Below are 72,089 nucleotides of genomic sequence, written 5' to 3' on the forward strand. Positions count from 1 at the left end.
ATTATTGAGGCAATGCTTAGTCTCATGCAAGAAATGGAGACAATGCTTAGTCTCATGCAAGAAAAAGAGACAATGCTTAGTCTCATGCAAAGAATGGAGACAATGCTTTGTCTTATGCAAAGAAAGGGAGACAGTGCTTAGTCTCAAGTAAGGAAAGGTAGTGCTTAGCCTTATGAAATTATAGAGGAAATGCTTAGCCTCACGCAAGAAGTGGAGACAGCGCTTAGTCTCATGCAAAGGAAGGGAGACAAGGCTTAGTCTCATGCAAAGGAAGGCAGTGCTTAGCCTTATGCAATTTCGGAGGCAATGCTTAGTCTCATGCAAGGAAATGACACAATGCTTAGTCTCATGCAGAGAAAGGCAGTGCTTAGCCTTATGCAATTTCGAAGGCAATGCTTAGCATCATGCAAGGAAAGGAGACAATGCTTAGTCTCATACAGGCAGTGCTTAGCCTTATGCAATTATGGAGGCAATGCTTAGCCTCATGCAAGAAGAGGAGATAATGCTTAGTCTCATGCAAGGAAAGGAAATTCTTAGCCTTATGTGAGAAAAGCAAAGGATAGCTATGAGAGGGTGAAGTATTTTTTAGCTTGATGTGTTGCGTTTGGCAACCTTGTCGTTTTTAAGATAGTGATTTTGATGTGTGTATATTTTTGTGAATATTCCTGTTGTGTTCATTGTGCCTTCATTCAAAGCAAAGGATAACTGTGACACATTTAGAGACATTGCAACCTCTCTCTTTTTTTTTTAGAATTTTGAGGGTCCTCCTCAAAATTCTGCCCCAGTTTAAATGCATACTTCTGACAATACTCTTTGGTTGTTCCATACACGACGAAGTCGATTGAATTGCGATCTTGCCCCTAATTTCTGACCATGGGAAAATGAAGATTTTATTAATATGCGACCGAACCCACAGGGCTGCCTACGTATCCCCTCTTAAACAGGAATTGGGTCAAGCGTAGTTCAGTTACATCAAGTGAAGAAGTGCGAACAATCCTAAACATAGTATCTTTTGACTGTATCTTAGTTGATAGGTTTTGGTCAAATCTCTCCGTCTATTTCTACAAGTATAAGTGCTCCTCTTGTCAGTAGCCGATGAACCATATAGAGACCCTACCAATTTGGTGAAAACCATATAGAGACCCTGCTGTTTGTATTTTCTTGGCTAAGACGAAGCCATTCATGTGAGGTCCACAAGTTCCGGCATGTATTTCCTCGAGAAATCTGGATGCTTCCTTGGCATCGACACATCGTAGTAACCCCAAGTCAGGAGTTCTTCTATATAGAATTCCTCCTCTTTGAAACAAATGGTTTGCTAATCTTCAAAGCGTGCGCTTCTGAGTATAGGTTGGGTGCTCTAGATATTTCTTGTACACAGTGCAAATATGGCAATATTTTGGTGTTCTTTTAAGCCCATTCTCCTAAAACTTGATGCACCAACAGATCGGAATCTCCAATTACCAACAGCTCATGAACATTCATGTCAATGGCCAACCTGAGTCCCAAGATGCAAGCCTCATATTTTTCCATATTGTTGGTGTATGGAAACTTGAGTTTTGTAGATACCAGATAGTGTTGGCCAGTTTCTGATACCAAAACAGCTATGATACCTACTCCTTTGAAGTTTGTTGCTCCGTTAAAGAGCATTCTCCAACAATCATATGTTTTAGTGATATCTTCTCCCATGAACGACACCTCCTCGTCTAGAAAATACCTTTTCAATGGTTCGTATTCTCCGTCTATGGGATTTTCTGCCAGATGATCTGCCAATGCTTGTCCTTTGACCGCCTTCTGAGTTACATAGACGATGTCAAACTCGCTCGGCAATATTTGCCACTTTGTTAACTTACTCGTAGGCATGGACTTCTGAAAGATATATTTCAGTGGATCCATCCTCGATATGAGATATGTAGTGTATGCACAGAAGTAATGCCTCAACTTCTGAGCTATCCATGTCAAATCACAACATGTGTATTCCAGCAAAGAGTACTGGGCTTTGTAGGGTGTGAATTTCTTTCTCAGATAGTATATTGCTTGCTCCTTTCTTCCGGTTTCATCATGTTGTCCCAAAACGCAACTGCAAGCTCCATCCAGTACTGACAAATAAAGCAGGAGTGGTCTTCCTGGCTCTGGTGAGACCAGAACAAGCGGTTTGAATAAATACTCCTTGATTTTGTTGAAGGCTTTCTGGCATTCTTCAGTCCAACTTGTTGCAGCATCTTTCCTCGGCATTTTGAAGATCAGCTCACACATCACTGTTGATTGTACTATGAAGCGGTTTATGTAATTAATACGCCCTAAAAATCTCATCTCATCTTTCTTATTCTTTGGAGGTGGCAAGTCTAGGATTATTTTGACTTTTTATAGGTCTAACTTAATTCCTCTATGACTGACGATGAATCCTAACAATTTTTCGGCAGGGACTCCAAAAGCACACGTTGCAGGATTCAGTTTTAGACTATACCTTCGAAACCAATTGAACAATTTCCTCATATCCGATGTGTGATCCGTACTCCTTTTGGATTTGATGATAACGTCATCCACGTACACTTCTATCCCTTTGTGTATCATGTCATGGAAAATAGTTGTCATGGCTCTGATGTAGGTGGCTCTGGTGTTCTTCAGAACAAATGGCATCATTTTATAACAATATATTCCCCATGGCGTGATGAATACTGTCTTTTCAGCATCCTCCTCATCCATCCGGATCTGATGGTACCCCGCGAAGCAATCCACAAAGGATTGGAGTTCATGTTTGGCACAGTTGTCGATCAATATGTGTATATTAGGCAACGAAAAATCATCTTTGGGACTTGCTCTATTTAGATCTCAGTAGTCAACACATACTTTGACTTTCCCATCTTTCTTCGAAACTGGCACAATGTTGGCCAACCAAGTCGGGTACTCGACCACTCTAAGAACCTTCGCTTTGATCTACTTGGTGACCTCCTATTTTATCTTCAAACTCATATCTGTCTTGAATTTTCTGAGCTTCTGCTTTACCGGTGGACATGTAAGATTAGTGGGTAACTTGTGAGCTACTATGGATGTGCTCAAACCCATCATATCGTCGTAGGAACATGAAAAGATATCTTCATATTCTTTTAGGAATCTGATGTACTCTTCTTTCTCTGACGGTGATAGATGAATGCTTGTGCGTGTTTCCTTGAGCAGTTCGGAATCCCCTAAGTTTACTGCTTCAGTTTTGTCCAAATTGGACTTTAGCTTGTTTTTAAAATTTTCCACTTCTCTGATGATTTCCTCTGGTATCGTATCATCTCCCAGGTCTTCTGAATCACTATCCTTATGTTGCATTTTCTCATTACATGTCACAGTCACAGGTTCATAGGGATAGGTAATAATAATGTTGTAAAAAGAGAAAATGTAGAGAATAATAGTAAATACGAAAAGTAGCAATGCATTAATTGAAATCTTTAAAACATTAACAAATGTTGCTCGATGACTCGAGCAATTATTTCAAAGCAAAATACTGAAAATGTCTCAAATGCTTAAAAGTAATTGATGCTAATCTGCCAAGCTACCTAGGAACTCGACGGGCCCGGGATGTTGCAACAGTCCAGTTTTTGAGAGCAGCTCCTTTCCCCACTGTCTAAATGGTTAGGTCTTCCTCTTCCTCCTCCTCCTCAACTATCGCACAGCAATCCATATCTTCTTCATCCAGAAACAGTTTCCACATGCCAGCTAATACTTCATCTTCCTCAGATCCCCACATTATGTCAGCTTGATGTAATGTCTGATGCAGAGGTGGTACTGGTTGTTCCAGTGGATAATAAGGACCACGCCATGGTGGCGACCAATCCTGGTACTCTTGCCAAGTATATTCATATCCAAGCCCAAACGTTGTGCCATGACGTTGCGGTTGTACGGGTTTGGTGATCCCTTGGATATTTTTTCCAAGACCCTTGCCAGGTTCATATCATGTCCATATTAATGCTTTCTATCTTGTTACTCCACCATCGATCCTTTTCAATTGCATTGACTCGCTCAATGCGATGGTATGTTTCTCCACCCAGCTTCTTCCTATTCTCGATGACTAAAATGGTCTGATTGATGTAGATAGGGTTGCTTCCATCCCTATGGATAATCACTTCTTGATGATTCCATTCAAATTTGACAGCCTGATGCAGAGTAGAAGCCACTGCCCCAGCGGCGTGTATCCAGGGTCATCCCAACAATAGATTATAGGTAGCAGATATATTTAGCACTTAGAACTCAACATCAAACCAGGTTGGGCCCATTTGTAGGTTGAGGTAAATTTCTCCGATTGTGGCTCTTTGGAATCCATCAAATGCCTTTACATTCATAATTCCCATCGGTAACTCGTGCAGGCCTTTACCCAACCTCTTTACAGTAGTTAGTGGGAATATATTGAGACTTGAACCCCCGTCTATCAGGACCCTAGCGATGAACTTATCCTCAAATTGCACTATGTGGTGCCCTTTTATGACTTAGTCCTTCTGGTGGTAATTCATCCACGTGAAAGGTGATTTTGTGGCTTTTCAGTACCTGCTCGACCATGTTGGCCATCTCCCCACTAGTGATGTTGGTGGGTACATTAGCTTCACTCAGCACTTTCATCAAGGCATTCATGTGTATCTCGGAGTTTTTTAGCAGTGACAAGATGGATATCTGAGCGGGAATTTTGTTCAGATGATCGACAACAGAGTATTCCCTTGCTTGTACCTTTCTCCAAAGGTCATCAAGGCCAGTCTCAATAACAGGCGGCTTAGATGCAGCTTATTTGCTTGTTTCTCCTAGGTGCTCAGGTGTATAGACTCTGCCAGTTCTAGTCATGTCATGCGTCACACCTGTTTCCTCCATTTTTACTTTTCCTTTTCTCCTTGCTTCCGCAATATAATTGTCATGCCCCGAAATCGAGGAGCGCGACCGGCGCTCAACCGAGTAAACCCAGTCGAGCAAGCCTAATTTACATTAACCTCTCATATAGTCATTATCATATACAATTGATATCAATCATATTAATAGTCCTCATCCGCACACAAAATAATATAATTAGAACACATCAACTTTCTTACTAGCGCTTAAGTACGTCAAAAATTTCTGGGGTGTTACATTCTCCCCCACTTAAGAACATTCGTCCTCGAATGTTTTAAAAGTCACTTCTAATAATAGTTAACATCCTGTTAACTCCAACCATTATTCATAGGCACTTATGACTACATGGGTCTTATACTTCCCATCCAAAATCTCAACTTACTTATGGCCTTAAAATTTGGTTATATTTATAAATTATTAAAAATTTCGGCAGAGTTTCCCTTGTAACTGGGCCTATTCACCTGTAAGAGAATCCTAGAAATCAATCCAAAATAACATATAGATAATACCACTTTGCACCATATATATGAAATCAACAACTATGACTCTCAAGGCCAACTTTATGATCTTTCTTACCTTTGGTCGTATCATTGGCTTTTCCTTCCTCCATTACGAGGACAGTTGGGTACCTCACACTGTCATGTGCATCATCCCTTTAATCCTTAGGCCTTTCTTATTTCGTAGCATGATGTACAATATTCCTTGGTATTAACAATGGAACTCTGACACTAACTCATAACCTTTACGCACGATCGAGGATAGAAGAAGAGAAATATTTCCTAAATGTCGTTGTAGCCTCCCTTTTATAAGTATGGCCAACAATACATCGATAAGAGGGACTCTACTAACACAGCTCCATGAAGCCTTAGGACTCCTAAACCATGCTCTGATACCGGGTTTGTCACACCCCAAAATCGAGGAGTGCAACTGGCGCTCAACCGAGTAAACCCAGTCGAGCAAGCCTAATTTACATTAACCTCTATTCATTACTCATGATATGCCTCGTATAGTTATTATCATATTCAATTGATATTTATCATATTAATAGTCCTCATCCCCATACAAAATAATATAATTAGAACAAATTAACTTTCTTACTAGCGCTTAAGTACGTCAAAACTTTCTGGGGTGTTACAATAATCCCATGGGATAAAATCAGACTTGTAAGATGGCGTGGGGGCTACCATCACAGTGAAGGGTGTAGTTACCTCGACTTCAAATGGTGCTTGGGTTTGTACCACAATGGGTGTGAGGGTGACCGGAGACATTTTAGGATCGTCCCCCTCTCGAATGAGTCCAATTGACCCATCCGGATCCTATTCCTCGTCGGTCTCTATCACATTCACACCCTCACCTCTTTGATCTGGGAGAGAATTGTTATGAACATTTGGTGCAACTTCCTTTGCATGTATGACCTTGTTGTCGATTAGTGTCTGCATCTCATCTTTCATTGTGCGGCACTCATCAATTGTATGACCCTTCAGTCCTAAATGATAGGCACATGTCTTGTTTGGGTTAATCCACTGAGAGTAATTCTCCATAGAAACGGCAGGGATGTGAGTGATATAACTGGCAGCCTTCAATCTCTCATATAATTGGTCTATGGGCTCAACGATTGGGATGTATTGTCTAGGTGGTCTGCGGTCGAAGTTTGGTCGTGGTTTTTGGTAGTTTTGGCGGGTGGGTGGTGGTGAGTGGTAATATGCGGGTTGAGTATTATAGGCATGGTAGGTGGTAGCAGGTTGTTGGTATCTGGAGGGTGAAGGCTGGTATATGGGTGGAGGCATTTGGTATGTAGATGGAGGTGTTTGGTTTGTGAGAGGAGACTTAGGACCCTGGGCCACCATTATGACTCCCACTTCTTTCTTCTTAGAAATACTTCCTGATTGCAATGATTTATTCGTGGCCTGCAGTGCCTCGAACGTTTTCACCATCCCACTCTTAATCCCTTCTTCTATTCTTTCTCCCAGCTTGATGATGTCGGAGAATTTGTGATTTTCAATAACCATAAGCCTTTCATAGTATTGCGGGTTTTGAGCTCTGACGAAGAACTTATTCATTTTTTATTTTTCAAGTGTTGGTATTACTTTCGCGGCTTCAGATCTCCATCGAGTAGCATATTCGCGAAAGGCTTCTGTTGGTTTCTTCTTGAGGTTTTGAATGTAGAAAACATCTAGTGCATTTTCTTTGTTAAACCTGAATCTGTCAATGAAATCTGATGCCATGCTTACCCAATTAACCCACTTCTTCATGTTCTGACTGATATACTAAGACAACGCGTCTCCGGTGAGGCTTCACATGAACAGTTTCATACGGATTCGTTCATTTTTTCCTACTCCTACAAGTTTGTCACAATACGTCCTTAGATGCACTTTCGGATCACCAATTCCATTGAACATTTAGAACTTTGGAGGTTTGTAACCCTCCGGCAGTTCCACATCTGGTTGAATTCACAAGTCCTCATAGTTTAAACCTTAAATGCCTTTACCACCGTCGATATTTTGAACTCTGCCAGTGAGCTTCTTGAGTTCTTCCGCCATGTTCTTAATGAGCAGGTCTTTTTTGGTTAATTCAGGTATGTATAGGGTTTGTTGTGGAGTGTGGGGTAAGGTTTCCACGTATATGGGATTACTTTGATGAACTCCGGGAATCTGGGCATAAAGGTGGTCATTGGTTGAGTTTTGGGGATCAGTAGTGGGTTGCGGTGCATTCTGGGAAGTGTGATAAGTGGTAGTTTGTGGGTATGGAGTTAGATGATGGTGGTGTTGTTGAGGAGTAAGTGTTGGTGGAGGATTAAGGTTTTGAGGAGGTGTAGGGTACTGGTGTAGTGCAGGAGGATTTGGCGGTGGATTTTGGTTTTGTGTGTTTTGTGGTGGTGCTTGGTTTTGGGTAGTTGGATTTTGATGGGTAATATCAGGGACATTGAGGTTGAGAGAAAGGTTTACCAAGTTTTGGACCTGCTCAAGTTCTCCTTGAAGCTCTAGGATTTTCTGTTCCAGACATAAGACTAGTTCATTTTATGCTGGAGTACTTCGGCCATCCGAAGTTTCAACATTTTCCGCCAAGGTGGCGTTGTCCTTCCCGATACCACTCAAATCATCCATTTTCCCTTTCCCTTTGCTTTTGCCTTTAGGATCACTCGGTGGAGGAGGAGGTAGAGGACCTCTGGATCTAGTGTGATATGCTGACGATGCCAGTATGCACGAACCAACCTTGGGGAGTGGGAGTAATCAAAAAGAAAGAAAAAGAAAAAGGTACCCAAGTTAGTAAGGGGTATTGAAAGAATGCTTGCAATATTAAACATGTTTTGCAAAATCATGTAAACTTTCGCTTCCTAATTTGGGGACCTCGTTGTGCCCGGGGTAGGCCTAAGAGACACATAGACTTGGAGAAAATTGATCCCAATAATTACGTCATTTCATTAATGTGAAAATGAGCCAAACCTTCACTAAATTGAAAATAATAATAAAGCTACTAATGGCATTTAGCCTTATTACAATTGAAATCTAAAACTAAGCTAGAAAACAATAAAGGACATTATTTGCTAGTCTACTTGGTCCTTGAAGGACCTTCTCCGTGCTTGTCTCTTTTGACTCCATCAATCAATTTCCCCAAGTCGCGCATATCCAATAATAAATAAGCCTTTGCTAGATTCCCTCTTTCACTGCCATCCGTGTTTTGACAATCCGCAAGCCTCTTTTCTCATATTTCCCTCAAGCTCCATCAATCCTTGTTCTAGATGTTCCAATCTCTCGGTGGACTTAGTGGAAATTTCCTTCCATTCATTTATTGCCTCCATGTCCCCTTTATGTTGTTCCAGATGTCTAGCTTCAGACTCAAAAACCCTTTTGCGAAGCCTTCTATACTGGACTTGTGCCTCAGCAGCATCATCAATGATCCTATTTTCCAAATTGACCCCTGGCTTGACGTCTCCCGCTATGTCATCTACCAACCATGATGGATAGAAATACACATGACCGGCATGGTACCTGTCTGGATCGATAGTCTCTCTTTCCACAATGACCTTCTGGTTCGACATATGTTGCACCTCAAACTTGAAAGGAATGATGTCCCCTTTGAAATCTGCCTTGTACTGAACCATGTTGGAAACCCGAGGTATGACCTGTTTTCTTCCTGCTTGTTTCATTACGCTTATAGGAGTATAAGGATAAATTCCTCGCAACCCGGTCAATTCCAAATGAGTAGTATCCCTCGACCTGATGATGAATTCACTACTAGGAAACCACTCAAACATCCAATGTACCTTCTCGTGTGTCAGATTACTGAAAAAACGTACCCAACTTACAGCACTTCCAGGTTGTGCGAACCTATCTGGGATTAATGTCAATTTCTTTGGATGGTGATAAGCTATGTAGTCACTCAATGGCCGTCGTAGAAGCTCTTGGCGATATTTTCCCCTCTGAAAGTTCTCCAATAGCCAGACTTGCAGTAATAGATTACAACCTTCAAAATGTCTAAACCCCTGCTTGCACCGGTCTAGAGTGCGGTATAGTTCAGCTATGATCATAGGGATGATGATGTAGGTTTGCCCCTAGATGGCTTCCATTAAAGTTCTTTCAACCGTAGCTAAACGAGTGTGAATCCTTCCCCCTTTCATTGGAAATATCAACAAACCTAAGAAGCAAATGATGAATACATAAACTCGGTGGTGCGTCCAACCTAAGGAGGTAATGGTAAGTTCCTCATGATGAAGACGGTACAACTTACTATGCCCATAACGCTCATAAAGAAACCCAAAAGGGATGTAGGATTTCTTTAAGCAAAGAAATTCTTCATTTTTCTTAAATCCCAACATCTTTAGAAAACCACAAGGGGTACGATTCTCTGGTACTAATAACCCCGGAATATCCCATAGCAGCTTAGCAAAACCTCCTATTTCTTCTAATAGAGGAGTCATTTCTATGTCACCAAACCTCAAAGAGAAGGTGTTAGGCCCTCTTCGAGGTCCACAACTGTGGGTCCAGGCCGAACATAAGACTATGTGGATTATAATTAGGCGAGATGATCAAATAAACAAAGAGGATAAAAGGTCGGAGAGTTTTATTATAACACAACAAGAGTGGGTACATCTTGATGACTACAAGGATATAACTATAACGATTTATATTAGATGACTAAGTGTATGAAGGAAAGGGGGCCTAAGTTTTTTAGCCTAAAGGATCACCCCGTACAACATAAATAATACTTCGCAACTACTTTTAGATAGGAGTTGCTCATATAATTCAACGGGCACAGACTATCATCTCCTGCTACCCAATTACTATGTTAAAGTTATTTACCTAAAGGCGCTCTAATTCAATTCTAAGTCGTACCATATGCGTGCACTACCCGTCTCATGACTATGATCCAGGAGGCATTGGACCTCTATTTGGGTGGTTCTAGACTTTACTTAGGCTGCTCAAAATGATAAAACTAAGCGACATTCAAAACAAGTAGGACTTCACGTAAGGGCAGTTAAAGGCCCAAGTTAGCCTCCACACGTAAAACTAATGCACGCAGACAGATTTTACATTAGACAATAGATAATCCCAGAATTGAGGCAAATTGGAATCATTAACCCCTATAGACATGGTTTCTTTGTGACTTTGATTTTAAGCGCACATGCAGTGTTGATTATGTTGAAATAATGAATTGACATATTATAGGTGTTACAAATACTATAGGCATAATTTCTAAATGAGGCAATAAATCCATTTGAAAGCTTGAAATAATTACCCGCGTTTGATTTTATTAGCATACTTTCTAGGCGAAAAACAACATCTTATAGGCAGGATTTCTAAGAGTTGGTAATTGAAACTGATTCTATAATACTTTGTCCCTATAGGCATGTTTTCTAGGCGATCAATATGATAGAAATAGCAATAACAATAGCTAATTAATCAATTAAGATCCTATAGACATGATATCTAGATGAGGATCAGTAGGACATAAGTTAATAATAATCCTATAGGCATGGTATCTACTGAATATGTTGAAGTTACGCAAATTTAGCGAACAATTGTTGACACTAATTTCCTATAGACATGTTGTCTAATAATGCAAAGTAGTAGGCGTAGTAAAACAGGTTGAGGGTGTGATTCCCTATAGGCATGGTTTCTACTTGTGTACATGGAAACTAAATTGCATATATGGCAAGTTGAATAAAATAACAAGTCATGTAAATCATATAGGCATGTTTTTCTACCCTTTTATGCAAACATTAGAATATACCCGTTTTTCCAATTTCACTAACACCCCAATTGTTTGTTATTATAAATTATTATAGGCCCAAAGAATATAAATATAAATATTACACGTGAATAAGGCTACAGGCCCAAGAGCAGGCCTAAAAATGAAGATAACCCAGCGCTTCCTAGGCCTTCAACAAGCTCAATTTCCACAAATATTATGCCCAAGTCCAAACATCTCAAATACGAGACTATGCCTATCAGCACAACCCAAAGTCACAAAGGAACTCATGTCAGGCCAAACGGTCACAAATTGACCACATGACCCAAATAAATTATCAAATCACACAAAAAATCAATTAAGCAACCCCGTTTACAGATTCAGAAAACACAATAAGAGAGGCAAGCTAAATGTCAGAGACAGCTTAAGTTCCACCAGCAAAGAGGCAAGCTAAATGTCAGAGTTGACATGAGTCTCAAATGGACCCCGAGCAGGCTCACACTAGAGATGTCAATAAAGAGAGTTTTGGTAGCCTTGGCTTTCAGCCGGCCAAGAGCGATAGATTCAGAATAATATAGATAATAGATGAGAGTGAGAGAACAGTGATTAAGTGATAGAAATTGAAGAGGTGCACTTTTACTTTAGAAGCAGACATAGTAGAGTTGATTAAACATAGAACATGCCAGTTAAGAGAATCAACAAGACTTAGAGGACAGGTTGGTATTACAGGTTCAAACACTTAGCAAGAGATAGCACATTGGCAGGAAAACATATTGAGAGTTAGGGGAATCAAGTTTTCTGAGATTATAATATCAACATATAAGGGTGCACAATGCCATACAAATTCAGAATAGAGCATTAACCTAAAGGATTTCAAATGTCAGTCTAGTACAATGAAAGTTCTAGCATGACAGTTCTAATAAAGTCCTAGATAGCATATCAATATACTCATGGTACAGCTTGGCCAATATCATGAAAAACTTAACATGATGCGGAATAGATCATAGTACAGAAACTTATGGCATAAAAAAGGGTAGATTAGCTACTCATTAATATACATAAGAGGGAAAATGGGATGTTTATCTAAAATCTTAGGTGGTGATGAAGATCAAGATTACAAATAGCAAGGAAGCAGTATTACAACATGAAACCCATATAGTTGTGGCTAGTATGCAAAGAACAGTCGATTTAACACAAGACTCGGCACTAAATGATTCATTCAAAGTAGAGGGACATTTTCATAAAGTTTTAGTAGTATCCAAAGCAAGGCATGAAGGAGATTCTATGACTAACAACAGATAGTCATGACAGTCAGATTTAAAAGAACACATAAGATAGGGATGCATTGAAACTCAAAACTAAAACATGTTTAGATGCTAGAAAAAATATAGAGGTATAGAACTGATTCTATAAAAGAACAAGGAAAACCAACATAGAAGTGCAGGCCATATTGAAGAACACATATTAGCCTAACACAAACTAAGAACAAACAGGAAACTATTATAGGTACTAAATTGCATTCAACTATCCAAATATAGAATAATATGAGAGTATTGAACGATATCATAGCAGTGCAATATCAAAGATTCACAACTAAATCATGCTCACGGGATCCAAACACATATAGGTATGCAGAAGAAAAATATTTACCATTGCAAAGGTTAAAAGAACTAACCAGTAGCAAAATTAGACATGCAATAGAATAATAAGGAGCTTAGAATACTGGTAGCAAGAACCCCAGATCTACGATGCTTCAGAGTTCACAAGAGCCTCGTAAGGGCCCCGAGCAGTGCTTGCACCGGATGAGGTAGATAATATTATGTCCTTGGCTCTCAGCCTGTCACGCCCCAAGACCAAGGAGCGCGACCGGCGCTCAACCGAGTGAACCCGACCGAGCAAGCCTGTTAGATTTTATTCTACCCAAACTCATCCATGAATAGAGTTAATACATATTATCATTAATTAGATGAAAATGTGTTCATGTCTACAATACCAAATCATCTCCAATAGTTTCATCATTTTTAAAGTCTCAAATGGGCAAGTAATACATCCACAACATAACATAGTTTGTCTTTCCCCAGCACATATACACAACTCACACTATGTCTTCGGAGCCTCTATAGATAAAGAAGAGTACAATGATAATGCCGGTAATAAGGCCCCGGCTATACCTCAACCATAATACAAAAAGAACAAAAGATACATGACCCCGGGATGAAGTGGGGCTTACCAAGTCAGCTAGGAAGAAGGTGTACTACTATCACTGATCAATGTCTCCTGCTGTGGAACCACCTCCATCCATTTAAAGATGCAGCACCCCCAGCAAAAGGGATGTTAGTACCGTCGAATAGTACTAGTATAAAAACTAAACACCAATTTAAGAATTTAGAAATACAAGATAATTATGATGAACCAGTGCGGCAATAGAATAATATAGATAACCGTCTCAACCATAGCAAGCTTATTAAAAGCTATTAACAACATTTATAGGATTTAAGATGAGATCCTCTATAACCATCTTCACTCAAAGCGATCCCGCCGCCTCACCCGATTTATGCAGGTGGAGGTGTACGTATAATACCACAACTAAAATCAAGCGGCCCTGCCGCCTCACCTCAATGTATGCCGGTGGATGTATAACCACAATACCAAGAACCTACATAAAGCGGCTATGCTGCCTCACCCCAATATATGCGGGTGGTGGCGCCAAAAAAATACCAAAACCATACACAAAGCGGCCGTACCGCCTCACCCCAATGTAAGCGGGTGGAGGTGCAGTCCCACAATATCATAATCCCTACACCAAGCGGTCATGCCGCCTCACCCCAATATATATATACGGGTGGAGGTGTTTCACAATCTCTATACCATAATCCCCACACAAAGCGGTCATGCCGCCTCACCCCAATGTATGCGGGTGGAGGTGTATCACAATCACAATCTCTACACTCACTAGAATTTATAACATATGGATACATAATCCATAGTTTGGGACACATCCTCAATTTATAATAAAATATGATAAGAGCATTTGAAATACGAATTGAACATATATTTTCACCACAAAACTTATCGGAATACTCCATTTGTAATCAACATCTCGGAACTTACAAGGATAATGGGAATTCCAATTCTTAAAGAAGAGTTTAGCCAACATACCTCAATTGAGCTTCCTTAAACTCTAAAACGTTCCGGAATTCTTAGCAACTTTAATCTATTTTAAAAATATAACAAATTGAACCACAATTAGGAAGATGATTATGGTTCTAGTTCATTTGAGCATTTTATCAAATACTAGGTGTGCATTAAGGTTTCAAGACCCTTTTATGGAGGATTCCATCATCCCACAACCCAATCTTTACCATTTTTAGCTCAACAATCTTCCTACATCCTTTGATAACACATGCATGTAAAATAACCAATCCTCTTGCCAAGAAATTCTCTTGCTTATTATCCATTTCTACACAAAATTTGAAATTGAGGGTTAGGGTGTAGAATCTTACCTCTAGAATGAAGACCTAGTGAATTTCCCTTCTTAATCTTCCAAAACATGGGCAAGAATTGAAGGACAAATATTGGAGAACACTGTCTCACTCTAAAATATCAGAAAATAGCTCAAAAATGACCCAAAGAGTGTATTTAACGAAATAGGGTCGGATTTTAAAAACCCAGAAATGGAGCTCCGGAATAAGGTATGTGATCGCATAACCGATATGCAGACCGCATATCGGTCGCATAGTTGGTTACAAAATAGCCAAAAGAACTGTCTATGTATGCGGTCACTATGCGGTCCGCATAACTGTTATGCGGTCGCATAATGTACCGCATAACAGTTATGCGGTCGCATAGTCGATCGCATAGTTGCTTCCAACTAACCCAATTAATTGCCTCACTCTACGGCCATTATGCGGTCTGTAGAGTGGTTCTGCGGTCGCATAATGGACCGTAGAAATGCACTGTTCCACCAAATATTTTTCTTTACTTTCCGATGCATTGTTCAACCCAAAAAGTCTGAGCCGCGGCGAGCTTGGCGAGCAAGCTCGCCGCGAAGAATTTCTACAATCCTCAAACACGTAAGCCTAGTCCGACACCATGAAACATTATTTGCTTTGCAAAATTTACCCGGCTTACCACTTAAGTACTTCGAAATTTTCTGGTGTGTTACACAGCCGGCCAAAGAGCCAAGTATTTCAGAGAAGATGAACAAGTGAGAGAGGTATTGAGTGTAATAGCAATGATAACTTTGGTCCTTATAGGGGAATTGGGAAGGGGTTTATATAGTGGTGGGAATCGAACAAATAAATAAAGAAATAATCAATCAAACATAAATATGGAAAGAAAATACCACATGCAGTCAGAATCAGCAAGGAAAAAAGGAAAAGGGAGTGAAAACCAAGTGGCGGACCACTTGTCTCATTTGGAGGAAGAGGGGAGGCCGCATGATGGCCTTGAAATCAATGACTCCTTCCCCGATGAGAACCTCTTGGCTATTTCAATGAAAGAGGTGCTATGGTTCGCGGATCTAGAAAATTTCCTTATGTGTGGAATCATCCCAGATGAGTTCTCTTCAAACCAAAGGAAGAATCTCAAACGGGATTGTCAAGATTATTATTGGGATGAACCATAGCTTTTTCGGATTTGTACAGATGGGGTGATTAGAAGATGTGTACCGAAAGAAGAGCAAGGTAAAATTCTTGGGGCTTGTCATTCTTCTCCATATGGTGGTCATCATGGTTGAGCAAGAATGGCGGCCAAAGTGCTAAGTTAAGGTTTTTATTGGCCCACTCTTTATAAGGATGCTAGTGAGATAGTGAAAAGATGTGATGAATGTGGCCGTGCCGGTGGAATCTCAAAGAAAAATGAAATGCTCCTCACTACCATTTTGGAGAAAAATGGAAACCTATCCTAGTAGCTGATGTTTTAATACTAATTCTGTTTGTTTTTGCAAAAGGAATTATTTCTTGTAACCATTGAGCAAAACTAGACAAAAAGTCACTTGGAGGGGATCTCATCCCTTATTTATTTTTGCTATTCTAGTTTTTTTTCTGCAATTCACTCTACTTCTTCTTTGTATATTTATACATTACTGCATATATAATTTGTAAGCACATGCACATATTTAATGTATCATTTATGTATTTTGGGTGTAATCTAAATATATTTTATGTATATTTGACATGAAATATTTTTTGGACTTCTCCATGTCTTTGCAAACATAATAAAATATAATGTATATTTCATAATGATATACATTAAATAAACAGTAAACTAATACTACTACTACTATTATTATTAATGTAATTTTTTTAAAAATAGATGATATATCCAGTATTTTTATTTTAGTATTGTTTTACGCCAACTCAATATATAACAATAATAATAATATTATTATTATTAATAATAATAATAATAATTAAGATTATTCTAAAATTGTTTGATTTCATCTTTATATTATTATAAATTATATATTCTAGATTTATTAGTTTCAGATTTTTTAATTGATACAAAATCAAAGAAAATATAGAAGGAGAATATTGTTTACCAAGAAAAAAAGAAGATATTGTTTACATAGTTACAAACGTGATTCTTGATCTCTCTCTTTTTTTTAGGTGTATGATTCCTAATTTTGGCGTATGATTCGTTGCTTTTGTTTGAGAAAAAGATACCATGTATAGAAGAGAATTTTTAGGGATTTAATTTTGGACGAAAAAATAGGAACAAAATGTTTAGGTTGTTTATCGTCTAGTTTGATTTTAGGGATTTTTATTGAATCTGCTGTGATGTGTTAATATTCAGCAGCCATGGAATGACAATTAACTATAGTTGCTAGGATCATGCAAATTTTCTTTAAATGTTATATCTAGTTATGTTTTTTCCCTTTCTGAGAAGATGAACATACTTTAAATTTTTTTTAAATGTATACGGTTGAAATCGAGCTCGCCTACAACTTAGTAGATTAGGCTTGGAACATGGCAGCCAAGGACTGAAGATCGACCTCGAGTCCCACCGAGCTAGAACCCGAGGTCGGAACGCCTGCCTTCGAGGAGCAGTGAGTCCGGTATCGACCTTAGCCTCGAACAAGATCAGAGAAACATTGTCGAGTTAACTAACAGAAAACCAAAATATCAGCGACCGGTCGGATATTGTGGCGGAAATCTCAGCACGTATCCGTAAGAAATCGGCAACCAGCGAATCAAGAGATCTTTTACCTTTTATAGAATTGTACCTAAAGTAGGATTCCCCTACTATATAAAGGGGGGTATGATTATTCATGGGACACATTGTGACACCCATCCCAAAGAAATATATTGTTATTCTCTTTAAATTCTTATTATTATCTTGTTGTTCTATTCTGATATCGATCAAGACACTTTTGGCTCAAGGGTGGCTAACCTTCCAAGGCTAAGACCGTTCAATTTGTGTGGTTTGCATTCACTTTTTCATTACTTATTTCAATTGCAAATTGATTTATCGTTTTGTATCAAGTCAGATCATGTATCCTTAAATCCACTTATAAATTCAATTGTTATCCGATTTTGAGGGTAAACAGTTTGGCGCCTACCGTGGGGCTAAAGATAATAGTAGTTATTTGATAGAAATCTCCATAACACACACTACTTTACGCGTATTCTTTGAAGTGTCTTTAATTTCAGGTTAAAACACAAAATGTCAAACTCTCAATCAGCAGCACCCCTACATGTGGACAACGAGTCCGGCCATCAACGTGAAAATAACAACATAGCACCCGGTGATGAGGTGCCGCCTAGTGATCCCATCGGAATTCCGGTCGCGGACCCGATTGATGCTAATTCACATGTGTCTATCGACGCAAATTTGCCTACCGGCCCAGAGAATAGCATCTGCAGTGGAGCCCGATCGGCAACTCGAAACATACAAAACATTGGAGGAGACAAGATCAGTCTACGGGTGATCTTCGAAATGATGTAGGCTCAACAGGCAGCGATAGCTCAGTTATAGAACCAGAGTCGTGCACCGAGCACGGTTGAACCCGGTCTACCCCAGGAAGTCGCCCGCAGGAATGAACCAGTCGCAGAAAGGTCAAATGAACATGAATCGGGGGCTAATCCCAAGATCATAAAGATGCTCGAAGAGCTGACAACATGGATAGAATCAGGGAAAAAGAAAATCGAAGCTAATGACAATAAGGTGGAAACCTACAATTCCAGGGTAAACCAAATCCCAGGAGCACCACCAATACTAAAAGGCCTGGATTCCAAAAGGTTCGTGCAAAAACCTTTTCCTCTGAGCGCGGCTCCAAAGCCAATCCCTAAGAAATTTTGCATGCCCGAGATTGCTTAGTATAATAGAACGACTGACCCAAATAAACATGTAACCTCTTACACATGTGTCGTCAAAGGGAACGACTTGGAGGATAACGAGATCGAGTATGTCCTGTTAAAGAAGTTTGGGGAGACAATATCAAAAGGGGCTATGATATGGTATCACAACTTACCTCCTAATTCTATTGATTCATTTGCCATGCTTGCAAATTCTTTCATGAAAGCGCACGCCGGGGCCATCAAGGTTAAGACAAGAAAATCGAACCTTTTCAAAATAAAACAGAAGGATAACGAGATGCTCAGAGAGTTCTTGTCTCGTTTTCAAATGGAACGAATGGACCTGCCACCGGTCGCTGATGATTGGGCTGTTCAGGCTTTCACCCAAGGGCTTAATGTTTGAAGCTCGGTGGCTTCACAGTAGTTAAAACAAAACTTGATAAATTATCTGACCGTTACTTGGGCAGACGTGCATAACCGGTATCAATCGAAGATCGGAGTGGAAGATGATCAACTCGGGGCCCCTTCGAGGTTTGTTTATCCCGTCAGAAATATCGACAGAGTCAAGAGAGACATCGATCGAGAACTGAGATCAAACAGGGATCGGTACCAGCCGTATAATGGAGACCGAAGAAGTAGTGGGTCCGGGGCGAAACTCTATAAGAAATGAAAGGAGAAGTGACCGAGGCCAGAACACCCGGGGACTCATGAGCAAAAACAGCTTTGATAGGCCCATCGAGCCTAAAGAAGCACCGAGATTATCGGAATAAAACTTTAATATCGATGATGCCGCCATTGTATCAGCTATCAGACGCATCAAATATACCAAAATGGCCTTGACCTCTACAATCTGATCCAACCCGAAGGGATCCTAACCAGATATGTAAATATCACGGCACTCACGGCCACAGAATGGAGGATTTTCGATAGTTGAGAGAGGAAGTAGCCCGATTATTTAACAGCGGGCATCTACGAGAATTCATGAGCGACCGAGCCAAGAATCATTTCAGGAATAGGGATTCTAACAAATAGACCGAACAAGAAGAACCTTAACACGTCATTAACATGATCATTGGTGGGGTCGATGTCCCTCAGGGACCGATGTTGAAACCTACCAAAGTGTCCATCACGAGGGAGAAACAAACTCGAGATTACATACCTGAAGGAACCTTGTCCTTCAACGACGAGGACGCGAAAGGGATCGTGCAACCCCACAATGATGCACTGGTAATATCTGTACTCGTAAATAAAATTCGAGTTAAACGTGTGTTAATTGATCCAGGTAGCTCGGTTAATATCATCCTATCGAGGGTCGTGGAGCAGCTCGGTCTACAAGATCAAATCGTGCCTGGAGTCCGAGTTCTAAATGGATTCAACATGGCATGTGAAACCACTAAGGGTGAGATAACATTACTTGTGAACACCGTCGATACCATCCAGGAATCTAAGTTTTATGTAATCAAAGGAGACATGAGGTACAACACTTTATACGGAAGGCCATGGATCCACAACATGAGGGCAGTACCCTCAACCCTGCACCAAGTGTTAAAATTCCCAACACCAGGCAAAATTAAAACAATCTATGGAGAACAGCCAAGCGCAAAGGAGATGTTTGCGGTCGAAGAGGTAATTCCGATATCCGCACTTACAACGATAAAGGGGCTGAGTTCGATCATAAAGACAGAAACTAAATAGCAATTACCGACACCGGCTCTGACCCAACCGGAGAAACAGGGGGTTGATGAAGACGATGATTATGATTACGGGGTACCCAGGTCTTTTATAGCCTCCGGTGATTCCAACGCCACTAAATCGATGGTCGAGGAGCTGGAACAGGCCATATTGGTCGAGCACCTACCCGATCGAAAGGTATACCTGGGCACGGGGTTAAATCCAGAGCTCAAGAAAAAACTCATTCAGTTTCTTATAGCTAACATAGATTATTTCGCTTGGTCCTACCTTGACATGACACGGATCCCGCTGGAGATAACTACTCATAAGCTAAGCCTGGACCCAAAATCCCATCCGGTGAAGCAGAAAAGGATACCACAGTCTGAGATCAAACATGCTTTCATCAAGGACGAGGTATCTAAACTCCTTAAAATAGGTTCCCTTCGAGAGGTTAAATACCCGGAATGGTTAGCGAGCGTAGTGGTAGTCCCTAAAAAGAGGAATAAATTAAGAATGTGTGTAGACTATAAGGATGTGAATAAGGCATGTCCCAAGGACTCTTTCCCTTTGCCCAACATCGATCGCATGATCGATGCCACGGCCGGCCACGAGATCCTCAGTTTTTTCGATTCCTATTTCGGGTACAACCAAATACGGATGGACCCGAGTGACATAGAAAAAACCTCCTTCATCACTAAATACGGCACCTACTATTATAACGTGATGCCATTCGGGTTAAAAAATGTCGGTGCCACTTACCAACGCCTGGTAATCGAATGTTTGTGGAACAAATAGAGAAATTAATGGAGGCTTATATTGACGATATGTTAGTTAAGTCCTTGCGAGCAGAGGACCATTTAAAACATTTGTAGGAAACCTTCAGCATATTGAATAAATACAATATGAAGCTAAACCCGGAGAAATATGCATTTGGAGTTGGGTCAAGTAAATTCCTAAATTCATGGTATCCAATTGGGGAATCGAGATCAACCCCGATAAGATCAAAACCATCAAAGATATCATGGTTTTGGGCAATGTAAAAGTCATGCAAAGACTAACCGGGTGCATAGCCGCGCTTGGGCGATTCATCTCGAGGTCCTCCGACAAGAGCCACCGGTTTTTCACACTATTGAAGAATAAAAATAACTTCTCATGGACCCCGGAGTGCCAACGGGCCTTGGACGAACTCAAGCGGTATCTATCGAGCCCACCGCTGCTCCGGTTCTTCACACTATACTTGTACTTGGCAGTATCGGAGATAGCGGTAAGTGGAGTCCTGGCCCGGGAGAAGAAATGAATGCAATTTTCAACTTACTATATTAGCAGGACCCTAAGTGAGGCCAAAACTAGGTATCCTCACCTAGAAAAACTGACGCTCGCTTTGCTAAGCGCCTCCAGAAAGCTAAAACCATACTTCCAATGTCATCCCATATGTGTCATGACTACTTACCCATTGAGGAATGTTATGCATAAGCCCGATCTCTCGGGTCGGTTAGCCAAACGGGCCGTATAAATCAGTGGTTACAATATTGAATATCGACCCCGAGTCGCCATTAAGTCTTAAATTTTGGCACACTTTGTAGCCAACTTTACGCGGGCCCTAATACTCAAGGTCGAAAGAGAGTTATTAATCAACTCAGGGACCTCCTCCGGGATCTGGACCCTCTTTACGGACGGTGCCTCGAATGCAAAAGGGTCCGGACTTGGCATTGTATTGAAGCCACCAATAGGCAATGTAGTTAGACAATCTATTAGGACTGTGAAATTGACAAACAATGAGGCCGAATATGAGGCCATGATTGCACGTCTCGAATAAGCCAAAACCTGGGGGCAGAGGTAATTGAAGCTAAGTGCGACTCCCTCCTTGTGGTAAACCAAGTTAATGGGACGTTCGAGGCTAGAGAAGAATGAATGCAAAGGTACCTGGATAAATTGTAGGTAACATTACATCGATTCAAAGAATGGACTTTGCAACACATAGCTCGGGATCAAAACAGTGAGGCCGATGCCCTCGCTAACCTAGGGTCATCGGTCGAGGAGGACGAGTTCAACTCGGGGGCAGTCGTACAACTTATAAGATCGGTAGGGGAAGAAGGTCATGGTGAGATTAACTCAACGAGCCTAACTTGGGACAGGAGAAATAAATATATAGAATACCTGAAGACTGGAAAACTACCGTCGGATCCGAAGGAATCGAGGGTGCTATGTATAAAGGTAGCCCAGTTTAGCCTATCCGAAGACGGAACCCTATTTAGAAGAACATTCGATGGCCCACTCGTGATATGCCTAGGACCAGGGGACACCGAGTACGATTTTGAGGGAAATCCACGAAGGCACCTGTGGAAATCATTCAGGCACCGAATCATTGGTTCGAAAAGCTATCAGGGTCGTCTATTACTGGATCGATATAGAAAAGGACGCAAAGGAGTTCGTACAAAAATATGATGAATGTCAAAGACACGCTCCGATGATTCATCAGCCCGGGGAGCTATTGCATTCGGTTTTGTCACCATGGCCGTTCATGAAGTGGGAAATGGATATTATTGGCCCCCTTCCATGGGCAAGCTCAATTTATATTATTTATGACTGACTATTTTTCTAAGTGGGTGGAAGCCCAGGGATACGAAAAGGTAAGGGAGAAAGAAGTCATCGATTTCATTTGGAACCATATCATATGCCATTTTAGAATGCCGGCTGAGATCATATGCGACAATGGGAAACAATTCATCGGTAGCAAAGTAAGTAAGTTTCTTGAAGATCATAAGATCAAAAGGATCCTATCAACACCCTACCACCCTAGTGGGAACGGACAGGCAGAATCGACCAACAAAACTATACTCCAAAACCTCAAAAAGAGGCTAGTTGACGTTATGGGAAAATGGAAGGAAATCCTACCCGAAGTCTTATGGGCATATCGAACGACCTCGAAATCCAGTACAGGGGCCACCCTTTTCTCACTAGTCTACGGCATCGAAGCTCTAATACCGGTCGAAGTCGGAGAGCCAAGTCTCAAGTTCCGATATGCAACCGAGGAATCAAACGGCGAGGCTATGAACACGAGCCTAGATTTATTGGATGAAAGGCGCGAAGCAGTCCTTGTCCGGTAGGCCGCGCAAAAGCAGCAGATCGAGAGATATTACAATCGAAGGACCAACCTTTGACACTTCAATGTAAGGGACTTGGTACTAAGGAAGGTTACACTAAACACACGAAACCCAAACGAAGAGAAGTTGGGGCTAAACTGGGAAGGCCCTTATCAAATTATCAAGATCACCGGTAAAGGATCGTACAAACTCAGATCGATGAACGGTGAGCAACTACCGAACAACTGGAACATAGCTCACTTGAAGTGATACTATTGCTAAGGTACGATCCCATTCTTTTCCTTTTATTTGTTTGCATTCTGAACTAACACTTGCAGGGAATCATCAAATAATGATACAACCTTTAGGCCCGAAAGCACGTGTTACACTCTTTTTTCCTTAAACCGGTTTTGTCCCAAATGGGTTTTCCGGCAAGGTCTTGTAACAAGGCAACAGGTAAATCGTACTAACCTAAAATTGAAGGCCGGTTACGAACCGGTATCGAAGACCATAACAGTAATTGAAGGCCGGTTATGAACCGGTATCGAAGACCACAACAATATTCGAGGCCTCTCTTCGATCGGCCCCGAACACTAAGGGAATCACCCTCAGTTAACAAATTTAGCAAGGAAGGAAACTTTATGATTCAATGGTCATGTCCGGAAAACCCATTTGGGACAAAACCGGTTCAAGGAAAAAAGAGTGCAACTCGTGGTTTCGGGCCTAAAGGTTGTATCATTCTTTGATGATTCCCTGCAAGTGTTAGTTCGGAATGTAAACAAATAAAAGGAAAAGAATGGGATCGTACCTTAGCAATAGTATCACATCAAGTGAGCGATGTTCCAGTTGTTCAGTAGTTGCTTACCGTTCATCGTTTCGAGTTTGTACGATCCTTTACCGGTGATCTTGATCCTTTACCAGCGATCCTAACAAAAATAGTTAGGTCGTGTCCGAAGAAAATATCGTGGGGGTTCGACATGATCAAGAAAGTTTTTGATCATGTCGAACCCCCACGATATTTCCTTCGGACACGACCTAACTATTTTATGCTAAGGCATTTCGACCTTTGCAGACATAAAAATAAAGCAAAGGAAAACATAATATATAAACTGTCGAAGGGGAAAACAAGCCTCATATATTATATACAATCTTTACAAAGTCCAAATGGACCTAACAAAAATACAAAAGTACACGAGTACAAAAAACAAAAAGCAAAAAACATATTTTGTTACAAAGGCGTCTAAACAGCCTGGTCTTCTTCGCCCCCGGTTCCATCGGAACCATCAGAGTCTTCTTCTTCTTCTTCTTTGGGGCAGGCCAGCTTCTTGTACTCGGCCTCGAGCCCCTTAGTAGTCTCGATCTCGGTCGATAGATCGAAACCCCGAGCATGGATCTCCTCGAGGGCCTCTCTTCGTGACTGCCGCTTCCCGTATTAAATGATATCTTTTAAGCGGTCCTGGGCCGCCTCGGCATCGGCCTTATATTGGGCCACCATCTCGTCGGCGTCGGTTTTAACCACCGCCGCCACTTACTTGGCCGTTTCAAGCTCCTTGGCCATAATTTTCCGCTCAGAGGCAGCCGAACTTAGCTGAAACTGGAGCTCTTCGACCTTTTTGGCCTGCGCCTCGGCCTTTTCCTTTGCTGCTCAAAGCTGGACCTTAGCCGAAGTCAATTGCGCCCGAGCAGTCTCATTCTCCGAGGCCAGACGATCTATCCTGCCCCTCCATTCATTGGCCTCGGCCTTGACAATGTCCATTTCATCTCGAAGTTGGGCAACTTGGTCGATTTTCTGTTGGACCTACAGATTTCGATCATTAGTTACCGAGCTTAGCTCATCATCGCTAACCTCAAATATATTTACCTGCTCGTCCAGATCGACGCGCTCCTTCCGAGCCACCTCGAGCTCAGCTCGGAGGCTCTTAGCCTCCCCTCATGATACTCACTAAGAAGTTTGTAGGAATCTCTCTTCTCAGTGAGCCCTCGGACCTCGACCTCAAGTTATTTCAGCTTATCCCAGTATCGGAGGAAAGTATCATGGTGAAGCACCGAGGCCTACAAACACAAAGAGAAAATGTTAGAGTTATCTGCAAAATAGCCTAAGTACAAATTGAAAATCATTGAGGAATATCTAAAGTTACCCGGGTTAACGCCTGTTGCATTTCATTGAACAGACATGGTGCATTCACCTCATTCATCTTGGCCTGATCATCCTCGATCACCATACACTGAAGATAACTAGCCACCCCTACGGGGGCGGAGAGGAACCGGGAGTCCTCCGAAAGGGATATAGTGATGAATCGCTTCCGTCCATGATCCACACTCGGGGCGGGGAATCGATTGACTAATTTGGGACTCAAGGAAGGTCCGCTTGCTCCCAAAGATGGGCTCTTTCTTGGTATCTCTAAATCGCCCAACCCGGTGACACCCTCCGTGGTCGTAGAGTCCACTCTATCAAAGAAGCAGCGGAAGGGATCGTTCGCTCAGAGGACTCCCTCATTAGGACGTCTATTCACCGTCTGAGCCTCATTGTACATAGACTCATTGAACGTAGTTGATTCGGTGATCTCTATCACACCGAGAGCTTCCTTTGATGTAATGCCCACGTCCCGAGAAGCTTCGGTATCAGCCTCATCCTCGACCTCCCTAACTCGATGAAGATCGACATCGTCTCCTCTGGTTCGAAGGCCCCTTGCCCTTCGAGTCGTGTCGACACTCGGGCCACTAGATTGAAGGCTTCTTCCTCTTGTTCTTCTTCGGGTTCATCCCTCAGTTGATAGAGAGAACCGGAAGGTGGTGCTCGAGCACTGGTGCTTTCTTTGGACTTACGCACCAGCCTTCTCTTTGGCTTTTTCTTTTTCGAGCTCGGAGAACTCGGACCCCTTTTTCTTTTCTTCTCTTCACCTTGTCTCGGAGCAGGGGACTCGGTGGGGACATCATCGCAATGGATGGGGGCCTCATTTGGATGTCCTTGGATAAACCTGCAAAAGGGAATAAAGCAAGTGAGAATTTTGTATAAGGAAAACCAAATATTACCCATAAAGAAGATCTTACCATGTGAACATGACTCCCGTTGACCCTTTGAAAGCTCGTGCCATGAGCGCTCGGAATAAGGCCTTTGCGATACAATGCCCTCGACCCACTCCTTGAGTCGAGGAACTACGTTCAGGATCCGAGCAACAACTGCAACGTCATAAAACACCAATAAGAAGTAAGGAAAAGGGAGATCAATAATACCTTGAAAGCAAAATTATATACTTACGTTTCATGTTCCACTTCTCAGGGAACGGCATGTGCTAGATCGGGATCAGATCTGAGGTCCTCATTCGGATGAAATGACCTTGCCATCCTCGATCCCTATCTTCATCGATTCTCGAAAATGCAGCTTTACTAGCTCGACGGGCGAGCTTGATCAGTCCTCCTCGGTAGAGTCGGGGACTGTATAAACGCATAAGGTGGTCGATCGTGAAAGGGCACCCCTCTATCTTACTCACAAATAAGTGGAGGAGGATTACGATCCTTCAGAAAGAAAGGTGAATCTGACCGAGGGTTACCTCGTATCTCTTGCAGAAGTCGATGATGACCGTGTCCAAGGGCCCCAACGTGAAGGGATAAGTGTAAGCACTTAAAAATCTCTCAACGTGGGTGGTGACGGTTTTGTCAGGTTCAGGAACCACCACATATTTGTCAGCCCAGTTGCAATCCTTTTTGACTTTAGAGAGAACATCCTTGGTGATTGAGCAGATGTACCTCGAGACTGCCTCACATCTGCCTAGTACGGAAGAAGGTTTTTCAACCTTAAAATCGGCATTGACCGGGCACCCCCCAGGAATAAACATTTTCAGAGGAGGCTCCGGTACCGGTTCCTCGACAGCAGTGCGCGAGACAGTTTCCTCGGTAGCCAGCCGCGAGGTAGAGGGAGTTTCTTTTTGGGCAACGTATTTTGAAATCTTCGCCATTTCTTTGGAGAATAAAGGAGAAAGAGAAAGTTAAAAGAGTATGCTTGATGGTTTGGGATAAAGACAGAACATGAGTTCTTATAAAAGGATTTCAGAGTAACCAGAAAATTAATGCTTGGGAGTGTTGAAATTTCTAAGGTATGAGGGCAGAAGGTTTGAAAGTAAAGTTTGAATGAATTAATGAGGGGTATTTATAGCTTCCCAGCGTGGTTCATATCTAGGAGTGGCCGACCAGCAACTGATGAGCATTTGATGCCATTAAGACTTGATTGACGAGATGTTTCGACTGTTTTATCGTTTCTGCTATAAAATATCGAAGTCAGGATCGGAAGTTCATGTCGTTTCTCGTCATCTACTCTCCAAAAAATGAGGGGACTATCTGTATACGGTTGAAATCGAGCTCGCCTACAACTTTGTAGATTAGGCTTGGAACGTAGCAGCCAAGGACTGAAGATCGACCTCGAGTCCCACCGAGCTAGAACCCGAGGTCGGAATGCTTGCTTTCGAGGAGCAGTGAGTCCAGTATCTACCTTAGCCTCGAACGAGCTCGGAGAAACATTATCGAATTAACTAACAGAAGACCGAAATATCCGCAATCGGTCAGATATTGTGGCGAAAATCTCGACACGTATCAGTAAGGAACCGGCAATCAGTGAATCAAGAGATCTTTTACCTTTCATAGCATTGTACCTAAAGTAGGATTCCTCTACTATATAAAGGGGGGGTCTGATTGTTCATAGGACATATTGTAACACATATCTCAAAACAATATATTGTTATTCTGTTTAAGTTTTTATTATTGTCTTGTTCTATTCTGATATCGATCAAGGTACTTTTGGCTCGAGGGTGGCTAACCTTCCAGGGCTAAGACCGTTCAATTCGTATGGTTTGCATTCACTTTTCCATTACTTGTTTCAATTGCAAACTGATTTATCATTTTGTATCAAGTCAGATCATGTATTTTTAAAACCACTTATAAATTCAATTGTTATCCGATTTTGAGGGTAAACACATACCACCAAAGGATGTGGTGCAGTGGATGGGACTGCTCTTCCCTTAACCAGAGGTCTCGGGTTCGAGCCCTGGGCATGGAAAAATCCTTGGTAGGGAGCGCTTCCCCCCGAATGGGAGCGCGAATTCGGATTTAGTCGAGCTCCAATGTGGATACCGAACACCAAGCGGGAAACCAAAAAAGAAAGTTGAGCATGGTCCAATGCTTCATCCAAGTACAGAAGATTTAAGTTGTGGGACAGATATAGAGACATATTTCACTCGCTTATCACTTTAAAACATCAAAATTTAGTTTAGGTTAATGAAGCTAAATTAGAAACAGTCCATTGATTATGTGAAATTGAAATAAACCAAACATTATCAGAGTTTAGTTAAATTGTTTGCAAATCCTGTAAGTATAAAAGACTAATTGAAAGGAGAAACTTCACATTTTTATAAAGCTGACATGGAAATAAAAGAAAAAATCGTCAATTTTGTCCTTAAATTATTCGAAATAGTAATGTTGCCATGTGTTAAGAAATTTGGTCTAATATTACTCCCTCCATAAGGAAAAGAAGTCTCAATTTTACTCTTGATGTTAACGGAGCTTCAACATGAGGCTAATTTTAAATCTCAGTCACAAGTTGAGTGATAAATATAAATATTTTTTCTCAAACAATTTGGATAAATGGAGCCCTCCAAACATGTTGAAGCTCGATTAATGATAAGGCTAATTTGTAATTACAAAAAAATATGAATTAACCAAAAGTATCAAATTGAATAATTTCAAATAGTACAGGACATGTATGGACTTTTTCCCTAAAAAATTGTAAATGCCCCTTAATTACTGTTAGAACAAGGAACAACATATTTCAATTACATTCTTCTCTCTCTTTTCTCTTTCTTTAGATCTTCTGGAACAAAAAGCCAATCGAGAATTGTTTTTTCCGAAATACCAAGCGAGAATTGAAATATTGAATCGTGGAAATGTTGCTCCTTTGGACGTCATTTTCAAACACTCACTTTATTTTTCTTTTTCCGAACTCCAACATTCCTTTTACTCAGATTTGAAGCTATTGTTTGCCTCTTTTCGAAAAGGTAAGAGGAATGAGTTGCCCCACAAAAAAGAAAGATTAAAAACAGAACGTTTGACTAACTAACTGTATAGTGAATTAAAGTTGTTCCCAACATGTATTAAATTTCAGCTAATAACTATAATCATTTACAAATTGGCAAAATGGCCTAATGGCCCTGGAATCGAAGAAATAAAAAATTATGAAGTCTTTGTCAATGTATGTATTATTTATAATATATATTGTGGATAATAATGCATCCCGTTATGCAATAAATACCAATGTATAGATTCTCACGTGAGAATTCCTTTAAGGACCTTTTTGCCTTTAGTGAATTCCTTTCCTTTCATAATGTACAATATATATTTATTTTGTACGGTAAAGGGCCAGATATATCATGTACTTTCGAAAAAGATTTAAATATACTTTTCGTTATACTATGAGTCTAAATATATCCTTGCCGCTATATATTGGGTTCAAATATATCCCTCATTTAAATGGCGGGACACGTGTCATCCTCCAATTGGCCAATTCTAAATATCTCATAATTAATTTAAAAGACACATATTCATACCCGAAATTTTTATAAAAATTGCTTTAAAAAAACTGGAAAATATTTTTTTTTTGTAAAAACTGAAAAAATTAATTCAACCAAATATTTTTTTCAATTTTTACAAAAAAATATTTTCAGTTTTTTTAAAGCAATTTTTTCATAAAAATTAAAAAAAATATATTTTGTTGAATTCTTTTTGTAAAAACAGAAAAAAAAATCCAACAATTTTTTTTTGTTTTTTTAAAAGTAATGCACTTGCAGTCCACTGCTTTAGGAAAGTCTTTTTTTTAATTTTTAAAACAAAATCTTTTTTTTTTCAGTTTTTACAAAAACTATTTTCAGTTTTTTTAAAGCAATATTTTTGTAAAAACTGAAAAAAAAAATATTTTCTTGAATTGTTTTTTTCAGTTTTTAAAAAAAAATATATATTTTTCAGTTTTTTCAGTTTTTTTTAAAGCAATGTTTACAAATATTTCGGGTATGAATATGTGTCTTTTTAATTAATTATGAGATATTTAGAATTGGCCAATAGGAGGATGACACGTGTCCCGTCATTTAAACGAGGGGTATATTTGAACCCAAAGTATAACGGCAGGGGTATATTTGAACTCATAGTATAACGAAGGGTATATTTAAACCTTTTTCGAAAGTACATGGGTATATTTGACCCTTTACCATATTTTGTATAGGCTAGGTGTGTTCATGTAGCATACAATAGGGTGATTTATATGTATGACGGAATTAAGACTCAAGTGAGGTCAGTGGGAGAAGACTCAGATTATTTTCTGGTTATGATGTGGGTTACACCAGGGATCTGTGCTTAGCTCGTTTCTATTTGCCTTGGCGATGAACACACTGACACATCACATTCAAGGGGAGGTGTCATGGTATATGTTGTTCGCAGATAATATTGTACTGATTGAGGAGACGCGAGGCGATGTTAACGAGAAGTTGGAGGTTTGGAGACAGACCTTGAAGTCAAAGGGTTTCAAGATCCGCATGACGAAAATAGAATATTTGGAGTGCAAGTTCAGTGAGGCAACAGAGGAAGCATGCATGGATGTGAGGCTCGACTAACAAGTTATACCCAAGAGTGAAAGTTAATATCTTGGGTCTGTTATCCAAAGGAATGAGGAGATAGACGAGGATGCTACATATTGTATCGGAGTGGGGTTACTAAAATGGAGGCTAGCTTCTGGCGTCCTGTGTGATAAGAATGTGCCACCGAAATTTAAGGGTAGGTTCTACAAAGTGGTGGTTAGGCCGACTTTGTTGTATGAGACAGAATGTTGGCTAATCAAGAATTCCCATATCCAGAAGATGAAATTAGCAAAGATGAGGATATTAAGATGGATGTGTGAGCATACCAGATTGGATAAGATTAGGATTAAAGATATCCGGCTTAAGGCGGGCATGTCCCCCGTGGAGGACAAAATGAGGGAAGCAAGACTGAGAGAGTTCGCGCACGTCAAGAGGAGAAGCTCAGGTGCCCCAGTAAGGAGGTGCGAGCGGTTGACTTTCGTGGATATGAGAAGAGGTAGAGGGAGGTCTAAGAAGTATTGAGGAGAGGTGGTCAGGGAGGACATATCGTTGTTGCAATTTACCAAGGACATGACCCTTGATAGGAGGGTATGAAGGTCAAGAATTAGGGTAAAATATTAGTAGGTAGTCGAGCGTATTTATGTTACAGATCGAGGGTATTAGGATTAGTATGGTAGTTTTTGGTCTTAGATTGCTAGTATTTCATACTTTTTTTCTATTTTCTTCTGCTTAGGTCTCTTAGTACCCTGTTGTTGTTACCGTTTGCATTGTTATTACTATCCTTCTGGCCTATTTGTTGATATTATTTGTTTTCACTATTTCATTTTCTCTTTATTGAGTTGAGGGTCTATCGAAAATAATTTATCTATCTTCCCAAGAAAGGGGTAAGGTATGCGTACTCTCTTCGACCCTACTTGTAGGATTCAACTAGGTTATTGTTGTTATTTTTATTTTATATTATATTTAACACAAATTACTACACAAATTCCCACATAATTTATGCAACTATTAGCAGTGCAAAATTCAATAAGCCAACAACATATTGTTAAGTTATACACCAATTATTTTTCCTTTCTAAAATAAATCAAACATAATAGGAGTATTACTTATGCAAAATGTTATGCTGAGATCTATTAACTGCATTTTCTCACTTCCTCACTCTCTCCTTTCTTTTAAAAAAACACACACACACACACAATACAGACACTTTCACTGTGTGTCGTCACTGAAAACACGACTAAAGCTAACACAAAAACCACGAAAGAAAGAGAAAGCAAAAGCTTCTGTTCCTCGGCACTATATTTCACTCTTTTTCTCTGTCCTATGTTTCGATCATATTGTCCTCTATAAGCTTAGAACGGCTATATTTTACATTTTCAGCTATTGCCATAGCTAGCAATATATTTACTGCCAAATACCCACTTTGTGTCTGCGTGAGAGAGAAACAAAGAGGGAAAATTTTCAGATCGTGCTACTACTAGTGGTACATTCTGCTTCTTTGATTATTTTATCATTCTTTTTTCTTTTTGTTGGTTGCCGTACTTTTTCTATAAAAAAAAAAAAAAAATCCTGGCACCGATTTTGTTAATTGCTTTTTTGAATTTGGGTTCTATGATTTGCGTACAATCCAAGTAATTCCTGTCTATCGAAGCTAGAATATTTTATGTCAATGTTTTCAGAAAATAGAATGTAAGGTTAGAAGGAGGGAATATGTTGGTAGCATTCTATATATTGGGGGTGTTCATAGTTTTCTCTTAAAGCGATTTGACGTTTTTGGCCATTTTTTGTCCAGTTGCTTAATCCCTGCAGCTTCTGAGTATTATCCCATTCTGTAGTCACTGTTACTGTCTACATTTTAAAGGGCAGCCTAGTGTGACGTGCGGGGTCCAGGGAAGGATGGGACCACATATCTCGTATTTCTGCTTATTTAACTTCTATGGTTGGGCCAAGGCTGTCCTTCTGGAATTGTCGAAATTTTGTGAAAGATTAATTAGGTGATTCTAAAGGTGAGATGTTTTGTGTTTGTTTGTTAATGTTTTGGATGTCTTGTTGACACAATGTCTTTGCTTCTTTTTTTTTTCTTCTTACCGATGAATGAAAAGAAGGGGAAGGAATATGAAAGAAGTAATATGCTATATGTGTTGAGTCATGTGAATACCTCGTGTAAAAGTTAGCAGGAAAACTTTCCTTTAGTTATTTTAAGTTTGCAACATGTCCCTTCATGTGAGAATTGATTCTAAGAACTGTCATATCATGTTGCGTAATGTGAAGCAACATTCTTTTTATAATTTTGGGTCTGCAACAGTACGCCTTAATCAGATATTGCAACTAAGCACTTATAACTGAAATATCAAGAACTTGCAAAATATGTGTTATATTTCTGTGTGCTCATATAGGATGAAAATGGAATTCCCTTCTTTTAGTCATATTACTCTTTCATATGTTATCGCATTCAATGTGCTGTTTCTTTCAATGACTGCTTTACAAGATACAGCTTTTTAAAATACTTCTAATAGGAAACAGTCCCACTGGGTTTATTTCAATTGTTACTCATGTATGGATCAACTCTTACTGATTTTTGCAGTTCCACAGAGTTTCTCATAGTGAGATACTTGTGATGATAAATAGCAATCAGAAATGAAAAGGATACCTGAATCACAAAAACTACGAGCAGATTACCCTAGTGAGGCTAAGGTGATAAATATTTACTCAACTTCACAAAAAGAGGTGGGAACTATATCAAATGCCCGTGACTTCCTAGAAATGGACTTCACTGTTCCTCTTCAAACATGCAAAGGAGACAACTTCTATCTGGAGCATGAGGAACTTATGCCTAATGCTGGTTCAATCAAGCGATGTGATGATTCGCTCGAAGATAGTGGCTTTACTTCATTCCACGGAGCAAGTCATCCTCCTGAACCTGTTGATACTGACCTAATGAGACCGGTTTATGTACCGATTGGTCCGAACAAAACAGATGGTAAATGCTTAGTGAAAAGCATGTCTCTGAAGGGTCCTTCCACAGATGATCTTTCAATCCAGTTTCTTAACATGAAACCAAGTTCGTTTCTTCATTTACCGGCAGAGAGACGAGTTGAAAAGCCAAATGATCTAGGTGCAGTCTCCTCTGCATTTATGGTTCCTCGTTCATCTCAAAACACAGAAGCAAGTCTACCACCTGATTCTGAAGAAAAAGAATGTGTTTGGGATGCATCACTACCCTCGAGCAGCAATGTCAGTCCATATAGTAGCATTGATAGTACTGGTGTTGGCACAGTTATGAGCATTGCCAACAGCTGCACAGGCACATATAGGAGTGACGGCGTGGTTAGTATGGACAGGAACTGTGAGGGTACAAAACTGAGTATTCAAGGGGATTCGTTAGGAAGTGCTAAAACTAGCTTTAGCAGAGCAAGTGATAGCAGTGAACTTAGTGATGATAGTAACTGGAGTAACATTACCGGCAGTGCCAATAAGCCTCACAAAGGAAATGATCCAAGATGCAAGGCTGTTCTTGCAATACGAGCACGTGATGGTATATTAGGCATGAGTCACTTTAGGTTACTGAAAAGACTTGGTTGTGGTGACATTGGCACTGTTTATCTTTCTGAACTCAGTGGGACTTGGTGCTATTTTGCGATGAAAGTGATGGATAAGGCATCGCTTGAAAGTAGGAAGAAATTGACCCGTTCTCATACAGAAAGAGAAATCCTCCAGCTGTTAGACCACCCATTCTTACCAACCTTGTATACTCATTTTGAGACAGACCGATTTTCATGTTTGGTCATGGAATATTGCCCTGGAGGAGATCTACATACTCTACGACAACGACAACCTGGGAAGCATTTTTCAGAATATGCTGCAAGGTACAGTTCTTGTATGGTATAAAATCCATTTCTCTTGAATCAGAGCTTGGTAAATGTTAGCGCTCTGCAATTAGTTATTCATCTTACTGGTTAATTTCTTCACTCTCTTTCTCTAATTAAACTCCTTAAGTTTGGAAGTATGCGTGCTTTATTGGAAAAGGACTTTCTTGACATTTTGCTTCTCTAATTGTTTAGGGTGCTAGTACTGGTTCAGTGTCATTTGGTGAATGCTCGTAATATTAAGATCTTTAAACTATGTACTCATTTAGAGAAAATAGAGATTTTATGAACTGGTGGTTTCATGCTTCTAAAAGACCCTGTTTGTTCACAGTTCACGCCGTCTTGATCTCTTAATAAGTCCTCTTCCCTGTGTCTTCTGGTTCTTAGTTTTCATTCAGATGTTAATTTTGGTAACAATACAGAAATAGTACCAAATACGAAAAAATTGTTCAGCAATATGGGTACTAAATTGTTATGTTAATTTAGTACTGGTGTTTGACCAGTTGACATGCTTCTGTTACTCATACACTGCTGTGACTCGTGAGCATTTTACAGCTTAGTTTCTTGTTAATAAAAACTGTAGCCTCACTAAATAATATCTCATATATGCTGACATAGAATGCCACATTTGATTCAACCCTTTCTTCTTCCTTCCATGGAAAATGAACTCAGGCTAAGGTTCTCTCATGCGAACGCCAACTTGGACTAAGTTAGATGTTTATTATCTTAGGATTTTGAAATTGAACAAATTCTTCCACTAGCTCCATATTTGCAATTTATGGCACCATATTGTTTTGATCCTGGTAGGAACATATAGTTGATTTTCATTTTCCTTTTCCCTGTCACTGGTTACTGAGCAGAGCAGGAGGATAATTAATTACGTATTATATGGGCAGGATAACGAATAAATGAAGATTGGCATGCCCCCTACGCACGAATGACACACACAAATTGATATATGGTCTAAATGTCACGAACTAGTTGGGATGTTGGTACACTTATATTTCGCTGAGGTTTGCCTGGAGCTTTTTAGTTTGGTCAGAATTTATGTCAGTCAAAATGTAGAGAACCTCTGCTGTTAGAAAACTCCTAATTAGTGAGTATTGGAATGGAATGGCTCCAAATGGAGTAAAATGAATATTGAGGAATCGAATAGTCGACTCTAACTAGTTTCCGATAGATACATAGCTACTGTTGTTGTATGGATAGGATGTAAAGCTTGATCCAGTAATATGATTAGGAGACATTTTATGCTAGCTGTCTTTTCCTCTTCTTTTCTTTTTTTTTTGGGGGGGGGGGTTCTTTGGGGCTTTGGAGAATCTTAACCCTTTTGTTTATCTTGAGTTTTTGAGATCCTTACTGAAGCTTGAATTAACCCTGTTTATGCAACAGGTTTTATGCTGCGGAAGTTCTATTGGCCCTCGAATATCTTCACATGCTTGGTGTAGTTTACAGAGACCTAAAGCCTGAAAATATTCTGGTGCGTGACGATGGCCACATCATGCTTTCGGATTTTGACCTATCCCTAAAATGTGCAGTTTCACCGACGGTCATAAGGGCCTCATTTGGTGATCCCTCTAAACGAGGAGCTGCAATCTGTGTGCAGCCAGCCTGTATTGAGCCCACTTCTTCATGCATGCAGCCGACATGTTTCCTCCCCCGATTATTTCCTCCAAAAAGCAAGAAAAGTTCACAAAAGCCCAGAACCGAGCCAGGTTTTCCTTCTAATGCCATGCCTGAGCTTGTTGCAGAACCTACTGCAGCACGGTCAATGTCATTTGTTGGGACTCATGAATATTTAGCCCCTGAAATTATCAAGGGAGAAGGCCATGGCAGTGCAGTTGATTGGTGGACATTTGGCATTTTTCTGCATGAATTACTATATGGTAAAACCCCATTTAAGGGATCAGGTAACAGGGCAACTCTTTTCAATGTAGTTGGACAACAGCTCAAATTTCCAGATTCTCCTGCAACCAGTAATGCCAGCCGCGATCTGATACGTGGCTTGCTCGTCAAAGAGCCTCAACGCCGGCTTGGGGTGAAAAGAGGAGCAAGTGAGATTAAGCAGCACCCTTTCTTTGAAGGTGTTAATTGGGCCCTGATTCGTTGCAGTACGCCACCTGAAGTGCCAAGACAAGTTGAAGCAGAGCTTCCAGGGAAGTTTAAGCAAGTGAACCCTGTTGGAGTTTTTGATCAAGAAGTGAACCTTGTTGGAGTTTGCAATAAAAGAATGCCAGGACCAGATGTGAATTCTGGGGGTAATTATCTTGACTTAGAGTTCTTTTAGGTGCGAGCTTGCTTAAATTGCCGGTCTCTAGCCCGGATAAAACAGGAGGGTTGCGGTAAGTTGACAACCAACATAAAACTTGTTTTGGATTTAGGCGTAATTATTACTACTGTTGTTTGAGTTCTTTTAGTCTAGGAATATAGGATTCTTGTGTAGAATTTGATCAGATGGTTTTCACAATAAATTGGGAATTCTGAACATGATACAAATCTGCAACTATTTTGATTGGATATTTCAATCATTTAAAGAAAATGAAATGACAGAGTTCTTCTCATTTGCCTCACAAGGAGCTAGCTAAAACAATACTTATATCCTATTAAATTAGTGAAAACAATTTTTGCCAGAGTAGATAGTAAACTGAACTATTATTTGTTTGACTCTAGGTATAACACTGATATTAAGAAAAAAAATTATCCCGCCTCAATGTTTACACCAACCAATGAACCAACCCATTTGTCTTATAGACGCACATTTCTCAGTTAACCAAGTTTAGGTGTATATATTATCACTTCAATGTTCACCTCTTAAGGTGAAATTGCATAAAATAGTGTAAACACCATGTGCGGGGCAAGTATTTTCTATGAGCTAAATATGTCATTTGGTCTTCCCTTTGACTAGTGCCAGATGTTTGTGTAATTCTACTATAAACTTGGAATGTACAGGTGATGTGTGGCTAGAATTATATATTCTTAGTGCATTACTTACCTTACATTTATGTGCTTTAATATTAAACTATACTATATTTGTGCTTAATTGAGTCTATTTTATGTGTAGGTACGTTGAAGACGAAATTGGGAGCAAAGTAGAGATTTTATGTGTATTTTACGCACTACAAGAATGGCTCGTGATTATTTGGTGATGAGAAATATTATAATTAGATAATGAAATAATGATTGAAGACAAAATGAAAAGAAGACAAAACAAATTAAAAGAAGACAAAAAGAAACAAGCAAATTAATGTGAAATGAAGAAAAAATTGAGAAAGAGAATGCGAAGTTAGGCAGCAAAATCAATTTCAGAAACAAAGCAGCAAAGAGCCTGGCGACGCGAGGGAGTTTGCTCGCGTTAGAGCTCGCGCGCCGCCAGGGTTAACGCGAGGCGATGCATGTTCCGGGTTTGAGACCTATTTTGTTTCCTTTTTTGGTTTTGGACTTGATTTTTTCGTCTAGGCCTTTTTCCTACACATATAAATAGTCATTAAACACCAATTTGGGAGGGGGGCCGACATTAGACCAAATTTTGACCTAAGGAGGCAAGAACACACTAGGAGCAAGGCGGAGAATTCTTCTACGAGTTTTTCACTTCCTTCTTCCTATTTCCATTATTGGTTATGAATTCTATTATTGTAGTTTTGTATACTATTATGAATAGTTAATTTGTTATCTAAAGTTTTGATAGAACCTTTTGTAGGATAAATTCTTGTTATGTTTTTATATTATTGAGTCGTTGAATTTCTCTACTTGTTTAACTACGTTATTATTGTGGTTGGTTGAAGAGCTCTCAATCGATTGTGCCTATTTAGTGTGTATTACTCGGAAGAGAGTGCATATTTAGGTAGTTGTTGAATAACATCACTCCTAACGTATATGAGGGATCAATACGAAAGGTTTAAAGATGGGATTAGGGATAACGAAACCTTGGTGCAATCCGAGTGAGCCGTACTTAATGCCAGTTAGCGTAATTCGGGAGAATATTTACTCGGAAGAGAGTTACGACACTCAGAGCGCTCATGATCGGTAGAGAAAACTTAGGTGAAATTATAGAAGGCATAGCGGGAAGGATTCTGACAATTGGGGAAATCATAACTCTAGACCTCCTTAGTCTTGTCTAAAATTTCATCCTTGTTAATTGGTAGTTTTACTGCTTTCTAGTATTTGTTAGTTAATTAGATAAAAATAAACATTATAATCTTTATAATTAGGAATTGTTTGGACTTGTGTTTCTTAGCGATATTGAACAACTGTAGCTGAGCCTTAGTTCTCTGTGGGATTCAACTCCGGACTCGTAAACCAGATTATATTTGTAACGACCGCTTAGTCCTTTTTGTAAGGCATAGTTGGGCGTGATCAACAGGTATTGATTGTATCAAATGGAGGAAATGCATGATAATCATAAGCTGCTGATAACCCAATATTGTCTACACAAAGCATAGATATATCTGTGAAAACCCATTAAAATTTCAACAAATTAAATTGAACCTACAATTTAATAGTATTATGAGTTCAATGCCAAGAACTCTAAAAGTTTCTCTGGCTGATCTAGCCAGCCAAGCCAATACCACCACCATAGAAATCATCCCAGTTTATCATTTATAGAACAGCCATAAAGTATGTATTCTGATAGAATTGATACAATATTAACGAACAGGTAATATTCTATTTGTATGCTCCAGGATACAAAACTATGTTTTCATTTCAAGATTTTGGACTCAATTTCTTCCAAGCTCAAGCCTTTAGTCTCTGGAACCGAGGTGATCACAAACAGAAGTGACAACAAAGCAATTGCTCCAAACAGAAGGAAAAGATTTTCTGCCCCAAGAAACTCCTACAGAAGTGGAAACCATAATCATCCAACACATGTTATTCTGGAATTAATATTTGCAGGAGAACAATTCTTACCTTCAGAGGTGAGAAAGCAAAGGTTACGATTGCATTAGAACCAAAATTCGTGAGAACAGCTAGACTTATACCCTTCCCTCTGGTGCGGAGTGGGAATATTTCTGATACCATAAGCCAGCTAATAGGCCCAAAAGATATCTTCAATGCCATAGAACAAACATATTTCAGTGAGTTCATTCATCACAGTGACATAGAAAAGTTCCTGACACATAAATTGTTTCAAGGTGATGTAATGCTTTGTTGTTACAAATATGAAAACGATTTTAGCTATTACCTTTCCTCACTGGTACCTATAATCATCATAGCTAAAACGCTAACACAATCTTATATGGTTATCTAACGAATATAGAAGAGAATAAAGTCCCTCGCAGTTCACGCAACAAAAAAGAACCAAAAAGATGCAACGTAACTGAAGCTCCACAATCACTCACTGCATAAGACACAAACACATGTCAAGTTTAAAAGATATAACTGCTTCAGTGTAGATTCTGTAGAATTCCCATATTAACAATGTACCATTTGATCTCTAATGATCAAAATCTTCGGTAAATAAAATCATAAATTAACATATCACTCGGATTATTTCAAATTGAATTTCATGCTCTGATTTTGAATGGGGTTTTAAAAATAAAGACATCCATTTATCATAGTAATTGACTATCAATAAATGCATATTATGTAATAGAAGATCTTCTAGGAATGCAACTGGAATATGCTAGCTTATACATATTTCTCTTACTAATACCTAAAGGAATCTACTTCCAGAAAAAGAAAAAGTTATTAGGAATATGAGTAGTATTAGGATGAAACGTGTTTCAATATAACGGATTGGATGCAGAGGATTGATACGCCCGAACCCAGTTAGGATTGAGGTTTAGTTTGATTGATTAGGTATAAGAATAAATTAATTTTGGAGAAGGAAAAGAGATGTAATTCGGAAAAGCTTTTTCTTAATTTTAAGAGATTAATAACTCGCAAAACATACTAGATAGAGTATGTCAACCTACTAAGAAATCAGCACTGCCCATTAGGTGATATGCTGAAAAAATTATGGATTTGGGGTATAAACAATTAAGTATTCCATATTAAAAAGCAGAGAGGGGAAACAAGTTCTCTGAAATTACTAGGAAGATTAGTAGATCAAGGTCAATACCCTAGTATATAAGTTAGTAATGAAATCTAATTCTTTTGATTATTTAGTAGGTTAGCCAATATGTATATATAGACATGACTAGTAGATTATCATTATACTCACCTTTTATTTACCCAAAATATCCTTAACATCTCATACACAGTATGGACATTTCTGTCTTTTCATTCAAAATACTATACCAGTCCATCCCCCACACCCACACCCTTCCTTTCTTCACAATCTTCTCCAAGAGCACCAGTCACGGCTCCCTCAGAGCCACGAAGGAAACAGTCAGGACTAGTGATAATCATGTAAAGAAGAATTAAACCATTCTCTCAGTTTTCTCCAATTCCTTCTTCACAAAAATCACCTTAGCGTAAGATTGCCATTGTACTTGAACTCATACTCTACTTATAACCAGTAGAACATCCAACGAAGTGAAAAATTGTCATTATGGACTCTTTTCTCCATTGTTGTCTCAGATGAGGTCTTCCAAAAGGATAGTGATCTATGTTCTATACCAGCAAACGACTAAACTTTTTAGAAAAGATTTGGCTATCATGACAAACTGCAAAGAGATCTTCTGCAGTTGCACCTCCGAAAAATCCATGGGCACATTGAGAGAAGGAAAGCAGGGGAAGGGCGAAAAGGGAAACCAAATGAATAGCGTAGAATTAGAATCAAGTACAAGTTTTTGTTGACAGAACGAAAAGACCCCCTTATTAGTGTGTCGGCATTGTGATGTTAGGAGTAAATTGGATGAATAAAAGATGGATACAATGTAAACAACTATATTTGTCTAGTATATATGCGAATATCACCTGATTTATACATACATATATAGAAAAATAATACTCCCTCCATCCCAATTTATATGATGGTGTTTAACATGAAGTTTAAGAATGAATGAAAGATTTTTGAAACTTGTGGTCTAAAATAAGCCATAGAAATTTGTGTCCCTATAAATTATCTCATCAAGGGAAATAAGGAAGTTTAAAGTTGAACTTTTACTAAATATAGAAAGGTGTCATTCTTTTGGTGACTGACTAAAAAGGAATGAGTGTCACATAAATTGGGACGGAGGGAGTATAAATTAAGGGTAAAATACATAGTTTACCCCCTGAGTGTGAGGCCAAATCCATTTGACAGTCCTTTCCAACACGGGCAATCCTTTACACATCCAACCTTATCAAAGTGTGTCTAAGGCACATCACTTTGGTGTTTGACCACTTTTTCTCAACAAGTGTATGTCACGGGCAAATCCATTTGGTGTTTGCCATTAATTTTTAAAGAAAAAAGAAAAAACACTTATAAATACTCCATCTTCCCAAACCAGTCCCGGAAATTTCCTTTAAATCCCAACAAGCCCTCCATTTTCAACCACCAAAAATCACCACTGAAGCCACCACCTCTTAATCTCATGATAAATATTCTTCCATAACTCAGTCAATGGAATTCAACAGCGAGAAAATCACAAACAACTCACCAATGAGCATTGATATTAATGCAATCCCACCGTGGAGAAATCAGAAACATTTCACAGATAATCACTATATTCTAATTGTTAAAAGAGAAATTAAAGGGAATTATGGACCTTAAATTGAAACTAGTTTCAGGGAATCAGTATTGAATAAAAAGAAGCCTCCAATCGGGATATCAAAGCTACAAGCAGTATTTGTCAGGAATAGCGAAGCAGCGACACGAATCGAGACTGGAACAACTCGAACGGCACCATAAAGTATGCCCCTCTGACCTCTTCGAACTCAATCAAGAATAACGGAAAGGAGTCCGAACCTTTACTGGGTTTATGGTATTCTTGAAAGATTTTTGAGTTTATGAGTGGATGTTGAAAGATGGTGAAAGACGATAGTAGTGAAGGAGGAACTTGTGGGCCGTGTGAAGGTATCTCGGTTGAAGCTACCCGTTGTTGTGAAGGATTGAAGGTGGTTTTTTAATGGAGAAAAGGAAATTGTTGATGGAAAAAGATAGTAGAAACTGGTGGTACTAGAGTTTTCATGATTTAAGAAAGTGAAGAAGTTGAGCTGTGGTAGCTGGCCGAAGGTGGGTTGTGATTATGCGATGGTGGGGCACGAGTCCAGGCAAAGGACGGTGGGGGCGAGGACGAAGGGAGATCTGGTGCAATTTCTTTTTTTTCTTCTTTTGTATTAAAAAAAGAAAAATAAGGAAATAAAATAAAATTTTGACACTAGACACTTAAATAAGGATTTAAACAAAATATTTACATGTTTCATGCGCTCAATCTTTTTTGGTTAAACACGCGCGTGCCATCTGACAAAACTAAAAAGTGGTGCGTCTTAGACACACTTTAGAAAGATTGGGTGAGTAAAGAACTGCCCGTCTTTTAGAAGTGTGTCAAAGGGATTTGGCGTCAAACTCAGGAAGTAAACTATGTATTTGTACATGTAGTAGGTTAGCGAAACCAAATATATATATTAAAATTACTAGCCTCTATGTTCGTGCTTTGCACAAATGTCTTGCGACAAATACTATGAAAAAAAAGAAAGTAAAAGACCGGCATGATAAATAATAAAATTGCACGAACAAAAGGTGGAACTAGAACATTCCAAATATAAATCTCGATGGGACATGTGAAAGTACTTCTTAGTCAGATTTCTTCTGAAATTTATTTTGAACAATTAATCTTGAAGCACATAAAGCAAATAAGCAACAACAACAACCAAAAATAGGAAGAGAGGAGAAATAGAGGCAATAATATTTATTTTGTTTTCAAATAATGTTTAATTATAACACATAAAACAGATATGGAACAACAAAGCTAAAAGTTTCGAACTCTGCGTTGCCAGTAAAATCATCGACAAACTTCTTCTAACCTGCTGACGCTATAAGAACATGACTGCATAATTAAAAAGAATATGAAGTTTCCCTCCTAAGATTTGTTGATCTGTTATGGTTAATTATCATTATCAATTAAAAAAAAATTAGACACTGGAATTTATAGGCTTGTAATCCGCGGAAAGAGTCCTTTTATAGAATCATTGGGGCACCTGATGTTTTGACTTGGAATCAAGTTACAATAGGTTGTCCCCAGAGTTGATTCAAACTCCCAAGATGGAAGAGTTACAATGTCATTACAAATCTAAGCAAGCAAGAATTATGCAAGTCCTACATAAAGGATCACTTGGTCATTGCCAAAAATTTTCCAATTGCAAGTCAAATAGAATTAGTGCACTACGTCACCTTAAATTCTAAAAGGTACATGAGTCATTTCCACTATCACTTAAGTAACTTGGTTGAAGTAAGACTAAAAACTTAATGATAATAGTTTTTCCAAAGTAGGTTAAGTATTTATTATTGAAACTCAAAGACAGTTTTGGTAGGAGACTGAAAGTGATGAATTCTTAGCCAACTTGAAAATCTTAAATATCAGTTCATCTAGTATTAAAATATTAATGGAGATTACAATTTTATCCAACAGAGAATGTAACTTAATTCACTTTCAAATGGCATAAAAGTCGTTCAATATTTTGGGGAAATTTTAGTCGTTCAATGTTTAGCGTTATAATATTCATGCTTATATATATATATATATATATATATATATATATATATATATATATATATATATATATATATATATAGAGAGAGAGAGAGAGAGAGAGAGAGAGAGAGAGATATATAGATAGAGTTGTTCGTGCAAGCATGAATATACAAGAACATCACCTGGTAACATCCCACATAGAGAAGCAGAGCAGCAACAGCAACAAAAGGAAAACTCCCAAGAAATTTATAATAAGCTGAAAGAAGAAACAGCGATAGGGCCTGTAGATTACACCACACAAATAGCAATACTTTCTTTCAGAAACCATACCAGCAAGCAGAATAATACCCTAGATGAAAAATGATAAGAATCTAAAGTACAATCATATGATTAGATGCTTACAATTCCACTGACTCCTCCAATTAACAATGGCCTTCTCCCAAGGTCATCAGCTTTTAGGACAGCGACTGCCGTCATTAGTGACTGTTGGAGAATAATTTTAGTCGACGCAAACAAAGAGCATAGAATCAGAGGGAAATTAACATTCTAGTCCAACAGAATATTAGTCCTTCGAGTAAAAGAGTCGGGTTAATATTCATGACCGAGAGAGATAACAGGCTTCTCCTGGCTACAGCTACTTCACTTACCTTAAATACACCAATAACGACTGAAACTCGAGCAGCATCCGCAGCCGCAGAAAAACCAGCACTCTGATAAGAAATTGTTTCAAAATTACCTTTTGCAAGATCAAATTACTAATGAGGAGAAAAATTAAGGAGTAGAATTAGCAGGGTACCTGAAGAATTGAACCAGCATAATATAGAACGCTTGGCTGCCCAGTTATCTGTCAAAACTACCACATAAGCTTGAAAGCAAGAAACTACCTTAACATCAGCTGATAGCTCTTCACAGAAATTGCAAAGTATCACATGCAAAAGAAGTAGATCCATCTCAAATTATATTACCTGTTGAAAAAGGACCAAACCTCCGCCAATTATAAATGCTTTCAAGCTTGGCCCCTGAAATACCTCCAGAAAATTTCCTTCAGCTTCTTCATCTGAGTAGGCAGTTTTCAATGAGATAATTGTATCTTCTATTTGCTTTTCAGATACTTTGTCACCAGCAGGGCGGCCTCTTAGTTTGCTCAATGCACCAATAGCCTTCTCTTTGTATTCCTGCAGTGGCCCTTTACTTTGAATTGCCCTCAGAAGTAACCATCTGGGAGAGGGAGGGAGACTCCACATGCCCAACCCCATAAGTAAAGCAATTGGAGCACTTAATCCAAACATGTAACGCCACCCTCCTACGACATTAATTTCATAGCTACCTACAAAATAACCCAGCTGGAGATTCCATCATTCAATTTGATCCATTTCTCTTGCCAAATTAAGATGATATGAGAATTTAAGAGATATAGGTAAACATACCAAAATACCCAGTACTATTGCCAGCTCCTTTAAAGAGATTAATGTTCCTCTGATTTGGGACGGACAAGTCTCTGCTATATATAGAGGTGCTCCATGCATTGCCTGTTGAAATGAGAACAATCAAATGAAAAATTTCAGGTACTTACTCATCCAATGATTAAGCTATGACAGAGAAATAGCCAGAATAGCAAGCACAAACAGTGGAACTGGGATGAGTAAAAAGCAAACAAAACCTACCAAACCAATTCCAAGCCCATAAACAAGCCGGCCCAACAAAAGTGCCCCTAGTCCTGGAGCATAGGCAGTTAGTGAACCACCAACCGCATATAAAAGGGCTGCTATGATCAGTTCCCTCCTCCTCCCTACAGAAGTTAACCCAAGAAACTTAACCAAAATTATTTCTGAATAAGTTTGAGACTCAACAAAACTTAAAGTAAGTGAACTCCACCTAAGAAATCAGCGAATGGGTAGGCAAGTATGGAGCCAATAAGAGCTCCATAAAGGGAACCACTGACCTATATCCAGGGGAAAGAAGAAGAACTGATATTTAGAAATTTGGTATGTAAGAGAAATAATAACACATGGAATCTGCAACATAGAAAGCATACCACAAGACCAAGCTGAACAGCAGAGAAGTTGTACCAAGTCGTTCCACTAAGCTCAGCTGACTGATACATCAATAAATGAACTTTTTCAATGTAAATCCTTAATAGATAGTACATGAATAGTAAAGCACAGATGATGTGGGATACAGCAAAGAAACTGATAAATACCTGCAATGAGATGGTAGCACCTGAGGTTGCACCTATATCATAGCCAAATAATAAACCGCCTAGGGCGGGAAAGAGAAATCTGATATTTGACACAATGAGTTATTATTTTTGCACGGCGAAAACCATACAATCTGAAAAGGAAAACCATGGAATATATTTTGGGCAAAAGAGTCAACATAGTTATTTGAACATTAAAAATCACATGACATTATTTATTGACTTTTATCACTGAATAGTTCACTGAGATCACAAAGAGCAAGATGGCAAAAGAATTTAGATAGAAAACGTATATCTAGAGAGTATGGATGGCAAAAACTTGCTGCTTAATATCACATACTAATAAAGAGAGTAGAGGCAGTTACGCATCACAATCAAGTAAGAGTATCGTCACACGGGAGTAATAAATTTCTAATCACCATAAGTAAAGAGTTTCAATTTTCTTAGACTATCAATTTTTGAGTTAATTTACCGAACAATTCGAGAATTAAGCTAATAATTTAGTAAAAACAATGAAGAAATATGGTATATGAGAGAGTTAAGGACCTGTGATCTCGGTCACTTTATTTAATTACTTACATTCTCTTTACTTTACTTCAGCGAATTGAGTTATTAACCCAGGATAACAATATAGGATCTTCTGGATTGCATATAAGGTCATATGAGTTCTTCTTTTCCTCTTCTTTAAAATATGATAACCTCAGAAAGAAAAATGTTTTATCAAATGTCTCATAACTCGAGAATCTTAAATTAAAGTACTTGAATTTTATATGTATAAAATCCAACTCATCAGTAGACTATGTAGCTTACGGCAAAATAACAGATTGAAAGAAAAATGGGGAGACTTACGGCAAAATGACAGAAGACCAACTGAATTCCTCTAGATAAGCCGACTCAGCTTCTTCTCCTGAAGATGCCGAAACCTATGAGGAAAAAAAAAAAGCTAAGGAAGAGAAACAAAAAAAGACCAACAAAAAAGGGGGAAATAGGAGTAAAAAAAATCGAAATTAAAAGAATTCAGTTTGTCTGCATTTTACCTTCAGTCTGAGCCTACCAATAGGCAGTAATGGCAGTTTTCTTTCATTGTTCCTTGCCATGAATGAGCAATTTCTTCTTGTACATTGATTTAGGCTCCTAGCAGTGAAAATTTGCTTCTTCGATAGACTAAGCAATGGAGATTTTGAGTGTATTATTGTAGGATAGTACAAAGGTTGAAGACAAGTGGAAGCCATTTGTGCAGTGTAATACTACACGCCGAGACCTTTATAAAAACAAGATCAATTTCACTTGAACATCTATTGCCTCCGAGACGCGCGTGAGGCCGCGCTTTGATGCGTTTGCTGCATACAATCCACAGATTTTAGCTCAATAATAATACCACTCGGACAGGAGTCAATCTTATTAGGGACCCCTTTGCCTAAAATGTGAGACTTTTATTCACACGAATTGGAATTTAGTCCAATTCCCAATATAAATACACTGCTCCCTATATATAGTAGGTATTTACTATAAAATCTATTTTTTATATTATATTTTACCTTTCCCTAAGAGATTTTTACTTATAATAGCAACAAACTTCTTTATAAATAATAAGCCTAATTTTTTTAATTTGATCATATCTTTTAACAACTTTAATGCACCACTTATTAATAAAATATTGTGTTAGTACACACTTCCATAATTAAAGTTTTCATTTAATTCGATTAAAAGATATGCTTGTATATTTTTATTTCATTGCACTAAATTTTCTATCACGCACAATGCCTAATATTTGAAGATTTGCACTTACAATCTTTTCTGTTAGACAAAGTTTTCGTCTTGTATAATGCTTAAAATTCGAAGATTTGCACATATCTTTTCAAGAATTCTTTCATCACTCTTGAAGGAATTTAATTCTCTAGTAGCTCTGAAATGCATACCTTAGAGTCTAAGTATTTGTACATTTTGTTATGAAATTTTAATAATGTATTAGCTTTATTTAATATTTAATTTGTGAAATATGCATATGTTTGAGGTTTTAAATTTGAATAATTTTTTATTTTTTATATATAATATTAAAAAAAATAAAAAAAAACTAAAAATATCGGAACAAACGATGTTGTTACAAAGAGGTTTGACTATACCAACACAAGACATAAGCAAAAAATAAATTAATGAACTCGTCGAAGAGGGTAAAAAATATTCAATTATAGACTGAGTTACTCCATAATTTTGTTTCGCAAAAAACTTATATATTAAAGCCTATCATAATTAATATTAGGTATAAATTATTTCTAACCCCAAGTTTTAGTTAAAAATTAAACTCATCCTCCAATTATCATTCACCTCCTCATGTCAAGGTTGACCTTTTAAAGTTCTTATCTGACCCTCTACAACTTTTATCTTTTTTTATTTTTTTAATATAATGACTTTTTTCTTTATTTTAATCTAGCTCCACTATCAATCATAGCAATATTTGTAATAGAAAAACTATTATCAATTAGAATAGTACATTTAATATACCATTTATGGGCAGTAACAATTTGCATCATTCCCAAAAATATATCATGTTTAGAATCAAGTCTAATAGATTCTTCCTTAATACTATTTTCAGAAATACCTTTGTTTTTATCATTAGATAACTCAGTTAGGGAATTATTTTTCTCTATCTGAGTAATCCTCTTCTTTGGATCTATATCTATAGAGAGAGCTGTTTTGACCAAATAATAAGTATGCTGATAAACCCATAATGCAAACTTATTATTATTCCCGTCCTACTCCACAAGATATTTTAATAAAGGAACGTGATTGGAATCAGACTAATACGTCTTACAGTGATTTCGAAATTTATGAATGGAATCTTGATGGTTTGACTGATAGACAATTGACTATTCTTGTGCATAGAATGCTTATGTATGCAACTATCTGTAAAAGTATAAAAAAATACAGATAGAACTATTTGCAAAATGATTATTGCAGGTTTTACTGGCCAATTTCGTGGCTGGTGGGATAATTATTTAACTGTTGAAGAAAAAGCTTCGGTTATTAATGCAATAGCCACTGACGAAGGAGTTGATAACTTAGGCATGACTCTAGTAAAAAATAGAGAAGATGTTGTTTATACCCTTGTCCTTACCATACTAGAACACTTCAATGGTAGATTTACCAATTAGTATGAGACTGTTCGTACCCTTTTGAATGGTCTTAGATGTAGAACCCTTAGTGAATTCAGATGGTATAAGGATACCTTTATGAGTAGAGTTATGGAATTACCCGAAAATAAGTATGATCATTGGAAAGCTAAGTTTATAGATGGCTTTCCCTCCTTATTTGCTGAAAGAGTAAGAAAAACTCCAAGGGGTAGCTACGGTGAAATTTCGTATAAGGATTATACCTATGAAAAACTGATAGGAGTTTGCACATAAGAAGAATTAAACTTGTGTAAAGAGTTAAAATTGTCTAGACATCTTAAGATAGATAAGGTTAAGGAAAAATCTCAATTAGGAGACTTTTGCACCCAGTTCGGTTTACCCGAGACTTCTGCTCATAGCAAGAAAAAGAAAAATAGATATCATAGATATCCTAACCCTGACAATCCCTTATAAGAAAAAAAGATCGAGATATAGATCCAAAGAAGAGCGTGAAGTTGGGAAATCCCATCGCAAGTCTACTAGGTTCTCCCTCAATATCATTTTCAGAAATACCTTTGTTTTTATCATTAGATTTTTCAGCTGGAGAATTGATTTTCTCGATCTGAATAATCCTATGATCACAAATCATTTGATTTTATTTAAGAGATTTAATCTTTCTTTTTAAACTTTCAATTTCAACTTTATTTATAAGACGGTTATTAACTTCTAATAAAGAATAAGGCGTATCCTACTGCTTTTTGGAATCGGAAAAAGCATATTGTCACTCTTCCATATGAAGATAATTTCTCTGAGGATGATATTCCTACTCAATCTCGACCTTGTTAGATGAACGCTGAATTGGTAGAATTCTGCAAAAAAGAGATTGATAATTTATTACAAAATGGTTTGATAAAAAAATCAAAATCTCCTTGGTCTTGCATAGCTTTTTATGTTAATAATGCTACTGAAAAGGAATGTGGTGTTCCTAGATTGGTTATTAATTATAAACCTTTAAATAAATATTTAAAGTGGATAAGGTATCATATCCCCAATAAAATGGATTTATTAGCAAGATTATATGATGCCAATATATTTTTGAAATTTGATTTAAAATCTGGTTATTGGCATATTCAAATATTTAAAGAGCATACTTATAGAATTACTTTTAATGTTCCATTCGGGCAGTATGAATGGAATGTTATGTCTTTTGGTTTAAAGAATACCCCTTCTGAATTTCAAAAAATCATGAATGATATATTTAACCCATATCTAGATTTTATCATTGTTTATATTGATGACATTTTGATATTCTCTAAAATATTTGAAATGCATATTAAGCATCTAGATATTTTTAAAAGAATTGTTATACAAAATGGTTTAGTTATTTCAAAACCAAAAATGAGTTTATTTCAAACAGATGTTAGATTTTTAGGACATAATATTTGCCAAGGAAAAATTACTCCTATTCAAAGATCGATTGATTTTGCCTCAAAATTTCCTGAGGTTATTACTCACAGAACTCAATTACAGAGATTTTTGGGTAGTTTAAATTATATATCCCCATTTTATAAAAATTTGTCTCGTGATTTAGCCCCATTATATGATAGGCTAAAAAAAAGATCATAAAAAACCTTGGACTGATAGTCATACTACTTTGGTTAAAAATATTAAACAACGTGTTAAGTCTTTACCTTGTTTAACTCTTGCTAATCCAGCATGACAAAAAATTATTGAGACAGATGCATCTAATATTGGCTATGGTAGAATTTTAAAACAAGTTAATCCCAACGATAATTGTGAATATCTGATAAGATTTCATTCTGGAAAGTGGACTGAATCCCAGAAAAATATGCTACTGTGGCTCATGAAATGTTAACTATTGTTAAATGTGTTTTAAAATTTTAGGATGATTTACAATAAAAAGTTTTTAATAAAAACTGATGCTCAATCTGTTAAATATATGTTTAACATAGATTTTAAACATGATTCGAAATTAATATTTGCAAGGTGGCAGGCTCAATTAGCCCATTTTGATTTCGAAATTCAGTATAAAAAGGGAATTGATAATTCCCTTCCTGATTTCTTATCCCGTGAATACTTAAATTAATCATGAATTTCTATAAAACGTTAATCACTATTTTGAAAATGGTTAAGTTATATAGAGACTTACAAAGTTTTATAATTGATAAAGTTATTCATGACATTGTCGAAGAAGAATTTTCTATTCATGATTATTCTGAAGAAATTAGACATGATATGGAAGATTATTTATCTGAATAAAATGAATTGTTATGTTTGCAGCATTGACCCTCTGTGGGCCAGAGGTAGAGGCAGAGGCAGAGGAAGAAGATCATCCCCAGGAAAATCATATTCTCAAGGATCATCATACGGATCCTCATCTAACTTCCCAGTGATACAAATGGGTAAAAAGACCTTAATTAATGAGAAGATATCTCTCAAAGGCGAATCTTCGTCAATTCCTTCTATTCATCTAGAAGATATTCCAGAGGACAGCCCGTTATACGGTCATTTGCAGGCATACTTAGCTGCTCAAAAGCAAGGTGATACGTTTGCTTCAATTGCCAAAGAGGACACTGATGATATCAAGTCCTATGAAAAAATACTTAAAAAAGAAATGATATTTCTTTTAGAAAATTCTGAGATACAGAGAAAAGATGAGCCATTGAAGATATTCCAAAGGTATCTAATTAATGGATTATATTATCCGAGTGAGTCATACAAAACCCGTTCTTATTATGAGACCAATCTTACCAGTACAGGTAGTGCAGAATTTCAGCACTTTTCCGGTTATAGCACGGATGAGAATGTTTATAACTTCTCAAAAGTTATTATTAAACAGATTATATCTCTTGAAGATTGGGGAATTTACAAGATGAAAGAAAGGCAGATAAGCCTTAACAAGACTTGTATGAATTTCACATATTGGGATTATATCCAAGCATTTGATAAAGTGCTTTATTATAATAATGATAGACATAAACATACTTGGTTCATAAAGGTATGTGTAAAGATATTTGCAGAGCCCATTCCTAATTGGTTCTTAAATTGGTGGTCATACCATGATAGACATAAACATATTACCTGACCCATTTCTTATGTTATACAAAGAATGGACTAAAGTTTTGCCAGATTTGAATGAATTATACCACGCAGGATCATATCTGCTATTTGGAAAAAATTGACCAAATATATTTCTTTATAGAGTTCTCTATTCCATGGATTCATAACTGGACTCCCGAGCTGGGGTTCACTGAAGAACAGATTCCTTGCTTATATAGGATATTTTACAATAATTTCTGGGATAAATTAATGAAAAAGATCCCAAGACAAAAATGTTATACTGTCAAGAACTCTTGGATTCTATTAAAGCAAAAATCCAAGAATACTCAACAGCTCCCCAGAAGGGAATAATTGATAATAGCTCAGTCAAGCATATTGCTAGAAGAATCTCTTTTCAAGAAGGAGACAAAGATGAGATGATTAATAAGTATTTGGAAAAAGTAAAAAGAAACTTGAAGGGCATCTTCTTTTCACGGTTAGAACCGCTAGACACATGGGCTCAATAAGAGTATGTATTAGATTAAGACAGGCCCCTTGCTTGGATTAAAGGTTAAACCTTCCATATAGTCAGCAAGCTATATGAAAATTCTTGTATATTTTGGTTCTTATATCCTTACTGGCCGTGCGGAGTACCGCCAGCTTTTAAACTTAAGGATACTAAATTAGCTAGATTGGGATGGCCGTGCGAATTACCGCCAGCCTACTCGATCCTGTTGAAATGGTATAGGATGGCCGTGCGGATTACCGCCAGCCTACTCGATCCTGTTGAAATGGTATCAGAGCCTAGGAACTTTCATGGTATATATGAGATAGATCTGAAGTATTCAGCATAGATATGTTATTCTTATTATGAAACTCATCATCAATTTCTAAGATTTTCAACTTTTGAAGCTTGCAATTTGGAGCTATGTGGCCAAATTTTCCACATTTATAACGCTTTTAATGTTCCATTTGGGCAGTATGAATGGAATGTTATGCCTTTTGGTTTAAAGAATGCCCCTTTTGAATTTCAAAAAATCATGAATGATATATTTAAACGTGGAGTGTAATCAACAGTGAAGCCGCCGAAGACCCCACTCAACAGTAGATACACTGTTTACACAGTAGAAACACTGTATACAGACCCCACTAAATAGTAGATACATTATTTACACAGTAAATTCACTGTATAAAGGGCCCACATATGGGACCCACTTTACTGTGCATAGATTCTTTTTTTTTCTTTTCTATGTATAGGATCATTTCGTTGTTGAGAGAGGCATCAGCCAAAACACACACTCTCTCTCTTGTATCTCTCTCTCTCTCTCTCTCTCTCTCTCTCTCTCTCTCTCTCTTTCTATCTCTTGTAAGTACTATTTTCCGTTGAAGTAAATAAAATCTCCAGTTCATTGCATTCAGCCCTTGCATCCTGGCCTCAAGAGGTATTTATTTTACTTTAATTTCAAGTCTCTTCTCTAGTCTCTCATCTCTAGCCGTGACTATGTCCGGCTAAGAGATTTCATATCTATGTTGAGTATCTAACTTTTCTCCTATATACACCATGAAAGATCTGGCCTCTATCAAAATATAAAGAAATTTTTTATATAGTTTCTTGGCTTGGTTCCGAGATGGTGGTACAGTCTAATCTAGCACTACTCTTATTGGCTTTGCCTTAGTGGCTCCGTCTAGCAAGCCATGAACCTTAGCCTGTTAAATGTGTTAAAAAGGGGCATATTCTTTACTATAAGTATTAAAAAAACTAAGTTTTAAACCGGTTCCATTTATCACAAAAAAAAATCTTTTGAACATATTTTCTTGCTTGTGACCCTAGACTAAAATCGATTTGGTGTGGAATCATTAAACATCATTGGGGTTGGGATACCTTATCCACTTTAAATATTTATTTAAAGGTTTATAATTAATAACCAATCTAGGAACACCACGTTCCTTTTTAGCAGCATTATTAACATAAAAAGCTAAACTCTTGAGAAATATTATTTAAATCTTCTTTACTATAAGTATCAAAAAACCAAGTTTTAAACTGGTTCCATTTATTACTAAAGAAATCTTTTTGAATATAATTTCTTGCCAGTGACCCTGGACTAAAATCGATTTGGTGTGGAATCATTAAACATCATTTGGGTTGAAATCCATTTCGGATGCAGAAGGAATATACTTATCAAAAATATTATCATTATCCTGAACAATGTTTGTTTGAGGGTTAATTTTAACCCTTTCAACAGGCTTATCACTAATTTTAGTAGAAATAGTGTGCAAAGATGCAACACGATTTTGAGCTGGTCCATAGACTGGTTCAACAGGAGAAATATGTTGAATAGCAGATAAAAGTCTATGATTAGAAAATGAATGTCTGTTATAAATAGTAGACTTATCATCAAATTGAATACAAATCCTACCATCCAGATTTTGAGTAACATGCAAAAATTCACTATTTGACATAGCATTAGTGATCTGACTTGGAGATATAATCGAATCTAAAGTCCAAGTAGTTGGAAAATTAATTTCTTCCCACTTAATAGGTCTCCTCGTGGTGACCTTAGACTTAGCAAAATTGGTTTCCACCAGTATAGTTTGATCAGATGTATCATATAATTTATATCTTGGATTTAATGTGGTCAATAATTTGAAATAAATTCTCTAAGATAAACATATAAGTTCAGAACCAGGTTGTAACGACCCGGTCGGTCGTTTTGACTATTGCAATCCCGTTCCCCTATTTACTGCTCAAATTATGAATTACAGTTGTTATTTGGCTTGTCGGGGTAATTGGTTTAGGTTCGGTGAGGTTTTGAAATGATTTGGAGTACTTAGTTCCAAGGTTTAGAATTTAAGTTGAAAAGGTTGACCGGATGCTAACTTATGTGTAATGACCTCGGAGAAATTTTGCTAAGGAAATTAATGTTTGGTGGTGCCGAGGTAGATCAATTATAACGACCTCGCAAGCTCGCCGCGGCTCGGACTTTTTGGATTGAACAATGCACCGAAGTGTAAAGAAAATTTTTGTCGGAAAATGGTCATTTCTGCGACCACTATGCGGTCGCAAAATCACTCTGCGGACCGCATAATGGTCGCAAAGTGGAACAGGAGGAGGGCAAGATTTGAGGAAAATCTGCGGCACACTATGCGACCGCAGACCTGTTTTGCGGTGCTTTATGCGACCGCAAAATAAGTATGCGGACCGCATAATGACCGCAGAACAGGTAAGTAATGCCCAACATTGGAGGCCAAATTATGCGGACCGCATACCTGTTTTGCAATCGCATATGCGACCGCATAACTGCGTCAGAGCTTCCATTCTTTCTAATTTTTGACCCGACCCAACTTCGATTTATAGCCCTTGAAGCTCGTTTTTAGCCAAAATCTGATATTTTAGAGAGAGGTGAGATCATTTTAGAGAGATAAAGTAAAGACTTGGTCATTTATCTATCAATTCTTGTTCAAGGTTTGAAGATTTCACAAGGATCTTGCTAGGGCTTCAAAGAGGTAAGAATTTCTTTCCCCAATTCTTCAATTTCGGGTTTGAAGTGAAGATGTGTGATTAATAGTATGATTCTTGGGTGTAAGAGTATTATGTATACATACAAATAAGGTTGTGGAAAGATTGTTAATTCAAATGGGTAAGGATTGGGTTGAAAATGGTAGAAATCTTCATAGGCTTTAATTGAAGCTATGAGGGTCGAGTTGGTGTTGGATTTTGGTGAAATTTGTATGGTTGGACTCGTGGTTAGATGGGCGTTCATATTCTGTAAAATTTGTCGGGTTCCGAGACGTGGGCCCTACGGTCGATTTTTGAGTTAATTTCAGATTTCATTGAATTTTTTTTTATTTCCTTATGGAATTAATTACAATAATTTGTATTGACTGAATTGAATTAATTATGGCTAGATACGAGGCTTTCAGAGAGCAATTCTCGTGGCAAGGGCATAGCAAAATAAATAATTGCACAGGTTGAGGTAAGTAACAGTTATAAATCTGGTCCTGAGGGTATGAAACCCCGAATTTTGTGTCATGTGATTATTTTGGAGGTGACGCACATGCTAAGTGACGGGCGTGTGGGCGTGCACCGAAGGGATTGTGACTTGGTCCATCCCGTGAACTGTAAAGCTGAATAACCTGTTGTTAGCTATAAGCTCTCTTTGTGTTGGAGAAATTTGACTGTAAATCATGTTAGAAATTATGCTTAGGCTATGTGATAGTAATGTTGGGACCCACAGAGGTCACATACTTGTTGAATTATTTGCTAATTGCTATCTTGTACTCAGTCATGATTTTACTAGAGTATCATACCTCAGTCTTTCTTGATATTTGTTGATGCACTATGTTATCTTTGTTTGGGCTAATCTTTGTAATTTCTGAGAGCCCGAGAGACCTGAGAGGTTGAGGACTGAGTAAGACCGAGGGCCTGTCGGTGAGGTAAGGATATTATGGCACGTGAGTTGTCTGTGTAGGATATTATAGCACGTGAGTTGTCCGTGCAGCACGAGAGTTGTCCGTGCAGATTATGGCGCTTGGGCTGTAGGAGCCCCTCCGGAGTCTGTACACACCCCCAGTGAGTGCGGGTGCCCATTGAGTGTGAGTGCTGAGGGCTGAGAGCCGAGTGGTTGAGTTGTTGCGATGAGCTGAGTGACTGTTGCCTGAGAGGTTGTACTTGCTTTGCATTTGTTATTGCACGTGGTTGCTATCTGTCATTGTTGTGAAATCTCTGAAAGAATTTATATCCGGATTACTTGAAATTAAACTGTATAAAATTGATTTGACTTAAACTGCCGGATTTGAAAGCATGTCTATTCTTTGCTGGAACTACTGAAAGTGAACTATGACTGTGTAGCTCGTCATTATCTTCAGTTCCTTAGTTATTATTGTTACTTGCTGAGTTGGTTGTACTCATACTACACCCTGCACTTCGTGTGCAGATCAAGGTGTTCCTGAACATAGCGGGTATTAATCATTTCGCGCAGTTGATTTTCAGGAGATTTTGAGGTAGGTGTCGTATTCCGCAGACCTTGTCTCTCCTTCTCTATCTCCTTGTTTACTGTATTTGATCTCAGTCTATTATAGACCGTAATTTTCCAGACTTGTACTCATATTAGATACTCATGTACTTAGTGACACCAGGTTTTGGGAGTGTTGTATCGGAAATTGCTAGATTTTTGGTATTGCTTTAAACGTTACGTTTTTTTTAAAATTTAAAAGAAATCGTGGGTTATTGATGTTGTCGGCTTGCCTAGTACTGAGATAGGCGCAATCATGACATGTTAGGATTTTTGGGTCGTGACAAGTTGGTATCAGAGCGTAGGTTACATAGGTCTCACGAGTCATGAGCAGGTTTAGTAGAGTCTTGCGGATCGGTACAGAGACGTCTGTACTTATCTTCGAGAGGCTGCAGAAACCGTAGGAAAACTTCACTTTCTTGTATTCCGTCATGCGAATTTGTTGATTTCGGAAACCAAATTTCTGTTAATCTATTCTCTCACAGATGGTGAGGACACGTACTACCGGATCGGATGGTCAACCACCAGTGCCACCTGTTAGGGCCGCGAGAGGCCGGGGCCGTGGTATAGGCTGGGGTCGAGGTAAAGGTCGAGGTGTAGCTCGTACCACAGTTAGACCAGCACCTGTAGTACCACCAATTGCTCCAACTCAGGAGCAGAATCCAGATATAGTTGAGCCGACAGGATCAGCTCAGGCACCAACTGTGCCCATTGAGATTTTAGTCTTTCAGGAGACTTTGGCCCAGATATTGGCAGCTTGCACTGGTCTAGCTCAGGTGGTTTCGGCTCAGGCCGCACCTGCCGCTTCTTAGGCCGGGGGAGGTACTCATACCCCCGTTGCCCATACTCCAGACCAGGTAGTACAAGGATTTCAAATACCGGGGGCACTACCAGCCCAGCCAGTTGTAGCTGCTCAGGCCTCGGTAGTCCCTGTTATGGTAGATGATGAGTAGATGAGACTTGAGAGATTTGAGAGGCTTCGACCTCCATCTTTTAGCGGTGCTGAGTCAAAGAATGCCCAGGGTTTTCTGGATAAGTGTCAGCGGATGCTTCAGACAACGGGTATTCTGGAGACCAGTGGGGTCTCATTCACTACTTTTTAGTTTTCTGGGGCTGCCTTCAGATGGTTGGAGTCTTACGAGAGGTGTAGGCCTGTCGGTGCAGCACCCCTTACTTGGCAGCAGTTCTCCGGTCTATTCCTGGAGAAGTTCGTACCTCAGCCCCGCAGAGAGGAGCTGCACAAATAGTTTGAGCAGCTTCGTCAGGATGATATGTCCGTGATGCAGTATGAGATGCGATTTTCAGAATTGGCCCGTCATACTATCTGGTTGATTCCTACAGACAAGGAAAGGATCAGGAGGTTCATAGATGGCCTCACTTTTCAGCTGCAATTACTCATGACTAGAGAGAGATAGTGTTTGGTGCTACTTTCGACGAGGTTGTTGACATTGCTCGTCAGATTTAGTTTGCAGCCAGGAACGAGTTGAAAGGGAGGCTAAGAGGCCTCGGGGTTCAGGTGATTTCAGCGGTGTTCCTTCAGGGGGTCAGTTTTACCGTGGTAGGGGCCGTTCTTACAGACACGCTCAGGCGGGTCATCCAGTTCATCGTGGTGCATTAGCTAGCCACAGTTCTTACAGTGCTCACTCAGGCCAGTCTTCATTCAGTGCACTACCAGTGCAAAGTTCTCATCATGCCTCGTCTACTCAGGCTTCTACAGGTAATTCTTCGGGTTATCAGGAGCAACAGTTCCGTCAGAGGAGGGGTTGTTTCGAGTGCGGAGAATTGGGTCATTACAAGAGAGATTGTCCTAGGCTTTTGAGTGGGGATCCACAGCAGAGTTCTCGACCAACGGCACCAACACCAGCAGTTACACCACCCACCCAACCAGCTCGGGGTGGGGGTCAGGCAGCTAGGGGTCGCCCAAGAGGGGGAGGCCGATCAGGTGGCGGTCAGGCCCGATTCTATGCTTTTCCTGCCAGGCCAGATGCTGCTGCTTCAGATGCAGTGATCACAGGTATTGTCTCAGTGTGCCACAGAGAGGCTTCTATATTATTTGACCCTGGTTCTACTTATTCATATGTATCATCGTATTTTGCTCATTATCTGGATATGCCCTGTGAGTCCTTAATTTCACATGTTAGTGTATCTACACCGGTGGGTGATATTATTACTGTGGACCGTGTGTATCGGTCATGTGTGGTAACTATTGGGGAACTAGAGACTAGGGTTGATCTTTTATTACTCGGTATGGTTGATTTCGATGTAATCCTGGGTATGGATTGGTTGTCTCCATGTCATGCTATTCTGGACTGTCACGCAAAAACCGTGACGTTGACCATGCCAGGGTTGCCAAAGGTTGAGTGGAGAGGTTCTCTAGATTTTGTTCCCAGCAAGGTAATTTCTTATTTGAAAGCCCAACGTATGGTTGGGAAGGGGTGTTTGTCATACTTGGATTTTGTGAGAGATGTTGATGCAGATACTCCTACTATTGATTCAGTACCGGTAGTGAGAGATTTTCCTGATGTATTTCCTACAGACCTGCCGGGTATGCCGCCCGACATGGATATTGATTTCGGTATTGACTTGGTGCAGGGAACTCAACCCATTTCTATTCCTCCGTATCGTATGGCACCAGCTGAGTTAAAAGAATTGAAAGAGCAACTTCAGGAACTCCTTGAGAAGGGGTTTATTAGGCCTAGTGTGTCACCTTTGGGTGCACCGGTTCTGTTTGTGAAAAAGAAAGATGGTACTATGTGGATGTGCATCGATTATAGGCAGTTAAACAAAGTTACAATCAAAAATAAATATCCTTTACCACGTATTGATGATTTATTTGACCAGCTTCAGGGAGCGAAGGTGTTCTCCAAAATTGATTTGAGGTCTGGGTATCACCAGTTGAAGATTCGGGACTCGGATATTCTGAAGACGGCATTCAGAACTCGTTATGGTCACTATGAATTTCTTGTGATGTCTTTTGGACTAACCAATGCCCCAGCAACATTTATGCATTTGATGAATAGTGTATTCCAGCCATATCTTGATTTATTTATCGTGGTATTTATTGATGATATCCTGGTGTACTCACGTAGCCAGGAGGAGCATGCACGACATTTGATTATTGTACTATAGAGGCTGAGAGAGGAGAAACTTTATGCCAAATTCTCTAAGTGTGAGTTCTGGCTTAGTTCGGTAGCATTCTTGGGACACCTAGTATCCAGTGAAGGGATTAAGGTGGATCCGAAGAAAATAGATGCAGTTCAGAGTTGGCCCAGGCCATCTTCAGTTATTGAGATTCGGAGTTTTCTCGGCTTGGCCGGTTATTATCATCGCTTTGTGGAAGGATTCTCATCTATTGCATCGCCTATGACTAAATTGACCCAGAAAGGTGCTTCGTTCAGGTGGTCGGATGAGTGTGAAGAGAGCTTTCAGAAGCTCAAGACAACTTTGACTACAGCTCCAGTATTGGTGTTGCCTAGAGGTTCAGAGTCTTATACTGTGTATTGTGACGCGTCGCGTATTGGTCTTGGCGCAGTGCTGATGCAAGCCGGTAGGTGATTGCCTATGTGTCCAGACAGCTAAAGGTACATGAGAAGAATTATCCAGTCCATGATCTTGAGTTAGCAGCTATTGTTCATGCCTTGAAAATTTGGCGGCATTACTTGTACGGTGTCCAGTGTGAGGTGTATACCGATCATCGAAGTTTACAACATTTGTTTAAACATAAGGATCTTAAATTGCGGCAGCGAAGGTGGTTGGAGTTGCTAAAGGATTACGATATTATCATTCTTTATCATCCCAGAAAGGCCAATGTGGTGGCCGATGCCTTGAGTCGTAAGGCGGAGAGTTTGGGTAGCTTAACATACTTACCGGTAGCAGAGAGGCCTTTAGCCATGGATGTTCAGGCCTTGGCTAATCAATTTGTTAGATTGGATGTTTCCAAGCCGAATCGAGTTTTGGCCTGTGTAGTTTCTCAGTCTTCTTTATATGATCGCATCAGAGAGCTCCAGTATGATGATCCACATCTGCTTGTCCTTAAGGACACAGTTCAGCATGGTGATGCCAAGGAAGTCACTATTGGAGATGACGATGTATTACGGATGAAGGGCAGGCTATGTGTGCCTAATGTAGATAGTTTACGTGAGCTGATTCTCCAGGAAGCTCACAGTTCGCGGTGCTCTATTCATCTAGGAGCCGCGAAGATGTATCAGGATTTTAGACAGCACTATTGGTGGAGGCGGATGAAGAAAGATATAGTTGGGTTTGTATCTCGGTGTTTAAATTGTCAACAGGTAAAGTACGAGCATCAGAGACCATGCAGATTGCTACAGAGACTTGAAATTCTGGAGTGGAAATGGGAGCGTATTACCATGGACTTCGTAGTTGGCTCCCACGGACCTTGAGAAGGTTTGATGCTATTTGGGTGATTGTAGATTGGCTAACGAAATCTACGCATTTTATTCCAGTTGGTACTAATTATTCTTTGGAGCGGTTGGCTGGTATTTATATTCGCGAGATTGTTTGCCTACACGGCGTGCTGGTGTCCATTATTTCAGATCGGGGTACACAGTTTACCTTACAGTTTTGGAGGGCAGTGCAGCGAGAATTGGGCACACAAGTTCAGTTGAGTACAACATTTCACCCTCAGACGGACGGACAGTCCGAGCACACTATTAAGATATTGGAGGATATGCTACGCGCTTGTGTCATTGAATTTGGGGGTTCCTGGGATCAATTTCTGCCACTCGCGGAATTTGCTTACAATAATAGCTACCAGCCAAGCATTCAGATGGCTCCGTATGAAGCTTTATATGGGAGACGATATCGGTTTCTGGTAGGTTAGTTTGAGCCGGGTGAGGTTAGACTATTGGGTACTGACTTGGTTCAGGATGCTTTAGAGAAGGTTAAAGTAATTCAGGAACGGCTCCGCACGGCACAGTCTAGACAGAAGATTTATGCCGACAGGAAGGTTCGTGATGTCGTTCACATGGTTGGGGAGAAGGTTTTGCTTAAGATTTCACCCATGAAAGGTGTGTTGAGGTTCGGGAAGCAGGGCAAGTTGAGCCCTCGGTATATTGGGCCTTTTGAGATACTTAAGAAAATTGGAGAAGTCGCTTATGAACTTGCCTTGCCACCTAGTATATCAGGCATTCATCTAGTGTTCCATGTATCCATGCTCCGAAAGTATGTCGGGGATCCGTCTCATATTCTGGATTTCAGTACAGTGCAGCTGGATGGTAATTTGACTTATGATGTGGAGCCGGTAACTATTTTAGATCGGCAGGTTTGAAAGTTTAGATCAAAGAACATAGCTTCGGTGAAGGTGCAGTGGAGAGGCCAGCTAGTCGGAGAAGCTACTTGGGAGATTGAGCAAGAGATGCGGAGCAAATATGCACGTCTATTTGAGACTCTAGGTATGATTCTAAGCCCGTTCGAGGATGAACGTTTGTTTAAGAGGGGAGACTGTAATGACCCGGCCGGTCGTTTTGACTATTGCAATCCCGTTCCCCCATTTACTGCTCAAATTGTGAATTACAGCTGTTATTTGTCTTGCTGGGGTAATTGGTTTGGGTTCAGTGAGGTTTTGAAATGATTTGGAGCGCTTAGTTCCACGGTTTAGAATTTAAGTTTAAAAGGTTGACTGGATGCTAACTTATGTGTAACGACCTCGGAGAAATTTTGCTAAGGAAACTTATGTGTAACGACCTCAGAGAAATTTTGCTAAGGAAATTAAGTTTTGGTGGTGCCGAGGTAGATCAATTAGTACCGAAGTGTAAAGGAAAATTTTATCGAAAAATGGTCATTTCTGCGACCACTATGCGGTCGCAGAATCACTCTGCGGACCGCATAATGGTCGCAAAGTGGAACAGGAGGAGGGCAAGATTTGAGGAAAATCTGCGGCGCACTATGCGACCGTAGACCTGTTTTGCGGTGCTTTATGCGACCGCAAAACAAGTATGTGGACCGCATAATGACCGCAGAACAGGTCAGTAACGTCCAGCTTTGGAGACCAAGTTATTCGGCCGGTATGCGGACCGCATACCTATTATGCGATCGCATATGCGACCGCATAACTGTATCGGAGCTTCCATTCTTTCTAATTTTTGACCCGACCCAACTTCGATTTATAGCCCTTGATGCTCATTTTTGAGCCAAAATCTGATATTTTACAGAGAGGTGAGAGCATTTTAGAGAGAGAAAGTGAAGACTTGGTCATTTATCCATCAATTCTTGTTCAAGGTTTGAAGATTTCATAAGGATCTTGCTAGGGCTTCAAAGAGGTAAGAATTTCTTTCCCCAATTCTTCAATTTCGGGTTTGAAGTAAAGATGGGTGATTAATAGTATAATTCTTGGGTGTAAGAGTATTATGTATACATACCAATAAGGTTGTGAAAAGATTGTTAATTCAAATGGGTAAGGATTGGGTTGAAAATAGTAGAAATCTTCATAAGCTTTAATTGAAGATTTGAGGGTTGATTTAGTGTCGGATTTTGGTGAAATTTGTATGGTTGGACTCATGGTTGGATGGGCGTTCATATTCTAGAACTTTTGTCGGGTTCCGAGACGTGGGCCCTACGGTTGATTTTTGAGTTAATTTCGGATTTCATTGGAAAAATTTGTATTTCCTTATGGAATTAATTACAATAATTTGTATTGACTGAATCATATTAATTGTGGCTAGATACGAGGCTTTCAGAGACCAATTCTCGTGGCAAGGGCATAGCGGAATAAATAATTGCACGAGTTGAGGTAAGTAACAGTTCTAAATCTGGTCCTGAGGGTATGAAACTCCAGATTTTGTGTCATATTATTATTTTGGAGGTGACGCATATGCTAAGTGATGGGCGTGTGGGCGTGCGCCGAAGGGATTGTGACTTGGTCCGTCCCGTGAACTGTAAAGGTGAATAACCTGTTGTAAGCTATAAGCTCTCTTTATGTTGGAGAAATTTGACTGTAAATCATGTTAGAAATCATGCTTAGGCTATGTGATAGTACTGTTGGGACCCACAGAGGTCACATACTTGTTGACTTATTTGCTAATTGCTATCTTGTACTCAGTCATGATTTTACTAGCGTATCATACCTCAGGTTTTCTTGATATTTGTTGATGCACTATGTTATCTTTGTTTGGGCTGATCTTTGTGATTTCTGAGAGCCCGAGAGATTCGAGAGGTTGAGGACTGAGTAAGACCGAGGGCTTGTCGGTGAGGTAAGGATATTATGGCATATGAGTTGTCCGTGCAGGATATTATAGCACGTGAGTTGTCCGTGCAACACGAGGGTTGTCCATGCAGATTATGGCGCTTGGGCTGTAGGAGCCCCTCCGGAGTCTGTACACACCCCCAGTGAGTGCGGGTACCCATTGAGTGTGAGTGTTGAGGGCTGAGAGCCGAGTGGTTGAGCTGTTGTGATGAGCTGAATGACTGTTGCCTGAGAGGCTGTACTTGCTTTGCATTTGTTGTTGCATTTGGTTGCTATCTGTCATTGTTGTGAAATCTCTAAAAGAATTTATGTTCGGATTACTTGAAATTGAACTGTATAAAATTGATTTGACTTAAACTGCCGGTTTTGAAAGCATGTCTATTCTTCGCTGGAGCTGCTGAAAGTGAACTATGACTGTGTAGCTCGTCATTATCTTCAGTTCCTTATTTATTGTTGTTACTTGCTGAGCTGGTTGTACTCATACTACACCCTGCACTTCGTGTGCAGATCCAGGTGTTCTTGAACATAGCGGGTGTTGATCATTTCGCGCAGTTGATTTTCAGGAGATTTTGAGGTAGCTGCCGTGTTCCGCAGACCTTGTCTCTCCTTCTCTATCTCCTTGTTTACTGTATTTGATCTCAGACTATTATAGACCGTAATTTTCCAGACTTGTACTCATATTAGATGCTCATGTACTCAGTGACACCAGGTTTTGGGGAGTGTTGTATCGAAAATTTCTAGATTTTTGGTATTGTATTAAACGTTACGTTTTTTTAAAATTTAAAGGAAATCGTGGGTTATTGATGTTGTCGGCTTGCCTAGTACTGAGATGGGCGCCATCACGATAGGTTAGGATTTTTGGGTCGTGACAAATGTGTATAATTATAACCATGGGTTTTCACATTTAATGTTAAAGCATCAAGCATATTAACATCAGAAAGAGATAATTGAAGATTGGGTTGAGTATTAAAATATACTGGACCATAGGCCACAGTAGATTCAATCGAATCCATCAGAGATTGTCTAAAATTCAAATTTCTAGCATCTCTAAGAGCAACTAAAAATGTCTCTAGTAGCCCTTTAAGGGTTAATGGTTTAAAAGCAATTTGAACCATACCAATATGCAAATAATTATAATAATTTTTATATAAATTAACATCATGTTTATTTAATAAACGAATAGTCTGTTCTGACGAATTTAAAGCTAAAGACTGTTCAGTTGTTTTTATTAATTGTTTTGAAGATAGTTTATCAAACCAACCATAATCATAGATTGTTTTAATAGAGACTTTAGGAATTGTCCATTTGTTTAACAAATCAAGGTTTTGAGGTATATCAACCTCTTTAAGTCTAGTACTTTTAGTACTTGTTTCTCCCAAATCCATTTCAAAAAGATATCTATGTCGAATACTTCAGATCTATCACATATTTACCATGAAAGTTCCTAGACTCTGATACCATTTTAACAGGATCGAGTAGGCTGGCGGTAATCCGCACGACCATCCAGATCTAGCTAACTTTAGTACCCTTAATCTTAAAGACTGGCGGTAGTCCGCACGGCTAGTAAGGATAAAAACCGAAATATACAAGAATTTTTATAAAGCTTTATGACTGTATGGAAGGATCTATCCTTTTACCCAAGCAAGGGGCCTGTCTGGATCTAATACATACTCTCATTGAGCCCATGTGTCTAGCGGTTCTAACCATGAAAGAGGATGTCCTTTAACATCTTTAGCGGGCTTTAGGTTCACGGCTTGCTAGACGGAGCCACTAAGGTAAAGCCACTAAGAGTAGTACTAGATTCGACTGTACCACCATCTTGGAACCAAGTCAATAAGCCATATTAAAATTCTTTTATATTTTGATAGAGACTAGATCTTTCATGGTTAATATGTAAGAGAAGTTAGATATTTAACATAGATATGAATCTTTTAGCCGGACATAGTCACGGCCGGGGAGAGAAACGAAATATTTAAAGTATATACTAATTAAAGAAATAAATACCTCTTAAGGCCGGGATGCAAGGCCTGAATACGAAGAACTTGAGATTTTATTTACTTGAACTTCGATTACAAAATAATACTTACAATAGAGAGAGAGAGAGATTTACAAGAGAGAGAGAGAGTTTTGGCTGATGCCTCTCTCAAAATGAAAAATGACCCTATATATAGAAAAGGAAAAAAAAACATAAAGAATCTATGCACAGTAAAGTGGGTCCCATATGTGGGTCCCTTACACAGTGTATTTACTGTGTATACAGTGTTTCTACTGTGTAAACAATGTATCTTCTGTTGAGTGGGGTGCTCGGCGGCTTCACTGTTGATCACAATCCACGTCTCTCTAATTCTTTCATCTGTTGGATGAAATCTTCCGCATTTTCTATGGCTTCATCAGATAATATCTTCTCTGATTGAATAGGCTGAGAATCTTCTGCAATATCATCGTTGATTGTTTCACTCCGCATCGAAGTGTCAGATTTTTCATACTGGTTAATAGATTGGAGTAAGTTTCTTTTTACTTCTGCCAAATACTTATTAATCATTTCATTCTTATCTCCTTCTTGAACAGAGATTCTTCTAGCAATATGCTTGACTGAGCTATCATCAATTATTCTCTTCTGGGGAGTTGTTGAGTATTCTTGGATTTTTGCTTCAATAGAATCTAAGAGTTCTTGACCGTATAACATTTTTGTTTTGGGATCTTTTTTCATCGATTTATCCCAAAAATTATTATAAAATGTCCTATATAAGCAAGGAATTTGTTCTTCAGTGAATCCCAACTCTGGAGTCCATTTATGAATCCATGGAATAGAGAACTCTATAAAGAAATATATTTGGTCAATTTTTTCTAAATAGCAGATATGATCTGCGTGGTATAACTCATTCAAATCTGGCGAAATTTTAGTCCATTCTTTGTATAACATGAGAAATGGGTCAAGTAATATTCTAACTGTTGAACCATGGTATGACCACCAATTTAAGAACCAATTAGGAATGTGCAAATATATTTGCACATACCTTTATGAATCAAGTATGTTTATGTCTCTCATTATTATAATAAAGCACTTTATCAAAGGCTTGGATATAATCCCAATATGTAAAATTCATACGAGTTTTGTTAAGGCTTATCTGCCTTTCTTTCATTGTGGAAATCCCCCAATCTTCAACAGATATAATATGTTTAATAATAATTTTTGAGAAGTTATAAACATTCTCGTCCATGCTATAACCGGAAAAGTGCTGAAATTCTGCACTGCCTGTACTGGTGAGAATAGTCTCATAATAAGAACGGGTTTTGTATGACTCACCCGGATAATTTAATCCATTAATCAAATACCTTTGGAATATCTTCCATTGTATCTCAGAATTTTCTAAAAGAAATATCATTTCTTTTTTTAGCAATTTTTCATAAGACTTTATATCATCAGTGTCCTATTTGGCCAATTGAAGCACATGTATCACTTTGCTTTTGAGCAGCTAAATATGCTTGTACATGACCGTATAATGGGTGAATAGAAGGAGTTGACGAAGATTCGCCTTTGAGAGATATCTTATCATTAATTAAACTCTTTTTTCCCATTTGTATCACTAGAGAGTTAGATGAGGATCCATATGACGATTCTTGAGAATATGATTTTCCTGGGGATGATCTTCCCTCTCTGCCTCTGCCTCTACCTCTGGCCCACGGAGGGTCCATGCTGCAAATATAACAATTCATTTTATTCAGATAAATAATAGTCTTGCATATCATCTCTAATTTCTTCAGAATAATCATGAATAGAAAATTCTTCTTGGACGATATTATCAATAATTTTATCAATTATAAGACTTTGTAAATCTCTATATAACTTAACCACTTTCAAAATAGTGATCAACGTTTTTTCATCTAGAAAATATTTATTGAAATTCATGATTAATTTAAGTATTCACGGGATAAGAAATCAAGAAGAGAGTTATCAATTCCCTTTTTATACTGTATTTCGAAATCAAAAGGGGCTAATTGAGCCTGCCATCTTGTAAATATTAATTTTGAAGCATCGTGTTTAAAATCTTTGTTAAACATATATTTATCAGATTGAGCATCAGTTTTTATTAAAAAATTTTGATTGTATAAATTATCCCGAAATTTTAAAACACATTTAACAATAGTCAACATTTCATGAGCCACAATAGCATATTTTTTCTGTGCTTTAGTCCATTTTTCCGAGTAAAATCTTATCAAATATTCACAATTATTGTTGGGATTAACTTGTTTTAAAATTCCACCATAGCCAATATTAGACGCACCTGTCTCAATAATTTTTTACCATGCTGGATTAGCAAGAATTAAACAAGGTAAAGACTTAACACGTTATTTAATATTTTTAACCAAAGTAGTATGACTATCAGTTCAAGGTTTTTTATAATCCTTTTTTAGCTTGTCGTATAAAGGGGCCAAATCACGAGATAAATTTTTATAGAATGGGGATATATAATTTAAACTTCCCAAAAATTTTTGTAATTGAATTCTGTCAGTAATAACATCAGGAAATTTTGATGCAAAATCAATCGATCTTTGAATAGGAATAATTTTTCCTTGACAAATATTATGTCCTAAAAATCGAACATCTATTTGAAATAAACTCTTTTTTGGTTTGGAAATAACTAAACCATTTTGTATAACAATCTTTTTTAAAATATCAAGATGCTTAATATGCATTACGAATGTTTTAGAAAATACTAATATGTCATCAATATAAATGATGATAAAATCTAAATATGGATTAAAAATATCATTCATTATTTTCTGAAATTCAAAAGGGGCATTTTTTAAACCAAAAGGTATAACATTCCATTCATATTGCCCGAATGGAATATTAAAAGCAGTTCTATAAGTATGCTCTTTAAATATTTGAATCTGCCAATAACCAGATTTTAAATCAAACTTCGAAAATATATTGGCATCATATAATCTTGATAACAAATCCTTTTTGTTGGGGATAGGATATCTAATCTATTTTAAATATTTATTCAAAGGTTTATAATTTATAACCAATCTAGGAACGCCACGTTCCTTTTCTGCAGCATTATTTACATAAAATGCGGTACAAGACCAAAGAGATTTTGAAGGTTTTATCAAACCTTTTTGTAACAAATTATCAATTTTTTTTTTGCAGAATTCTACCAATTCAGCGTTCATCTGACAAGATCGAGATTTAGTAGGGATATCATCTTCAGAAAAATTATCTTCATATGGAAGAGTGGCAATATGCTTTTTCCGATTCCGAAAAGCATTAGGATGATCAGCACAAATATCAATAGAAATTTGTTTAGAAATCAACTTAATCTTTTTCTGTACTTTAGTGAATTTTAAAGTATCAAATATATTCATACTAAATAATTCCAATTGCAAAGAATCAATATGTTTTTGCTTCATATCTATTAAAGCATTAATATCCATAGTTACATGATCTGTAACAAAAGTATAACTTATTTTTTTATCTTTATAAGTTGCTGTAAATCCTTTAGAATCTATGTTAGTAAAAGGATAAATAGCATTGATAAAAGGTGTTCCAAGTATAATTAGAAGGTGTAACTGATTTTTAACCAAGAAAAAGAAGTGAGGAATGCAGACTTTATTCTGACAAATACCCATATTAGGCAATTTATACTTTATATTTAAAGCATGTCCTGATACAGATTTAACCATATGAGTAGTTTTTTGAAAATATTTAGTAGGTACTAAACCTTCTTGAATGCAGCTAACATCAGCTCCACTATTAATCATAGCAATATTTGTAATAGAAAAACTATTATCAATTAGAATAGTACATTTAATATACCTTTTATGGGCAGTAACAATTTGTATCATTCCCAAAAATATATCATGTTTAGAATCAAGTCTAATAGATTCTTCCTCAATACCATTTTCAGAAATACCTTTGTTTTTATCATTAGATAACTCAGTTAGGGAATTATTTTTCTCTATCTGAGTAATCCTGTGATTACAAATCATTTGATTTTGTTTAAGAGATTTAATCTCCCTTTTTAGACTTTCAATTTCAACCTTTAAATCATCGAAAGAAGAATCTCTTGCTGAAGTTGTATTTTTTGTTATAAGACGGTTATTAACCTCTAATAAAGAATAAGGTGCCAAATATTCAAATTCGTTCTTTTGTTTTTCAAAAGATTTTAAAGAACTAGAAATTGAACTTGCAGCCAAATTTATAATTTTTTCACAAAGTTTATCATCAGTCACTTCTTTTAAAAGTTCTATTACATTATCAATGTAATAGTTTTCATGTTCAAATCTTGAAATTGAGATTGTAATTTATAAAATTCATCATCATCACAAGTACATGTATTACCTTTGCAAGTTGTACAAGAATTATCAATATTTTTATCACTATTAGATAAATCAAGTAAATCGACCTCAGTTTCAGATTCTGACTCAGAATTATAATCAGATTCTGATCCAGAAGTGTATAACAAGCTATAAACCTTATCACGTAACTCATCGTCTAGTTCTAAGGTTTTCAACTTTTGAAGCTTACAATTTGGGGCTATATGGCCAAATTTTTTACATTTATAACACTTAATATCAGCAAGATCTCGCTTAGACCTATTTTTCCTAAATCTAGTAGACTTGCGATGGGCTTTCCTAGCTTCACTCTCTTCTTTGGATCTATATCTCGATCTCTTTTTCTTATAAGGGCTGTCAGGGTTAGGATATCTATGATACCTATTTTCCTTTTTCTTGCTATGAGAAGAAGTCTCGGGTAAACTGAACTGGGTGCAAAAGTCTCCTAATTGAGATTTCTCCTTAAGCTTATCTATCTTAAGCTGTCTAGACAATTTTAACTCATTACACAATTTTAATCCTTCTTGTGTGCAAACTCCTATCAGTTTTCCATATGTATAATCTTTATACGGAATTTCACCATAGCTACTCCTTAGAGTTTTTCTTACTCTTTCAGCAAATAGGGAGGGAAGACCATCTATAAACTTAGCTTTCCAATGTTCATACTTAATTTCGGGTAATTCCATAACTCTACTCATAAAGGTATCTTTATACCATCTGAATTCACTAAGGGTTCTACATCTAAGACCATTCAAAAGGGTACGAACAGTCTCATACTGATTGGTAAATCTACTATTGAAGTGTTATAGTATGGTAAGAACAAGGGTATAAACAACATCTTCTCTATTTTTTACTAGAGTCATGCCTAAGTTATCAACTCCTTCGTTAGTGGTTATTGCATTAATAATCGAAGCTTTTTCCTCAACAGTTAAATAATTATCCCACCAGCCACGAAGTTGGCCAGTAAAACCTACAATAATCATTTTGCAAATAGTTATATCTGTATTTTTTACACTTTTACAGATAGTTGCATACA

At 38.3% G+C, this 72,089-nt stretch overlaps 2 protein-coding genes across 5 annotated transcripts; one reads left to right on the forward strand and one right to left on the reverse strand.

Moving 5' to 3' along the window:
* The first annotated feature begins 31,909 nt into the window (after positions 1–31,909).
* LOC107784982 (serine/threonine-protein kinase D6PK-like) lies at positions 31,910–37,935 on the forward strand. Of its 4 annotated transcripts, none has more exons than XR_012706069.1 (4): positions 31,910–32,194; positions 33,296–34,577; positions 35,970–36,919; positions 37,639–37,935. XR_012706069.1 is itself a non-coding variant. In XM_075246633.1 (4 exons), exons 2-4 carry the CDS (start codon positions 33,349–33,351, stop codon positions 37,668–37,670), a joined length of 2,127 nt encoding a protein of 708 aa, XP_075102734.1. In that variant the 5' UTR covers positions 31,917–32,194; positions 33,296–33,348; the 3' UTR covers positions 37,671–37,813. The 4 variants fall into 4 exon arrangements, 3 of the variants coding, with proteins under 3 accessions (XP_075102737.1, XP_075102734.1, XP_075102735.1); XM_075246633.1 differs by having other exon boundaries at positions 31,917–32,194; positions 35,970–36,835; positions 37,639–37,813; XM_075246634.1 differs by lacking the exon at positions 31,910–32,194 and adding an exon at positions 32,584–32,717 and having other exon boundaries at positions 35,970–36,835; positions 37,639–37,813.
* Positions 37,936–39,019: 1,084 nt separating this feature from the next.
* Positions 39,020–47,725, reverse strand: LOC107784981 (D-xylose-proton symporter-like 3, chloroplastic). The gene is made up of 14 exons (XM_016606187.2): positions 47,369–47,725; positions 47,181–47,254; positions 46,335–46,413; positions 46,170–46,229; positions 46,010–46,076; positions 45,799–45,923; positions 45,562–45,663; positions 45,100–45,477; positions 44,931–44,978; positions 44,782–44,844; positions 44,537–44,617; positions 44,317–44,415; positions 39,483–39,620; positions 39,020–39,408 (listed from the first exon to the last, which is right to left on the reverse strand). Exons 1-14 carry the CDS (start codon positions 47,561–47,563, stop codon positions 39,274–39,276), a joined length of 1,644 nt encoding a protein of 547 aa, XP_016461673.1. The 5' UTR covers positions 47,564–47,725; the 3' UTR covers positions 39,020–39,273.
* Positions 47,726–72,089: the final 24,364 nt, after the last annotated feature.

This window comes from Nicotiana tabacum, chromosome 23, assembly GCF_000715075.1.
Source record: "Nicotiana tabacum cultivar K326 chromosome 23, ASM71507v2, whole genome shotgun sequence".
In the NCBI taxonomy this organism is placed as follows: domain Eukaryota; kingdom Viridiplantae; phylum Streptophyta; class Magnoliopsida; order Solanales; family Solanaceae; genus Nicotiana; species Nicotiana tabacum.

Coding starts and splice junctions, on each gene's coding strand:
- LOC107784982 (XM_075246633.1), top strand. CDS start 33,349: ATGAAAAGGATACCTGAATCACAAAAACTACGAGCAGATTACCCTAGT. Junction 34,578..35,969: donor TTTTCAGAATATGCTGCAAG/GTACAGTTCTTG, acceptor TTTATGCAACAG/GTTTTATGCTGCGGAAGTTC. Junction 36,836..37,638: donor ACCAGATGTGAATTCTGGGG/GTAATTATCTTG, acceptor TTTTATGTGTAG/GTACGTTGAAGACGAAATTG.
- LOC107784981 (XM_016606187.2), bottom strand. CDS start 47,563: ATGGCTTCCACTTGTCTTCAACCTTTGTACTATCCTACAATAATACAC. Junction 44,618..44,781: donor TCGTTATTGGTGTATTTAAG/GTAAGTGAAGTA, acceptor ATTCTCCAACAG/TCACTAATGACGGCAGTCGC. Junction 39,621..44,316: donor TCTATGTGGGATGTTACCAG/GTGATGTTCTTG, acceptor ATGGCATTGAAG/ATATCTTTTGGGCCTATTAG.